Below are 56,740 nucleotides of genomic sequence, written 5' to 3'. Positions count from 1 at the left end.
CATCTCATTTTGACATGACCAGGTTACATCTCACACCTCATACAGACGGTCATGATGAGTATTGCAGATGTTTCGTGGCTCTACAACGGCACACTATAACACCGTGTTGAAGCCAACTTTCCAGAGCAGTCTCTCGACAGAGCATTCTAGAGCCCTGTGTGTGAATATTGGAATGAATCAAAGACTCGATTAGAGTCTTTGAACGCAAGATGCCCCGAGGCAGTGTGAGGCTTAGACATTCTACAAGGGAACAAGAGATTAGACTTTCATGACAATGTGTTGAGGCCGAGATCAGATGTCCACCAATAGTGGGATTATATGGATTTAGACATTCTTGAGTGCCGTGTGAGCTGTATACTCAAGATCCACATGTGGATTAGACACCAGGGGACAAAGAGAAAGGTGGGGAAAGAGGTGGAAGGTGTGTGTGTGTGTGTGTGTGTGTGTGTCAGGGGAGGCAGAAATCGGAGCACGGGCCTCATTGTAATGCATGGAACGGAATGAGAAGAACGGTATGTAGGTTTGATGCCATTCTTCATTCCATCCTGTGCGTTACAATGAGGATGTCCTCCGATTTCTACCTCCACCAGCCTCCCCTGGTGTGTGTGTGTGTTTTTACCTTTGAGGCAGCATAGGTGGACCCATCTGATGATGGCTGTGTGGATGGTCGGACTGCTGGCTTGAAGTGTGTCGTTTGTGTGTATGCTAGGTGAGTGCATGCATGTACTAGTGAAAGGTGTGTGTGTGTGTGTGTACACTTGTGTGTGTGCATGCCTTCTTACCTTGGGGATAGCCTGGGCTGCCAGTCTGGTAGAGGTTAGGTGTGTAGGTAGGAGCTGCAGTGGGATAACCCGCAGGATAGCCTGAGGAAAGACAGGATAAAAGAGACTCTTAGAACATCAACTGAGTGACTGAGTGGTGGTGTGTGTGTGTGTGTGTGTGTGTGTGTGTGTCAGACAGAAGGACACAGGGAGGACATCTGCAGTGTTTCAGAGTGCCGGTGTGGAGGAGATAATCACAGGTTATTACTCGATGGAGATGCAGGCCTCACATCCCTGTGACTAGTGATTTACAGCTTCTCCTACAGCCTCCTGCACCTGATCTGTACACAGTATGGATGGGTCACTGAAGGTCCACATAGTCAGTGACAGCGTGCGGTGCATTGACCTGCAAGATCATGTTTCCCTTTCAAGTCTCCTGGTTCGCTTTGAACGAGGTGGTGGTGAGAATCTGAATGAGACGTTTGACGGAGTGGAGAGATGGAAAGTGCATTACTAGTGAGCTTCTCATAAGCACTCTTGCCAGACTCACTTGGTGGATTCCAGCGCCTTAAGTCATACTGCATGTCATCTGGGGGTGCCAATAGCTGTTGTCCCACAGAACTGGAGCAGATATCGATTGGGGATGAGACAACTACTAACCCAGCTGTGGTCCACAATCCACAGGCAATGACAAAAAAGACCGGGAGTTACAAGAGGGAGAGATTAGAAACAAATGAGGGAGAATTAGATCACTGTGTGTATGTGTGTGTGTGTGTGTGTGTGTGTGTGTGTGTGTGTGCGCGCGCGCTGTGACGAGGAGTTCATCTAGGGGGGATATGGTAGACTCAAAGGCAGGACTGTCCACATCATCCATTTGAACTATGATACAACATGATATGGCACTCAGGAGTCAAAACCACATTTACAAGAACCCTCTTATATAGCCGCCATGAAGTGGATCCTTCTCCACTAAGCTGTGTTTGATGTACTACCTGCCACCGATAGCAGGGCTGAGAGAAGAGGGAGAGAAGGGGGAGAGAGAAGGGGGAGAGGGAGTGAAATGGTGAGATAGAGGAGAGGAAAAGGGCAGAGAGAGACAGAGAGAGATGTATAGAGAGCGAGTGAGGGTGTGTGTGTGTGTGTGTGTGTGTGTGTGTGTGTGTGTGTGAGAGAGAGAGATTAACCATGTCTAAATTAGGCCACAACAGAATAAGCAACCCTACCTAAAGGGAACGTGCTCAATGACTAAGTGCAGAACAAGCCCCATCCTCCTCTGTTATTCATGAGAGCCTGTCATTCTACAAGGCAAATGCACTGCCTTAGATACCAGAGTGATCTAAAAGCAATCAGACAGAAACCACAATCATGCACCATTTCTCAGGAAAAGGAAACTGAAAGGAACGGGAGAGATGAGGAGAGCATGGGACAATACATATCTAAGGTAATCAATTATGAATGTACATACGTTTCGTAAAACGTCTTTGGGTCTTCTACATTTGGCGTGTTATGATACGCTCTTGTTGTGATATTAAGCGTATAATGTAGCATATGTATTCATTGTATCGGTATGGTTCACATTATCATCAAATGTATTGTATGATAATATCATTATAAGTACTCTATCTAGCTTACTAATCCTGCTAAAGTCGAATATCATTGAAAACAAAGAAAGCACCAAGAGCAGGAGCATACCTTAAACACACACACACACACACACACACACACACACACACACACACACACACAGTTAGTCAGAGCCAGACCCCCACGCCTCACTAATTAGCCTCCATATTTATGGAACAGCATGTGACTGTGGACTAATTGTGAGCAAAAGAGGCAGCCAGAGAGAGAGAGAGACAGCCAGAGAGAGAGAGAGAGAGAGAGAGAGAGAGAGACAGCCAGAGAGAGAGAGAGACAGCCAGAGAGAGAGAGAGAGAGAGAGAAAGAGAGGATGGAGAGAGGGATCGCTACGGTCAGCAGTATCTGAGAATGACATGGAGGGGGCCAACCAAACACAGGCCCCCAACCCCAATCCTTTGGTCTGCTGTCCCTAGGGGTGTGTCTGCTGTCCCCAGGGGTGTGTGTGTGTGTGTGTGTGTGTGTGTGTGTGTGTGCGATCTGCAGCTAAAGGACGAACGAGAGCCAGGGATTGTGGGGAAGGGAAAACCATAGCGTTGAGGGCACCTTTCAAATAAACTCTCTCTTATCAAATCCACTGCCATAGCAACAGCATGGACTATGAACCAATGGAATGTCAGTAACCAGCCCTGCCCCCAGCCAAGGGGACGACAACACCAGGAAAAATCCTCTTTTCCTCTTCATTTCCACACTCCTCTTTTCCTCTTCATTTCTTCAGTTCTCACCTTCCCTTTTTTTTTTTTGCCTGTCATTTTACACGCACTGTGCATACGCACACAGAGACAGACGCACACAGACTCTGGATCTGGATGTGGCCGGTGGTGGATACGTCATTTGTGAATGTTTCATACATGTGAATGTTTCATACATGCGTGTTAATATGCGTCAGGAACACACGTCATGCTGGCTTGGAGCAACGCTGCCCACCCGAATGAAGCTATCTACCATTACAGGAACTTAGCTAATAACTTGTACAATTCTACCTCTGTGAAAAAAAAAAAAAAAAAAATGAGCTTCATTTCTTTGGGTGTGTATAGTACCACTACACCGTTTCTTCCGGCCAGCTGTTCCCCTCACCAGAAATCTATTAACACAATTGTCCTGTAACCCTCAGAAGACCGCTCAAGATGGGAGGGAAAAAAAGGAGTAGGAACTATGAAACCCCATAACTTGTGTCATTGGGGACACCTTCGATGCTGTGCTACCGTTGTGAGGATCGCTCTCTCAGCAACCAAAACAGCATTAATCTCCATTACAAACTCAGTCATGGAGACGACAGGAGAAAAAATGGAGAGCAACTGAAATGAAGTGAAGCACAAACGAAAAACTAAGTCGTCTAAGTTATTTCAGAAGTGAGACGAGGAGGGCAGGGAAAGGACGATGTGGGAAATCTGTTTAAAATAATGGAACTGGAAGATGATGTATGTGAAACGCTGGAAAGCTCCTGCCCAACCAGCTAAATGTGCAATGTACCTGATAGATTTACAGTGCTAAGAGATAAACATGCAGACACGGTCTCAAAATCAGCAAAAACACCAATACATTGCCTACTCTTGTATGCATGTTTGAACATACTGTGTGTACACACGCACACACTCGCGCACGCACGCACACATACACACACACTTCCCTCGACCCTCACCACAAAAACTGCGGCATCAGTGATACAGTGGTGCAAATGATCTTGGACTTAAGATTGAAGGTTGTTGTTGCTGTGCTGGTACTCACCTGCATATGCTATGTTTTTTGGGTTTCCATAGGGAGTCCCGGGTTGGACAGGACTGTAGACAGGATTCATACTGGAAGGCAGTCTACCCTTACTGCAGGGGAGGAGAGAGAGAACAACACAGAAAAACACAGACAGTGAGGGGAGTGTAAGCTATTACTCAAGGATAAACTGTATGTCAGCTCAGCCACTTCCATCTCAGTGTTCTGTAGCTGACTCGAAGACACCTAGTTGAAAAGCACCGTTGTTACCAGTTACGATGAGTTACGGTGACCCTTTCATCATTGGACACTGTATGGTTTCATCAAGCCTGACTATTTGGTCTCTGTTCATTGAACGTGTGTGTGATGTGTGTGACCATTCAGGACATCAAAGTCAACTGAGTCAACTGTCAACTGGAACAAACACGACAGCACAAACAGCTATGTACACACACAAGACCATTTTCAACTTGAGCTCCCTTGTTTTCAATTCCTCTTTTCTCTATTTTCCATCACCATCTCTCCAACTCTACAGAATCTTTAACGTATTTCCACCTCTCTCTCTCTCTCGCTCGCTCTCGCACACACCTCTCTCGCTTCCCCTCTCTCTCTCTGTCTGTAACCTGAGCTCGAGGCATTGTTCCAGATCCAGCATAGCTCCAGAGGACAGCCCAGGGACAAAAGGATCTCCCCCACATTAGAGAGCACCATTCCGCCCAGCAGCACGCGAAGAGTCAGGGGAAAATCCCCTTCCTCCAGGGAGCCATGTTATCTTTAACACAACCTTTTTCACATGGACTCTTTTATCTTCCAACAGCACTGGTGTCATACCTATCTACCGGGGGAGGCTGGTGGAGGTAGAAATCGGAGGATGGGCTCACTGTAATGCATGGAATGGAATGAGGAATGCTATCAAACCCACATGATTCCATTCCATGCAATGAACTCGTCCTCCAATTTCTACCTCCACCACCTTCCACTGCTATTTATCTACTAGTCTTCACTGGAATGGTCACCTTGTTGTTTTTGTGCTTTTGTGGCATTGTTGTTTTTGGGCATGCGAGAGACAGTGTCCATCGTGTTTGTATCAAATTGTCTAAAGCATTTTCCACCGACGAGACAGAATAGGATGATTCGAGGGGCGTAACATAAGTGTTATGCTCTGTGAGGAGGAAAAACTGTCCTTGTCCATTATCTCCTATTAAATATGAAGCAACAGTGTGGAGGCCAAGTAGACTCATAGTACACAATGGACTCCTTCATTGTTTCCTACGATATGTTACAATACCATACTCCTTTATTTAGCCCAATGGGGCCATTAGTCTGATTGTGTGACAACTTATGTGGAAAGGTTGACTCAATAAAAGCTATGGTGTGCAGGGATCAAAACCTAGGGGTTTCCATCAGGTTGCTATCCTCCAGTTGTTTCACTTCAGTGGTCAAAACGGTTTACTTGAACAAAGAGTTAGAGGTTTACAGGCAGTTTAAAGAAAAAACAAAAAGGAGGGAGGGAGGGAGGGAGGGTAACCAACTAGGACACAGACTAGTTGGGTATATTAATAGCCAAGACACAGCTGCAGGGAAGGAGCGATAGCGTTGAAAGAAAGAAAGAAAGAAAGAAAGAGAGAGAGAGCGAGCAAAAGGGATGGTCAGATAAGAAGAGAGAACAGATGGCCGGTTTGCGAGGACGTAGTAGAGCGATAAGTGAATCGATGAGATGGGACGATAATGAAAATGAGACGCAGAACTCAGAAAACGGGACAATGACTGGCAAATGACAGATTGAAAAGACATGACGATGACATGACAGACAGATAGGCTGGTCGGGATGGACAGATTAGATGGGATGATGGATGGAGACATGGAGGAGGTGAGAAGGATGGAATGTCGAGCAGAAGGAGGAGTGCCACTCACAAACGGTGTGTGTGTGTGTGTGGATATTTATGACTGGTTGGGGAAACGGAAACTGACTGATTGACAGCCTTTTGAGAGGTGATAAACCAGCCTACTGGCTATAAACTACAACTACGTAGGCCATGGATTACACATACATAGGCTATGTACTGTAAATAAATGGGGCAGCTAGCAGCTTGTAATGTTACCCAGGCAAATAACGCAGGGATAAGTGTTACTACCCACTCATTGCAGTACAGCCAGCATCCACCTCTGCCTTCCCAAAATAAACTGCCAAAAACCACGACTCTACTACACACACAGCACCAAGACTCTGTGGGCTCCGAGAACATGACAGAAACGTGCCAGTTCTGTTGCAGTCTGCGATACCCAAATAGACATTGAAATGCTTCATACCACCACGTACTGCCTTTACTTTATGCAGACGGACATGATTTCAATTAACCTTACGACACTATACATTTTCAGTCTCTAGGTAGTGGTTATGGAGATGTAGGGGAGGGTGGTGGGGGAGATGAGGGAGTGCTCAGCGTATGTGGAGGTGTTCAGTATGAACTGCTGATGAGTTGAAACGCAGAACATGCAGGGAGGAGCGAGAGAGAGAGAGTGGAGTAAGAGAACACTGAGTTAGCAAATCCTCCCCCGTTTCTGTGGTCCGGTGGATCGATCCTAGCACTCCTTTCACTGACTGGCTAATGATGGATTGTCCGTTTGGGGGAGGACACAGTGTCTCGTAGAGGCACCAAAACAAACCATCAGCGATTAAGTATATAGTAAATATAATGTACAATAAAATATGACAAGAAGGAATGATTGGGAACATTTCTCAAACACAAAGACACAATAAAGAGAACAAGATCATCAACATTATCAAAGCTTATAACAGAGGTGCAGAAATAAAACCACAAATATTCAGTTTATTAAGCACCAACTCATTTTTTTCCCCTCATATACTTTGGAGAAAAATAGAAATACAAAATAGAAAATAATAGAAAGTAGATAGAGTGATATATATAAATGTCTCTCTTGTGCTATTGCTATAGGCATCTAATAAGGTGAGGTCATTTGCTGTACATTGCATATTTTACATTTATCACATTGAAACATTTTCATTGAACGACATATTTGGAGGCCGGTGAGAAGGTCAAGGTAAAACCTCTACCACACACCTGGCTCATGTCACCACATTAGGGGAAGGGGGGAAAGGGGGGGGTAAAGCATTTGAAGTTGTTCTACACTGACCTCTTCAGGTTCTGAGCACTTTCGGGTTGGTACAAGAAACTGAATTGGTCGGTAGGGTGCCCGCCGGCCATTCTTGGGGCAATGCTAGTGTAGGAGCGGAGGAAATGGCAACGCAAATCTGTGAAATTAAAAGAGCAAAAGAATAATGATTATAACAGAAGCAAATAAGAGAGAGACAGAGAGAGAAAGAGAGAGAGCTAGAGGGCATGAATGCAGCAAAAGAACGTCGAGATAAAAGGAGAGAACAAGAGAGAGAGAGAGATTGAGAGAGAGAAATAAAGAGAGGGCATGATAATTACACAGAAGCAAAGGTAGGTCCAGAAGCACAGAGCACACATGAAGCATGACAGGTGCAAATGCAAAACTGTGAACAGAGACCTAAGTGCATACCCATGGTGTGAATAAGACCTTTATTACAAACAGGGAGTGACATTTCTGACACCATCATGTTCACTGTGACAGCCTCGGGCTTACCTGTTTTACAATCTTCAACATGACCCTGATCCACTAATTGGCAAAGCATACCCATAGCTCTGGATGAACTGCGTATCATGTACATCCATAGCTCTGATCTCACCCATGTACCATACGCCACAGAAGGTCAGGAGGCGATGTGACCTTTAAGAACACACCCCTATAGTACCTTCGGAACCTCACAATACTCCTCACCCAATCACCAAGGACAATACCATCTTTTTTTTTTGAAAACCTGGTATCACCGGGTCCCACCGCCATGGGCTACACTATGAGAAATGTGTGGTGGAAATGACTGGAGAGTGGCTGCGACTCTGTTAGCCCTGTAGCGGTGTGCATCATTGTCACTGGGATGCGTCGCAGGATCACTCTGATCGTGGAGCGCTGTCACGGGGGCGCTGTATCAAGCCGCTCGAAGGAGGATGATTGATTCCTGCTTTTCTTTTTTTCGCACCGGAGGCAAATTAGTGTTTACATTCTTACCACCCACGGGCGGCACACGACATCAGCTATTCTAGTCTCTGAACACCCGGAGCAAGGTAAACACTGGGGAAGTGAGAGTGGATTATCATCACGTTCAACATCTACTGGATGGGATTGACTATTTTATTTCACTTTCAGCATCAACAGCACAGAGGTTGTTGCTGGGGTGTAGCAGCCTATAGGAAAATGTATGACCCTACATGTACATACATCTTGAGGGTGCATGATGGGGGGTCATCGTAGATGTCGATCGTTGAATGTACCCCCCCCCCGCCCCTACAGTATGTTGGAGCAAGTTCAGAGGTACAACATTCCAAAAGAAGACTCCAACATTCCATTCCACCGTCAATGGAGGACGGCCTACGGAACAGCAGTGAGTTACACACATGCATTCCACCCCTGAGCTCTCCCATAGGAAACCCCTGTGTCTGTCTGTCAGTTTTACATCAAACCGCAAGTAAACAAGCCGGGGGGGAGGAGGGGGGGGGGGGGCACACCTAACAATGCCTCAGGTATGCTAGCACAGGTTCAACAAGGGATATGCTAGCTAGAGAACACCTTGGAAACCTACCCCCCCCCTCTCTCTCTCTCTCTCTTTCTTTCTCTCTCTGTAGTTGTTTCTTCTCCACCTCCACTGAGCTAAATTGAACATGTGGAGGAAGAAAGGAGAGGAGTGAACTCGTTACATCAGAGAGAGAGGGAGAGGGAGAAGAGATGAGGTTTCGCTCCTCCTTTATGAGAGCAGAACAGACAGGGGAAGTACAGGGGAAGAAGCAGGCCAGGTTGCAGCAGCCAAGGACTCAAACCTTTTTTTTATTTTTTTTAAGAATAGAAACCATCTCCCCGAGATGAAAATGATTCCACAGCCAGCAGTCAACCAGAGATGAACGATCTCTGCACACGGTGAGCCGACACCGCTCATCACTTTGAGGTGTGTGTGTGTGCGTGTGTGTGCGCTCACGCATGTGTACGTTTGTTTGTAAGTGTGTGTAAATTTGCATACTTGTGTGTATATAGCGAGCACCAGCATACGCGTGTGTGCGTGTGTGTGTGTGTGTGTGTGTGTGTACACGTGGGGAGACATGTCTCTGCATCCCCTGCCTCTGGCGGACTATGGAGGGCAGCCCAGGGCCACCTGAGGTGAGAAAGAGTTCAGATTCTCTGAGCATGTCGTCCCTTGAGGACTCCGCATCGGGCCAATCAGCTGCCCCACACTGACCTGACCCCTTCCCTCCCTCCCCTCCACCTCCTCAGTCAGTCAGTCCTCCTGGGCAGCCATCTTTCACCAACCTCCTGGCCAGCGGCCAACTCGTTATTTACAGTATGCACTATGTACATATGCGACTAAGGACAAAGAAACACCATTCTGAGTATTGAAATGGCCCAGTGGGGCCAGGTGATGAGACACAGAGAACATAGTAGAATAACAAAGAAAGGCCCATTTACATCATTAAGACATTAACACATGAACAAGTGCTTCGCCGCAGATAATTGAGCGCCCCCACATCTCCTGGGCTGATTTCTCACTGCCCTCTGGAGCCCAGCAGAGCACACAGCACAGGCAGATGGTGGAGCAGCACATTCTGTGCACGTTACAATCCAGACCCTACGACGTTTACCTGCTGAACCGAAGGGAGGAGTATGTTCACAACCATGTGGGCTTCATGGTCCTCTGTGGCTCAGCATGGCGCAAACAACGCTTAGGTTGTGGGTTCGATTCCCGCTGGGACCACATATACTGAGAAATGTTATGCACTCACTGCGATGTAAGTCGCTTTGGATAAAAGCGGCAGCTAAATGACATATCAATCAATATCATTCAGGTTTTAGAGCTGACATCCAGTCCTGTAGTCATCCAGTCCTGTAGTCATCCAGTCCTGTAGTCATCCAGTGCTGTAGTCATCCAGTGCTGTAGTCATCCAGTCCTGTAGTCATCCAGTCCTGTAGTCATCCAGTGCTGTAGTCATCCAGTCCTGTAGTCATCCAGTCCTGTAGTCACAGCTGAACCCCTTATTCAACCCACTACTCCCATCGTGCTCAGGGCACTGTGTCCAGTGCAAACCCAATGCAACTACCACTTGGGGTTTTATTTTGACTGCTGTTTTCATAATGTCTGTGTAGTTTATGCGAGGTAGCTTTGAATGAAGCGCAACAAAGAGAGGACTGTGACATTATGAGACCAAATCAGACATAGACAGTCTGCAGGCGCCTGCCCCAGGCCCTTGCTACCATGACTCAGTGAGCTCTGAGATACCCACCAGGTAAACAAACAAAGAGAGGCGCACTCACACACTGCCAGAATGGAATGATAAAGGGAGATATAAATAATACATCTGAATAAAAGGGAGAAAGCTCCACCACCCAGTGGTATCTTCAAAGACAGAGACGAGGGATTTGTTCAGTTGGTCGTAGCCCCTGGCATGTCGGCTCATCACTCTCACCCTCTGTCGCTCACTCATTCTCTTCTCTCTCGCTCGCTACTTGCTCCTTCTCTGTGTATGCTAAGCAATGCTTGTGTTGTTGGTAAAGGTAGAGAGAGCCTAAGGGGTGAAGCACATCCGTGTTTTTCGAAAAGGCAGGAGTGGGATACACGGCACATGAATACAAAATTGTAAATAGTTAATCTAGCTTCAAAATCTCAATTGGGCCCCTTAGCTACATGGGTAACTGACACGTGTAAATCAGTATCTTAGTATGACTTAGATCGCAAATACTTGCATGTCTCTCATACAATCCCAGCTAAGGACGCAGGTTTGCATGACACCTTTACAAACATGCAGTGGTGCACATGCTGTCCTGCCAGAACAATAAGGGGATGTTTGGTAGTGCAAAAGATGACAAGCCTGCACAGGCCTGGGGCCTGTATTTGATGCTCGGTTCCCAGATCTCCTTGCATGAGCGGCTTCAGGTGAGTGTGTGATATTTCCATTTGGATAGGTGATGATGCAAACAGGGCAAACAAGATCCTGAAGTCCTACAGCAATGCACTCCCTCACTAAAATTATTATTAAAAAAAGTGTGTGGATGTTCAAATGAACCTGTGCTATTTAGAGACAAATATTGGCAAATGATTCGGTGAATATCGATTCAAAATAATTTAAAGATAATAATTATTATTATTATTTAAAATACTATGGTTTGCCGATTCTGAAATGAATCGGCTGTCCACTGAAGAGGTTATTTTGCCATCGAACTTCCGAAATGGATCACCACCGCAAATAGGAAAAGTCATAACAAAAACATCAGCAGCTAATACACGCATACAAAAGCCTTCATCTAATGTCAGCTGTTATAATACACAGAAATACTTATTTTCATTAAATTGAAGCCGATTACACAAATTGAAACTATCATAATCAGCCTTTGTTCGCTCTGTCTGTTAACTCGGTCCTGAAATAATTGCTGCGCTCAAAATTTCACTTGGGTTTTTAAAATGGTCACACAGTCAAATTCCCGACACCATTTTGAGCCGCACGTCTCTTTACGAATAGCCAAGCTGCTGCTGCATGAGTAGGGGAAATGTATAGCCGGGACAAGAGGTCGGCGGCAATTCCTCTGCACTCGCTCTGTGAGACACTGTCACGTTTTATAATGCATCCTTGAGATTCAGTCGGTGCTCTGTAGCCTATAACACCCGCAATAACATTATTGAGGACACATCATCCCACATTGTTACACACTTACAATGCATGTCTCTTGTTATCTCAGCCCAGGACCTAGTAAGCTTACAACGTGTATTCATGTATAATATTTTCCACCGTGCATGTCCATTACATTTTTTATAGATGCATAGCAGAACGAGAAATGTACGTTATAAGGCAACATCAGTCTATAAAACTAGTAACCCGTCAGGAAATCATACTCACCAAATATCCAAAGGGATGTAAATTGTGTTGTAGTGTCTTTATTTCTATGCCGAGTGCTGTGTTGTCACTATTTTCCCTTGTTCAATGCTGGCGGTTTTCTCCAAGGTTCGCTTTGGTGGTTTCTCATAAGCGGCGTTGGTAACATCGACATCCACACAAAGTGGGGGGATGGGAATATTGAGAGAGAAGGAGGGGTAACGGAGGGGGCAGTAAAGCTTGCAAACACAAGGGGAGGAGGACTCCTACGTGACAGTCAAACAGGGACCAATACAGCACCACTCACTCTATCAATCATCAGTCTCAAGTTCACTGGAGTTGGATTAACATTTAGAAAATGATGGCATGATCCTTGATTAAACCTTGTATGATTTATGTGGCCTCACATTTCTGTATGCAGACAGCTCTACTGTAATGTGAAATATATGACGTTTTTAAAAGAGCTTGAGGTCCACTCTGTGGAAGTGCCACATTTCACCACAGAGCGCTTTTAATGTAGGTTATAGAGACATATTTGAAACAAATGGAAATATTCAACCTTTGCCAGGTTTGGGTGTGATGCACACATTTCAGACATGTTTCCCTTGGATGAGCATTATCTCTTGGTAATCAAAAACCTGTATTACTACTAATGTCTCTATCATTCAAGCTGATCCCACGAACATTGAGGGGACTGAGATAAAATCTGACAGAAATGTCAAGTCAACCACATTAAAAGTTCACTTCTGAATGCACCACATATAATCAGGGTTTATGTCTCCTATCAACAACTCCAAAAGTGGAGTAGACCAGCCTATTATCAACCTAAACCATAGATTCAACCTAAACCATAGCTGCGTACAAGCGCAAACCCTCCAACCTCTAACCTGGCCCAGACTGAGTGTTATATTTGAACATATGATGGGCCGAGATCATAAACATGTTATAACTCTGTGAAAACCAGTAAACTATTTATTTGAATACTTGTCGTGGACAAATCATGTATGCATAACGACAAAGTATTGCTGTCACTGTGCTTGCTAGTTAACATTTTTGTTCTTAGTTTTTTACTAATTGTTACTGTAAAAGCCGTAATATGGATAAAGAGTTGAGTCTAATCCCCTCAACTTGTTTGTAAGGTGTACACAGGTGAAGTGACATGAGTGAAGCCAGTGTCCACCTGAACAAGGTAAGAGTACTCACTCACCTCGAGTCCAATAACATGCCACCCCTTAGTAGTGAAATACAGAGCCAATGTGTGGCGTTCTTATGGTGGCTTTTCACACTGCTCTGTAAGTGAGATATGAGGCAGGGCAGGTTGAGGGATAGGGTTAGAGTAGGCCTGTTATCTTAAACAGGACAGGAAAACTGTGGGGTGTGTCTGTAAATAGTCTTACACTCAAAACATAGGGCTACTTTGTTGCCACCATTGGCTATTTTTTTTAGCATCTATTAGGTCTACTATATCCCCCACCCCTATGATGCTTATCAGAGGTTTTAGGAGAAGTTGTCAGTGTTGATGGGCTATGGTGGTTGACCATCTGATGTGGTGTGTTATAGCACACACTATGTCACTGTTAACTTGCTGGCTATGAGGAACAGTGTCAGTATCTGTGGTCATGGCTGGCTCATGGTCAGAATAGCATCACCTAGTGGCCATAGGATGTAAAGAAACTATAAATGGAGTCCCTATGTTGAAGGTCAAACCCAGAGGGAAGGAATCCAGTGTTCCCACCATTGATAAGGTTCCCACACAGTCATATCGCCAACATTCCAGTCACTGAGGCAATATATCATTAGAACATCTGGCAATATCTGTTCCACATCAGGATGTCCTTCATGTCTTGTACAGAATGACAATGGAAACTGAACCAAGCAAATCATGAATGAATCATCAACATGAATTCATATTTTGTCAGGTACATAAGGTATTACAGTATGATGAGCAGAATTCCAAAAACGCAATCAGAGAGTACAGTCATTGATGTTGCTTCTCCAGTCCTGCAGCAGCATCTATTCTCATTGGCTAGATTCATGCTGGTTTCCAGGTCAGCTCAATCTCACAACTAATACTACAATGACCTGAGTCAGTGACCATGATAACAGTTCCAGAAATAAGGTCAATATTACCTCAGCAGATTGACTCACTAGGAGGGAACAGACAGGAGTCTTGTAGTGAAGTTTAATATAGAGACAGGAGGATTCCCCGTTGGTTCAGTCTAATTCACCTTGTCATATCTACTGGTTTTACTTTGACATAATTGAGCGTTATTGTACATTTTGGACTGAAAGCACGTTTGCAAGTTTGTTATGTGTGTGTGTGTGTGTGTGTGTGATAAGTGAGTAAAATTCACTATAAACATGTTGTTCACTCACATTTCGTTTTTTTCAACAGATATATATATATATATATATATATATATATATATATACACACAATAAGACAAATGACAAAAGAAAAAGACTTAGTGAAAGGAGGAGGAGGAAGGAGATGTGAGAGACAGGAAGTGAGAACATTCCAGGCAGAGAAAGGATGAGTCAGTTGAGAAGGTGTGGCCAATCCAGGCCTTTAATCCCGAATTATCTAGTAAATCAGATCCCTCTCTGCCTCTCGCACCCAGATTACCTCACTGGGCCAGAATCAAAATAAACACACCGTCTCTCTGCCCCTCCAGAGACCTCCCCAACTCCTCTTCAGCCACAGTCCAGGGAATATTCTACAGCCTAGTTTGGTAAACACACTCCTAATCCTGTCTGGGTTTCCTCAGTGGATTATTTGGTTAAGGAACTGCAACACTGACAGCTCGCCAGACCTATGGCTCTGCTGAAGTCAGGCTGGATATGGCGACAGAGTGAGTAGCTTCTATGACTTAACCCTAACCGTAATATGGCATGTGGTACAGTTGTCCAACCTGTATGTCCAAACACATAGGGAATACACAGACAACAAGGAATTTATTCTCAATTGACCAATCCCATTTTCAGGTGTACACCCAGAGATAAACATAGCATAAGTAGTTGTGCGGGTAGGATGAGAGGGATAATGTATACATGTTGCTTTAGAATGCTTTGATTGAGTGTAACACCTCTTGTGTTTGCTTAGTTTAAGTTTGTGGCCCTGGGTGAGAATAGTGTGCTTTGTGCTTGCTCATCGACTCAACTGGCTTGGCAAGCCCCTCTAGAGTCTAGACTGACATGTGCAGCATCATGTCAATTGAGAGGGGACAGGAAATAGGGTAGAGAGGGGACAGGAAGAGACAAGAGATAAATAAAATGAGCGAATATTAACAAAGGGAGGATGGAAGGATCTCTTCATCTTAAGGGGAAACAATTATTCAATTCAGTGTAATTCAATTCAATTCAATTCAAATCAAACAACTTTATTTGTCTCCTTGGGGCAATTCCTACATAATGAACATGATCATGTCATGCCTAGAGTATTCTATAAAGAGATAGAACAGATTTCAACAGCTTTAATTAATACAAATACAGTACAAACAGGTTCAAGACTGGTAATAATAGTCATTATATACAAAACACAATAAGTGGAACTTACTGGAATCTAAACTGTATTCATAGCTTCCCTGCAATATTGTTGCAGGTGCATTTTAATTCTTAATGAGATCTTAATGTTTCTGGAAGGTGAACATTATGAAACTCCAATCCTAACTATGTTTACCCATAATCCAATTAGCTGTCTGTACTAGCGAATCAGTGACTCACTGAGGCCACAAGCCAGCCCCTGGGTATGCATATACTAGAGAAAACAACAACTAAATACACAGACCAATTATTAAAGACCAGGGTTTAATTTGCTCTGCTAACATGAGACCACTTCATTTGAGAGGAGTTCTGGTTGAGCTCATAATATAGGAATGGTTATGGCAAGTATGCTATACATGCCCCAAATACTTCATTATCACAAACTGCCAGCTTGTCAGATGCTGAATTTACCCATATATATCATGCATTAACTTTACCATCATTCCTCCACCCACTCCACCTCCATCTTCTTGCTAGCCTCTGTCCTCAAACGCTGGAAGTTGAACTGGTGTGACCTGTGGATTGATGGGAGCCTTGTCTTCTACAAGACTGAGACCAGGCGAGACTATCAGCACCGAGTGAGCCTCAAGAGCAACTGTGTGGATGTTGTGTCCGGTTTAGAGTGTGGAGGTGAGGAGGGGGGAGTCACTTGGGTGTGGGTGGGTGTGTGTGATACAAGTGTGTTACAAGATTAACCATTGGTGTGTATGTCTGTGTGTCTAACCCTGGTTGGTTGTGCTGCACAGGTGTGTGCCCCCCAGAGTGTCACCCCAGGGAGAACCTGCTGGTGGTGCAGCTTAGAGACGGCTCGATAGTCATCATGTGTGCCAACAGCGAGGACGAAGCACTGTGAGTTGTCCCCGTCCCGTCCCCCCGTCCTCCAGTCAACCCCTCTAGTATTCCCTCTTCTCTCCATTGTCTCCACCATTTCTTACTCAGTTTTCTTGTCTTCATAGAGCATGGAAACTGACACTGCTAGAGGCAAGACGGAACCCAGTAAGTTTAGTTTTCTGTCAATTAGAGGTTCATCCAGAGGACAACAAACACATCATGTGTTTGCTTCATCTATGTAACACCTCTGAATAACTCAAACCAGTTATGGAGTCATTTTGACAAAGCAACGAGTGCCACTCATCACACTCCGTGGACAGATGCCAAGGCAATATGCAATAGCAACACTTTAATGTCTTACCTCTTCTACTCAGGTGTTTACATACGACCCACACAACGACTCCTACCAGTCAGTCCCACTGGATGGCCACAGCACAATCTATATAACACCTGGATCAGGTGAGTGACCAGAGTGTCCATCTGATAGGCTCCTCTCCTTGTGTGATAGGGCAAGGGTATACTTTGCCTGCTCTTATATGAATCTCCTTCTCCTTCTTATTCTACCCCTCTGTCTTTCATCCTCCCTCTCTTTCAGGTACCCACCACGTGCTGATCCACAGAGACCCGTTCGATGGCATAGGAGAGCAGATGGCAATAGGGATGTTGGCTGGCATGGCAGCAGGTGCAGTGATGCGTTCTTTCCTCTGGATGCCCTTCTGGTTCTGCTGAGAGGGCTTCCACAGAACCAGACCATGTACCAGAGCTCCATCAAGGCTCTACTTCCACAAGCAGGCAGGCAGAGCTGGAGAACATCCAGGCTGCATATGGCTGTCGCTGTATGCCTCACTTGCTACAAACATTATTTTTTTTTATATTTCTCACATTGTATATTTTTTTCCTGTTCCAAGAATAAGGGTGCAATCTGGTATCTGGGTTCCATGATGCTGAGTATGTTTTGTCAGAATGTGTTTACATGTGTTTTGTCAAATTGTTCAGTGCAAAATCAATGAAAAGGCAATATGATGTATATTACACACACGATATATGTATAATTGTATATTATGTACGTTAAGCCCAGCATGTGTAGCAAAAACATTATCAGAACCAATATGATAACCATGGCTGTCCCAACTCTTAGTGTGTGTTCATAACTCGCTGCCTGAGATTCGTGGCACCCCATGGAGCGCTTGACTGCATGCCTAATGTAAGCATTATTCATATACTATTAAAGTTATGTTTTTATGCTCAGGCACAGTTTTTGATTTCATCTTTGAATGCAGTGCAGTTGTTATTGATCAAACAACCTGTGCCTATGAGACAGCTATATACTGTACATCTAGTACAGCAAGCATGAAAATACACATCACAAATAGTAGGCCTAAGTCATACAAACTGTAGTCTCTCAGGCGTCACAACCACAGGAGGCAAAGATACTCAGGTTATAACAGAGAGTTTCATAACAGTTTTAGGAAACACCACCAGAGAGAGACAGAGCACATATGAAATAGTACAGAACGCAAGTCAATAGCTTCTCATCCGTGAGAGGAGTTGGAAAGAGCTCTCAATACAGGAGTGAATTGAAAACTCAAGTTATATTCTAGAGTTCAGTTCATAGAGGGAGAGGTGTCTCCCAAGAAGTGTCTCTCCCTGCTCGACCGCCAAGGTTCCCAAGTTGTGGAAAAATGTCTGGTTTATCAGCTCATTCCAGACAACTATCAATGTCAGTGTTTTGACTGTTTAGCTTCTGTGATTTGACTATATGAGCATCACTGATCATATTCTGTTCATCTATGCGGTGCCTTTACTGAGAGTCATCGCAACACCAGCAGAGCTATCCCTCAAACATACAATACATGACAGGACATGAATGGCCTCAGGGATGATTCACTCTAAACACACATTTCTGTGAAGTGAATGGGGTCCAATTTCTGGTCACACACTAAACCCAACCCGCTTCCTTTATACTGGAAAGTAGGAAGTGAAAGTTGTTAACAACTGTGATAATGACTTAAAAAGTCGACTGGAGTAAAGGTATAGTTAATCACAGGAATTTGATTAAAAAGTGAACAATCCCTTATGGCCAATACCAGTTCTATATTGAGTTGTTACACACAGTTCCCTGCATAATTAATGGACAGTGAAGCATTTTCTCTTCTTTTGGCTTTACACTCCAGAAGTTTGGATTTTAATTGTTTCAAACAATTGCTTTGAGGTATTTGTGTACATATTGGTTTCACCATTCAGAAATTACAACACTTTGTATGCATAGTCCCCCTATTTCAGGGTACCTAAAAGTAATGGGACAATTGGCGTGACTGGTGTTTCTGGTAAATCAAGTGTGTTCCATCACATCATTTGTGGAGGTATAAGATAGCTGTCAATGTGTAGTGTTGATTCTAGCCTTTGGAGTTTGCTATTGGTGTCTGTCAACATAAGGACCAAAGCGGTGTCAATGAAAGTCAAGGAAGCCTTTATTAGGCAAAAAATAAAGAAATCCATATCCACATAGTAAAAACCTTAGGCTTGCTAAATTCAACAGTTTGGAACATCATTAAAAAGAAAAACACTGGTGACCTGAGCAATCGCAAACAGGCTGGTAGGCCAAGGTAGAATGGTGCTTCATCATACAGTAAGACAATGACCCAAAACATACTGCCAGCAACTAGGGAGATTTTCAGGGTTAGGTCAATCTGTCCCATCACTTTTGGGTACCGTACCATGAAACAGAGGGACTATGCATAAAACGTGTTGTAATTTCTGAATTGTGAAACCAATATGTACACAAATACTATCAAATAAAAGCTGAGAATCTCTACTTTAACTTTGTAGTAGTTGTTTGATTTCAAATCCGAACGTTTGGAGTGTAGAGCCAAAGGAAGAAAAATGCTTCACTGTGCCATTACTTACGCAGGGCACTGTATATGACATACATAGCCTACTGTGGAATTTCAAAGATATTGATCCGGAAACCAGAGGTCTAGTATGCTTCCATTCATACCCTTTAGAATGACCAGTTAACCAATTAATAAAAAATAATTACCAATTAATATTATATATTGATCACATAATATAAATGGTGTCATAACTGCCATTTGTGTCAGAGTTGCTCCATTTTGTTATTTAAAAAAAGTGTATTTGTATGAGGTGTATTTTATGAAGATACCTGAATTTGATGAACATAAACTCAGAATGACATGGCTGTTCCTCAGTGTCGTTTCACAAAGAAATGCAAAAGTTGCTGTCTAGACTTGGCCAAAGTGCAACATATCAGAGCAAAGTGCTGTCCTTCTCCAGCAGAGTAGAATGTGGCCGATAGTTTATTGTGATAACAAATCTCCCCCTTTTTCATGAGAAATTGTACTTTATAAATATAGCAGACTTCTGAATGAGCAGTTGTAAATGAGCAGAAAGTCATGAAATGAGGCTCAGGACAACAGAAACGGTGTTTACAACTGAAAGCAGTTGCATTGTGGGAGAAGAATGATTGACACGGCAGCCATCTTCCCGCTGGACGCCCTGTTCCCATTGTGTGAGAGCTAGTAAATACTGACACAGCCAGACAACCATAACATTTATTTCCGTGCGAAAAACGTAAATATTCACCCAAGGTAAGTAACAAATTTTAAGATATGTTTTTGTCTAAAACACTTAACTACAGTTTTATTTAAGTTTTAGATTTGTTTAACTTCATTTTCTCTCAAAATAACGTTTTATTTCGTCGGTGTAGAAATGGAAAATCGACTGCCGCGATGCCAGAGAAAAAGCCTTTCTACTTCCACTGGTCGAGGCAGAGAAAATTCCGCTCCACTTTCATGTGCATTTTTACTTCGCTCATACGCTGTAAACAAGCGTCGCTCTACGCCTAAAAGCGACTTTTTGAATACATATAGTTGTCTTCTTTGATCTTTGAATGTTCGTAGTCGTATGAATTGAGTAGTTTTTCGGAGATTTTTGAAAGTTTAGGTCCCGCTCTTTGCCTGTATATTGGTAGGCTCATTCGATTGCTTCTCTATCTGCGGCCATAATCTTGCGGTTTGAGGCGGGACTAGGGTTTATGTTCCCGCCCCTACGGTTTGGAGAATGTATTTTTATTGGTCGCCATCGACGACTGGATTGGATGTTTTCGGATTGGTAATCTGCATATTAGTCTGATTGGTTGGTTGGGATCTCGGTGTTTCTGGATTGGCTAGCTAGATGCTTAGGCTCTCTGTTGCTGGATTGCTGTTGCAGCGAGAACAAAACAGAAAGTTCTCATAATACAGGAAATACTGTCGTGAAATATTATAATTGATTGAGAATTGTGCCAATTTAACACAAACCTCAAATACTAACCAGATTTTTGCGATTCACAAATCCATTTACTAAATCAAATAAAGGGTGACCTTTTGTTTATTTTTACTCAAATGTGCAAAAACACATTAAAAATCTCACAGTAATCCTGACAGTTGTATTAATGACACATTTTTAATGTTCAGTGTTTTTCTTGTTTTCTTTCACAGGTGATAACTCGTCGCAATGGCTCGTACCAAGCAGACAGCCCGTAAGTCCACTGGAGGAAAGGCTCCACGTAAACAGCTGGCCACCAAGGCTGCTCGTAAGAGCGCCCCCTCCACCGGTGGAGTCAAGAAGCCCCATCGTTACAGGTAAAGCCCCACCACAACCCCCCAAGTCCCACCCCACCACAACCCCCCAAGTCCCACCCCACCACAACCCTCTAAGCCTCACTTGTCCCACACACACTACAAGCGAGGCTCTCATGATTAATTAACTATCCATTATTGAGGGACTAGCTGTCCATTTATGATGTGCAGGCAGGACTGTTGATTCCAGGAATAAACCAGGATTGTGTGTTTGTTTCAGGCCTGGTACCGTGGCTCTGAGAGAGATCCGTCGGTACCAGAAGTCCACTGAGCTGCTGATCCGCAAGCTGCCCTTCCAGCGCCTGGTCAGAGAAATTGCTCAGGACTTCAAGACCGACTTGCGTTTCCAGAGCGCCGCCATCGGAGCCCTGCAGGTGTGTGTGTGTGTGTGTGTGTGTTAGCTCTGCCCTCCCAACCTTAGCCTTACTCTACTGCTAAAACTAAAATGTATGTATATGGTGACATATACACACACACACACATAATACTGCAGCCCAATTATTTTTTTTCCCTGATCCCTTGTTCTCTCTCTCTCTCTCTCCCTCTCGCTCTCTCTCTCTCTCTCTCTCTCTCTCTCTCTCTCTCTCTCTGTCTGCAGGAGGCCAGCGAGGCGTACCTGGTGGGTCTGTTTGAGGACACCAACCTGTGCGCCATCCACGCCAAGCGTGTCACCATCATGCCCAAAGACATCCAGCTGGCACGCCGCATCCGCGGGGAGCGTGCTTAGATGCCGTCGCCCCCGCCCCCCCCCCCCTCTCTTTTTCTCTTAAATGTTTCACCTATGTTCTCTCTTTCTTTAGCTCTTGCTGTCCCAGCCCTCACTCCCCAATGTTCCCCCCGAAAACCCGTCCCAGTCACTCCCTGCCCCCCCCCCCTGTTTTCTTGGTAGCGTTTAGAGTAACAGTGATTATGATGAGATAGAAACGTGTTGAAGTCTCGTCTCTCATAGTTTTGTCTTCAGCAGATGTTTTAGGGTACCTTTTTCGTGCATGTAATAGGTGTTTCTGATCAGACACACACACACACACACACACACACACACACGCGCACACACACACACACATATATACATACACACATACATACATATCCATAAATACACACACTTAGTGTATGTTTGTGGGCCATGTCTCAGCAAGCTCATCTGCTCGACCAGGAGGTTTGACATGAGTCTTCCGGGTAAAGCATTAGGCGAGGTGTGTGTTTAGTCACAGGTACAGTTCTCCTACACAGACACAGGTGGTCCGACCAGAGGGGCTTCGCCCAGGGGCTAGTCTGCTTAAGGGGAGCGGCAACTTCCACAGCAGGGTGCTACTAAAACTAACCCCAGGGCCTCTGCTTTGTCTGACCACACTTCTCCCCCCTCACCTGCTCCGTCCCTCCATATATACCTGGAGTTTCCTCTCCTTCCAGCCCACCTCCCTGGTCCCCCTGGTCCCTATCCACCCAGCCTCATCCCTCCACCGACCCCCCCCACTCACCCCGCTTTTACATCTATGGTGGAAGGATGGTTATCTCTGACCATCTAATTGATCTATGGAGCAACATTAGTCTGTTGGTGTGTGTGTGTGTATATGTGTGTGTGTGTGTGTGTGTGTGTGTGTGTGTGTCGGTGAACTCTGATCAGCCAAGCAAATTGTATTCAATGGCAAGTATCTCTTGGTTACTTAAAATGTTGATGATTTACTATCATTGTGGATATGGTGTCTATTTTTTTTTTTAATAATTCATACATACACATCTATTATTTTTACCTCTGCCAGAGACATCTGATTAAAGAAATGATTTACATTGACAACATGGCAAACTCATGTTTTTTACAAAATCAGGAAGGGCTTCTCGGTTTCATAAGAGAGCTCCTATTCCAATGGCAGCCACATGGGGGCGATATATACCAGCTCCACTCACTATAAATCTGTCATTGTCCGTGATGCTATACTCTCAATTTGATCCTATCGCTGTCTTCTTAGATTGCATTAGAGTTGTCACATTAGAATGTTGACTTTGTTGTGAGAATTACTCTGCACGTTTGGGTTCTCTCTCTTTCACTTCCTATGTAGCTCAGACCATAGAATCTGTCCATTTCTCAAATTTGTGATACACGATATAACCTCATGTTTGTTTTCTTATATATTTTTTCTTATTCCTCAAGATTTTCAGATGTTTAAATAAGCTGATCTTTGTATTTTCCAGATTTCTCATATTATGGTGGTAATAAATAGATGTTACACAAAATGTATCTGTTGTTTTCTTTCATTTGCTACAAATGTGTTCACTGTTTACTAGTTCTGTGGTTAGCAGTATGAGAAAATGAGAAGCACCATGCATGATATTTTAGTGATAAAAAAAAAAAAAAGAGGTTAAACCACAGATTTGAGTCAGTGGTGGCACATTGGATTATTAGATGGATTTGTAGAACATTATGTGAAAACCACGAAGGCCCAGGTGAAATCAGGTTTCCTGTTATGTCAGATTTAGTTATTTATTTGGTTATGTCAGATCTGCATCTGTGTGCAGAGATGCTATCCCTCCTGTAGTTACAGTGCCTGACCAGGTGAGGGAGGCATTGAACAACAGTAGCTCAGAATTATGGTACAGCATCACTCACCTGGCAGCCATGTCGCTGTTATAGAACTCGGGACCCTTCACTAAAGAAACGTTACAACTGTTGAATGATAAAATCACGATTCACTCCAAGCAAGAATAACCCTGCTGGAACACTGCTCTATCCCCCGAGCAGCACGTAGGCCAGCTAGGCCTACCATACACAATTACACATGTACACATAGTTTAACCAATGGTTGTGTGCCACGTCATTGACTGCAGTATGTCAGTGCCCTGTCCTGTCCCATTTCTCGACGCTACGACCTGCTGTCTGAGCACTCCCACCCTTTAGAATGACGTGTTTCCAAGTCCACAAGGCCGCAGTCCTGACATTTTCCATGACACTCATTACATTAGTGCGCGATCGCGCCCTCACGCACTTTCTAAAAATGAAATGGGACACCCTGACCCTGCACCCTCTGAGATTCACACGTGAACCCACACGATTGCAAGTGTGGAGAATTGGACTGGGGCAATAGTTTATATTTTATATGATGCACCATGAGATCTGACAGGGGACATAGCCTGATTATGGTGAAGACATTGAGTGAAGTCTGTTCTTCAGTCCGGGTAACATCTTTGTATATCAAATATGTTGATTGAAGTTGAGTGTGTTCCCCATAACCCAAAGTATTTCATAGTGTTGTGCCCCGGGTAAACATATGTCAGTGCCACTCATACATATCTTCTCAAAACCACTATAGTGTGGGTTCCAATTATACCCAATATGGGTTTGACACATAGGATGGAAATTAACGCATCCTAGGTATACACACATTTTACAACAACAAACAAGCTATGACAATCCTCACTGCAAACTCAGCTTTTTCTGGTAAATTGTGTGAGAAATGATGTGAGAGTACGGGTTTGTGTTAATTGAATTGAGTTTGAGGTGTTGAGCTTGTTCATGTGGTTTGCATCAGAGAGGGAGAAGAAGTTGAGGAGTTTACTGAGAGTCTGAGTGACCACATAAGGATGTTATGGATATATGAAAAGCTGGGTCACTGTTTAAAAAGATAACATAGAAATTGTACACGTCCTTACATTACTTTTATGAGATAAATGATTACTTCAAGGAAAGGAAGAAGGAAGGAAGGAAGGAAGGAAGCCATTTCGCCTCAGCAAGTATTAGATCAGAACCTGTGTTTGTCTTTGTGTTCACCTTCCCCAAGGTCTGGGTGATGATGTCCATCCCCCACCACATCTGCTCCTCTCAGGGATTACAGGACAAATGTCTGTCTGAAACTCCCAGTGCTGATGGGCAGATTACAACCGCATTGCACCCTGTGAGAGAGATTAACCAATCAGGACACAGACAGAGAGGCAGGGATTAACCAATCAGACCACCGAGAGGGAGGGCAGAGAGATTAAACTGGTGCAGAGTGGGATTAGGGGCAGAGTTGAGTGCGTAGAAACGCTTCAAAAAATCTCTCTATTTTCCTCTTACTTCTGAATGTTTGATACTGTGTACATTTAAGTAGCACCTGACTTGGTTGAGGAAAAGAATGGGGTTGGATCGTGTATTGCAAAGCGAATTCACTTGTATGTTATTCATTAAATTCTGTTCCAACAGTGTTGCTGGGTAAATAAATAGGCCATGTGCTATGTTTCCCATTTGTTCAATCTGAAGGTACTGTAGTTGTAATCTGCCACCTTCTGAGACATTTCAATCTAAGATTACAGTTTAAAATGTGGTGGAATCCACATTTTGCCAAGTCTTTATTCTAAGACACGTTTATAAACATTTAAAAGATACCCTTTAGCTGAAGATAGAGACATACCATGAGAGTGGGATGGGGCTATGGATTAAAATTTATGCAGCAACAAACAATTTGTGCATCTCTGTTGTGACTTAATTCAGTCTGGTTAAGCGGTACAGCTTTTACTCTACAGCTTGAATCATTGTGTATGTACAGACACGCACACATACACACACACACACACACACACACACACACACACACACACACACACACACATGCGCGCACACACACAGACATACACACACACACACACACACACACACAAGCACACACACACACACACACACACACACACACAGACATACACACACACAGACCCCCATACGCATGTTGTACACAAACACGCTCACAATCAAGTATAGACACACATATTTCTACTTGGTCAAATTGCATGGCTGTAACCAGGTCGACTAGGGATTATTGAGTTGTCAGAAGAGTCGGGGAGAGGTGAAGTAGTGGGGGTGTGGAGGCAAAGGGGAGGGGGTATAAGAGGTTGCAGGGGGGGAGAAGAGGTGGGTGGGGTGAGATGGGATCAGATGGGGGTGGGGTTGGGGGGGTGGGGGCAGATAATAAAGAGATACTTTGTATGAGCTTGAGGGACAATAGAACGCTTGTCACAAATGATACCCTTGAGATTGTTTAGTCTTTGAGAGAAAAAGGGAAAAAGTTGCTCGTTTTTTAAAGGATGGGGAGAAAGGACAGTTGATCTAAAAAGTATTCTTTATCAAAGCAGTTTAGGTTCAGCAGTAAAAAAAATTATCATGTCACATAATGTGCCATTTCGGTTGGGTAGAGGCCTAGTTTTTATGTAATTGAAACCATTAAAGGTGGAGAGGGAGAGACATGGACAGAAAGAGAGACAGAGACAGGACAGAGAGGGAGGGAGGCAGAAGGAGATAGAGACAGAGATGGTAGAGGGAGAGAAGGAAAGAGAGACAAACATGGGGGAGAGAGGGAGGGAAACAGAGGGGGACAGGGGAGTAATCCTGACTAATTCACTTAGGGCATTGCTGAAGGGACGGTAAGAGGATTGGGGCACTCCCACAATCAGATCAGCAAAAATAACCGATGGCTTGATGGACTAGAGAGAGCCATGTGGGTGAGCACTGCTGAATATGTGGCAAACAGAACCGAAACCAGAACCAATACCAGAGACACGTCAAATTCTTGTGAAGTTTACTGCTACAGTAGTCTTCCTGACTTGAATGAAGTTAAGTGGTCATCTGACTCACACATACTGAACCCAGAATGATTCCGAATCGTAACACATTCAAATGCATAATGCAAAAATCCCTGAGTCCACCAAAATGTCCAGTGACAGCCAAACCTAATAAAAAAAAAAACATCACTCAAACTAATTACAATGATCATCACAAAAAACTGTAGATTCAAAGTAACTTTAATATTTCACACAACAAAACAAAAGTTTTTTTTTTTAATTCAAAATAGAATAGAATGATGCTAGCCTAACACCATAATAACACATTAGCTCCAAAAGCCTAAAAGTAACCAAATGAAAACCTAAATTTAAGCATACAATGATAATTAACTTACTAAACTCAAATTAACACTGATGGTCCTTTCGGAAAGAGAAAAAAATAGAGAGTAAGACAATATCAACACTCCTTGCAATTGCAGTCTCTCTTCTTTCACTTGATCTATCATTGTGGGTCTTGAAAACAATGCTCAAGCCATCAACAGCAAAGAAAATACGTGAATGATTATGAGTATGGGATCGCTGTGAAAGTTTTGGATTCTCTTGATTCACCCATCGGAACCATGGGCTGTGTGTTCGTTTTCAGGTTGAGTCACGCGTAAGGAGTAAGGAGGCTTCACTAGTGTCTCCTGGTCTCTCCTCTCCTTTCTCCCCTGAGTGAAAGACTTCTAAAGGGGTTGTTTTAAAAACCGAGTTTACAAATGAGAAACTCTGTCAGTTATCAGTTGATCCTATCTCGCGAGGTATTCATTTATACATGTTGACTCTTCACCTCCCATTCCCTCTTCTCCTCTCTACAGAACCTGGAACTTCCAGGAATTCTGGTCTTTGTGGTCCAGACAATCCATTGTGCTGAAGCCCAACTTCCAGGCCTGCTGGTCTTTGTAGTCCAGGCAGTCGACGGAGGTGAAGCCCAGGGAGGAGGCCGTGCCGTAGCCCTGGGAGGAGAGGGAGGCAGGGGACTGACTCAGGGAGCCCCCCATGGAGGGCACGGTGATGGGGCTGAGGGCGCCCCCGGTGGCTGACAGCTGCGAGTGCATCGGGGACAGGTAGGCGCTGCAGTCCAGGCCGGTGAAGTAGGAGGAGGTGCCTGCATAGCCCTGGGTGTAGGAGGGCTGGCCGTAGCTCATGGGGTAGGCGGAGGGCCTCTGCATGCAGGGGGCAGAGGAGGAAGCCAGGGGGTCAGCGAGGGGCGAGATGGCCGGGCTCCAGATGGACACGGCTGCATTGCCTTGGTTGGAGCTGGGGGCCAGGGTGGGGCCTGACGGGACAGGGGAGGGGCTGTAGGACCCTGTGGGGTTACCCGTGGGGTCAGGGCCGCTGGGCTCCTGGGCTGGCGATGCCTTCTTTTTGGGTGGGCGGGGCTTGGACTGGCCACTGCTCTGTTGCTGCTGCTGACGGCATTTGGCACGGCGATTCTTAAACCACACCTGCAGAGGAGCAAACACACACGAACGATTTAAAACCATGTGCCCATAATTGTACAGTCCTACCTGAGAGTATGTGCCACTCAGCCACCTAGGTGTTATTATTTCTCCTAAATAAAAGTATGCAGTGTATCCTATTTCACCTGGTCAGGGATGTATACAGAATGATGATAACCTGGACAGATGTATCTCGCAGTGGAGGCTGGTGGAGATAGAAGGCCACCAAAGGCCTCCACCAGCCTTCACTGGTATGTTGTGATCACCTGTGTAGGTATGTTTAACTGAACCTCTCTGCATGGCATGGTCATAGACATACTGACATCGACTGTTGAGACTCGAGCAGCCACACGTTAGGACATCCTTCTACTTGACCCTATGTGGTCTTCCACATATTTAATGGAAACATCAGTCGCGTGGTACCTGGACACGTGACTCAGGCAGGTTGATCTTGAGGGCCACCTCCTCCCTCATGAAGATGTCGGGGTAGCGGGTCTTGGAGAAGAGTGCCTCCAGGATGTCCAGCTGGGTGCGGGTGAAGGTGGTGCGCTCTCGACGCTGCTTCCGGGGAGTGGCTGAGAAATCCAGAGATACAGAGACTGTGTGATAATAATGGTAATGATGGATTGCATTAATGTAGCGCAGAGGGAGGCTGAAGGGAAGAGAGGCTATCTGTCACTCATTCACATTGACATCAGATAACATGTTCATAACCACTGAGATTTCGTCATGAATCTGCTGTCTTTTGAGTCATTTACATTGACATTTTTGACATGTTAGCAGACGCTTTTATCCAAAGCGACTTTACAACTATTTATTTCAACTCAAAGATCATATTATTCATCGATCACTAGACAAGTAAACTGAAGAGAAACTCCTATAGCTCTCAGCCCATGATTGCAATTTAATAGAAAAAACTACAATAAATCAGACCAGGATGCAATTCTGCAACCAGCAGATAGAGCACAAAAAAAGTATTGTAACATTATGGTGGTCCATTATGGTGGTCCACTACCATGGCAACTATCGTGACAGAGTGGTATATGTGGTTACATGTTGGCGACAATAGAAGGCTAGTGGTGAGGAAGGCTCATTATAGCAAGAGATATATCAGTTTAAGTGTGAAACAGTGTGTGTAAAATTCACACTCTCTCATCAGTTATCCATGGACTGGTTTTGTTAATTTGTTATTCTTTTTCAGAGTGATTTGTACCGAATTCTGTTCTTGTTTTTTGTACAATAAATACACATTATTATCCGGGTATTATTATTATTACTATTATTATTAATATTATTAATAATAATATCATTATTATTATCATTACATTAAGTATTGTTAATATTAGCCTAATATTAATAGTAATATACATATTCATATTATTATCATTATCATTATTCCATTCTGCTAACATCCTTGTAATAAATGAATATTAACGGGATCTTCCGGCGCATCACTGCGCATCAAACATTTTATTTTCAAATAGCCTAGCCCGACTGGAAATAAACCAAACTGTATAACGAAGAAATACAAATGAAATGATACTCACATGGGTATGCAACAGTAGTGTGTAGCAGGTCCATCCCGGGGCCAGGCAGGTTTAACCCGTTCATGCCGTAATGGGGTTGCTTAATGTAAGACATCATCCTTGCGCTGGATGTTAAGTCCTTTTGCTCACTGGGTTGTTGCTGTTATCAGACACAAACGACCTGGGATGGTGTTTTCTCAGGGGGACTATTGCCCTCTCTCGGTCCTTCTTGAAGTTTCTGGTCCAGCTCCTGCTCTCCTCTCCACCTGATGCGTAAGTGGAGCGCCCGGGATGTTTCCAAGCAGTTTTTCTCTCTCTTTCTTTCTTTTCTCTCCTCTTCCTCACTTTACTAACCCGATTTGATCACAAAGCACTTGTACTGCGCTCCTGAATTCAGTTGCACACCGCAGTTTAGGGCCTAATAGAGCGCGCCGACTTCTATTTTTGCGGGCGTGGTGCAGGTGAAGAGGCGCGTGCTGCCTGTGCGCTCGGATGAGACCGCTACACTGAGTACTTACACAGACAGGGTCAGCTAATTAGAAGTGTGAAGTAGAGGCACGCAACCCCTCCCTTCTCTCTCTCTCTCCCTCTCTCTCTCTCTCTCTCTCTCTCTCTCTCTCTCTCTCTTTCTCTCTCTCTCTCTCTCTCTCTCTCTCTCCCTCTCTCTCTCTCTCTCTCTCTCTCCTATCCCCATCCCACTTTAGTAATCAGAAGTCCCTTGCAAATGACAAACACATTTGTAGATAGCCTATTATTTCTTTCTGATTTACCATGCCATGGCTAGGCCTAACCTACTCGTTGTCATGCTAGAACCGTTTAGTGTTTGGTTACTAATTCGTTACGTGTTACAAAATACAGGAATATATGAATGTATTATAATTCATATAATTAATACAAGTATGTATTAATAATTATATGTTGTAATATGGCCTATGTGACATTTTCGGGATAGCTATCCCGTTTACTGAAAGCTATCCGTTCTGATATAATAATAAATTGAAGCTTTTTTAAAGAAATGCCTTGTATGCTCAAAGTGTTGGAGGCCTTCCTACTCTCAAGAAAGGAAACTTTGATATTCAAAATGTTATTCACAGTTGTGGGCAATCAACATTTGACAAACAGTCACTCCTCTAACTCCTGGTTGTCTAATAATTTTTCAACCATTGCCATATTAGGAATAGGAACACATTAAGCTACACATAAAGCCCATTACCCCAGCAAAAATACGTATTTCCCGTGACAGAATAATCAACAACGAATATAATATTTTCGGAAATAAAAAATCCTTGACCAACCACATCCCTTAGGATTTTCAATTGATAAATAAGAACTGTGTTATTTTATGAAAATGGTATACTTGACTGAAATATAATAACTTTATTTAAAATTTTAAAATTGCACACTTTATGCACCAAGGGCAAATGTCTGAAATAACAGCTACATATCCTTTATATGTAATGTCAGAAAACTACTGTTATGAGTTCAGTGTTCTTAAATTACAGCACATTATACATGATAGCCGCTGTATTTCCACTGTAGCCAACATCATTATTGTGGGCTGTAGATTATTTGCGTCTTTGCAAAAGTTCAAGGTAGAGCAGACAAACTGTATCACAACATGATCAATTCAAGCATTTCACACATTGACAGATCATCAACAGATTACAGTAAACTGTGATAAACCAGTGCCATAAACCAAATACACATGCACACACACACATGCACACACACACACACACACACACACACACACACACACACACACACACACACACACACACACACACACACAGATGCACAAACACCCACAAAGCTCATTTGATTTATCATAATATGCTTTATCTGAAAAGTAAGTATCTTATCTCCAGATAAAGGGAGGAAAGAGGGAGCAATCCATTCAGTGGTAGAGAGAGCGAGGAGGATAATGGGAATGAGCTACAGTATTGGCCCAAAGAGAAAAAAAAGGATTGCAAAGTTTGGATAGATAGGACAGAAAGACAGAGAGATAGTATGACAGAAGTGTGTGCTGTAGGTGCAGTATACAGATGTTCTAATAGACAGATGCTAAGGTGTAAAATGAGGGGAGACTTTTGTCGGATGTATAGGCCTACTGTGTCTCAACTGCTGCAGCTAAAAAAAGGACTACAGAGACATCTACACTACAGAGACGTACGGAAGGAATAACAAGACTCATGGACCAAGAGAAGATGGGACCCTGGAAATCCTGACATGTTTTTAAGGACAAACACTATTGAGTGAGAAAACAGTGAAGTTTTGTAACAGGGGTACTGTAGGTTTGGTAAATACTTTGAATTCTGAGTATAGCAACTATTCATTGACTGTAATGTGACTATACTTTAATATAATGTTTTTTGTTTGCAGTGACTATGTATCTGTTTGTGTGTGTGTGTGTGTGTGTGTGTGTGTGTGCGTGCGTGCGTGCGTGCGTGTGTGTGTGTGTGTGTGTGTGTGTGTGTGTGTGTGTGGGTGTACTGGTGCCAAGATATTGGTTCCAGTTAGTAGTTGTTGAATTCAAACTAAGGCTGTAACTTTATTTTAAAGTTATTTTATAGATTTTGACTTACATTTTGTGGACAGTGGTGGATGAACTTTTGGAGCAAGATTTTATTTTGAGGGTAGTGGTTTTGGGAAATATAATCTTATGTAAGTCAAGATTTGATAAGCTGTCAATCATTGTACATTATAAAACGTTTGGGTCATTTTTTTGATTAAAAGTTAGATATTCAATTTCCTGAATACGAGTCAACAAATCTTCAGTACATAGCCACACATGATACAGATAGATTGTGGAACAGATAGTCCTGCAGCTGCAAGAGCAATTAGGGAAGTAGGGAAGAGGACTGAGCCTCCATAATCCGACCTCGGCCACATGCTGCCACGTGTCCCACCCCCCGGCACACACCCACACACCCACACACCCACTCACCCGCACGCACACACACACACACACACACACACGCACACGCACACGCACACCCACACCCACACACACACACACACACACACACACACACACACACACACACACACCAAATTATACAATAGATGGTACAGTAGATAGTCCAGATCAGACTGAGTTAGATAAGAGAAAGAGCAAATGAGGGTGGAAAAAGAGAAAAACAGAAAGATAGGAGAGGAGAGTATGAGATAGGGACAAGAGGAAACAGAGGGAAGAGGGGGAGGGCAAGAGATGTATGGATGGAGAAAGAGAAGCAGGTGAAGGGGTAGGAGGCAGAGGGTGGAGGAGGGTCCAGGCCATGTCTCCACTGACACACTGCAGTGGTTAATCCAGATTAGAGTGTCTAAAACGAGTCGGCTAAATCTGCTGGCCAGCCAGTAATACAGAGACTGCTGTCAATCCCAATCACTCACACACACACACACACACACACACACACACACACACACACACACACACACACACACACACACACACACACTAATCTCTTCTCCGCAGACCTGGTGCACCACCAGCGGCTCAGGACAACAACACCCCATTCCCCATCTACCCAGTCAGGAGATTCCAGCTGGCCCCACAACACTGGAGCCCCATGGATTCACCCCAAGAGCGTTTACACATGGCAGGTCAAACCCAGGGACAAGTCTATGTGTCTATAGAGTCTCTACACTGGGAATGTGCCAATGAATTAATGAAAGAAATCTTACAATTATTGGCCACATTTCTTGAAATAATATTCAGCTTTTAAAAACAGTTCACACGTTCCCCTAAACAGTTAACACATTTTCCAAAACACCACATTTCTTTTACAAAATGCACTGCAACTTTAAAAATGCAGTACAGAAATGAATCAGTTCTGTTTGTCAACCCTAACTCAATTGAGTTGTGTGTCTTATGTAAAGAGTTTTGTTAACTGGTTTGCAAAAAATGTTACCGTGCTGATGTATGAGCAATCGAGAAAAACTGTAAAAGTGAAAACATACATAATGCAACATTTTCTAATAGCGACAATTGTGAGCGTATCCTTGTAAACAAACAACATTTAAAATAGGTACTGTATGTAAAGGCCAGTGTTTGACCACAACACCAGATTTTAGAAATCGCTTTGTTTGGACCAAAACAGCTGGGACAGGACATTTTGCCATAAGTCTCCTCCACAGCAAATTAAATGCATGTTCAATAGGATTTAAATCTGAAGATTGACTTGGCCAGTCAACAATTTTCCACTTTTTGGGCCTGAAAACCTCTGTAGTTACTATGGCAATATGTTTTGGATCATTGTCCTGCTCTATGATGAAGTGCCGTCCAATGAGTTTGGAGGCATTTGCTTGTACTTGGGCTGACAAGATGTTTCTGTACACTTCAGAATTCATCCTGCTGCTGCTGTCAGCAGTTACATCATCAATGAAGACAAGTGAGCCAATTCCAGTGGAAACCATACATGCCCAAGCCATAACACCCCCTCCACCATATTTCACAGATGAGGTGGTATACTATGGATATTGGGCAGTTCCTTTTTCCTTATCTATGGCACAGTTGTTTTGGGTTTTTTCTTAATAATGGTAAGCATTATTCGGTAGAAGTCTTCCTTGGCCTACCTGGCTGTTTGCTCACCAGTGCTTTCTTTCCTTTTAGTGATGTTCCAAACTGTTGATGTTGGTAGGTTTAAGGTTTTGGCTATGTTTCTGTTTTTTTTTTCGTTTTTTTTTTCTGATATCTCAGCCTCATAATGGCTTCACTGACATTCATTGATGCCTCTTTGGTCCTCATGTTCACAGACACCAATAGCAGACTCTAACCCTAACCCAAAGGCAAACACAAAGCCTAGAATCAATAATAGACATTAAGAGCTCTCTTATGACAAAAAGAAAGAACCAGAAACACCTGTCAAGCCAATTGTCCCATCACTTTTGGGTACCCTGAAATAGGGAGCTATGCATAAAGTGTTGTAATTTCTGAATGGTGAAACCAATATGTACACCAATACCATCAAATAAAAGCTGAGTCTCTACTTTAACCTAATAGTAATTGTTTGATTTCAAATCCAAACTTTTGGTGTAGATGCTTCACTGTTCCATTACTTATGCAGGGATACTGTATATGTGGGCATCTCTGTGTGTGTGTGTGTGTGTGTGTGTGTGTGTGTGTGTGTGTGTGTGTGTGTGTGTGTGTGTGTGTACGTGTGTGTGAGTCAGAGGATGTTGTCTGAGGTGACAATCTAGATGACTGATTGTAGTGGACAGTAATCCTGCTGGGAGATTAGACAGGTGGTATTAGGTGAACCAGGAGTGTGGCACAGCTATTCCTGAACTGAAGGAATATAGACCAACAGGAACTCTCCACTGTATGATCCCTCACAATGTACAAGACTCAATGACGCACATGGGATAGCAGAATCATTCTAATAATGTGTGAGATGGTGTAGCCAACACTACCTACTATAGCTGACACAGAGCTAGACACACACAGATAGGTTGCATAGTTCAATACTGAGGTGTAGTCTGATATCTACGGGGATCTACAAGGTATAGTTTGCCAATACAAAAACGTATCTTGTCATATTGCTGTGTTTCATCGTAGTACAACACCAGCAACTGTGTATTGGTATGACCCTGTGGTGTGGGACTATGGCTAAGATGATGTAGGCCTGACAAACACAGTGAGTCTGATATTCAATCAATCAATCAAGTTTATTTGTATAGTGCTTTTTACATAGACAAATCTCACAAAGTGCTTCAACAATATGATCTAACACCAAATCATAGACCTGCAGGAGTAAGCCAAGGAAAAAAAATTCCCCAGATGGGTGAAAAATATAGGGCACAGTGGCAAGGAAAAACTCCCTCAGAGGAAGAAACCTTGAGAGGAACCAGAATCCAGGAGGACCCATCCTCCTCTGGCTGATCAAATGCTGAACAGTAGCAGTAACTAATGTGGAATGTGGAATATGATAAGTACAAGAGGACAATAAGATTAGAGGCTGTTGCAAACTGAAAAACGGATACATTAAACAGTATGAGAGAATCAGCATAAAGCAGGTGGTCTGAGGCCCCCGGCACATCTAAAATACATATAAAGGACAAGGACAGCGCCCACTTACACCGTATCTACCCTGTGCTGGATGGACTGTCCTGGAGCCCCAAAATTCACCACCATGGTGTCAGCAGTGGAATAGCACTACCAGGAGGGCATTGGAGTATGCCACAGAGGCAAGGCTTGAGGAAATAGTAAAGTTCTGGGCCAGAGGTTATTTGGGACATGCTCCCTGAGGAAGGGGGTGGAGTGCTCTTAGTTGGCACAACACCAACATCATCAAGATTACCTCTTGGTGTAATGGCTAGGGTTATGGGTCACCCGAAATAAAACATTGACATATATCAAGGACTCCTTGTCCTCTTGCAGGTGGAGCAGATGCGTCTGTCAAGAAGATTGAGTTTGTGCTGACCCCTAGTGGTAGCGTTAACGAAGTGACATTCTAGGGCATTTGTGGATTTAGCTGCACTGCACTGCACCGAACCAAAAACAGTATGTAGTGACCGCACTCTCTGGGGCGCGGGCCAATAGAGCACGCAAATTGCTCGCTACACGTTGCAAATTTAGTAAAGATTTTCGAATCGATTATTTAAAAATTGGTGGTATTTCAGCAGTTAACTTTACTTTACAGTTATTTCCTGTTCATTCAATATGCGTGTTTCTTTTCGATGCCTGATTGGTTAAATCTCGATAACTAACACTGGCTGCACACTATGTCAGTTAAAATATCTCGATGATGATTTGCTAAAATGTTTACAGTCTCTCCTGATTGGTCAATGGTACTGACAGCTTCTCCTACACCAGGATGTGTTGAATGTGGAGTTGGTGTGGGTGTGAAGGTCCGTGTGGACGCCTTGGCCATATCTCATAGAAACGTGTGTTTGATACATAGCGAAAATGCTGCGGGAGGCTAAAGAAGCGTGCCCCTTTGTAGAGGACAGTTTCAGCCGCTTTTTATCCCAGAGTAACATGTACGGACTCTGTCAAGCAGGAGAAAATGAGCTACTTGCTGCTACACTGAAAGGCAAAGTAGTGTGTTTCAGGTACCAAGACCTCCAACAGAAAATCAGACCTGTTGCCAAGGAGGTTCAATTCACCTACATACCAGGTGAGGCCGATCAGAATACATTATTAGCAAGGGCAAGTCATGGATTTAGTTGTAAAGTGAAAACCCACCCGTCATGAAATAAACATTTTATTATGTGTATCATAATGTGTATCCCTATGCATTGGTATGGTATCCATGCATGTAGGCAATGCACAATGTTATCTACAAATGTCATCTCCCTCACAGTTGATGCAGAGATAGTATCAATAGATGCTTTCAACAAGTCTCCGCCAAACAGAGGGCTGGTCGTTGGCATAACGTTCATCAAGGTACGTTTCTCTTGTGGGTACAGGGATGTCGGAGACGGGGTAACTTTGTAATTGACACAGGACTCAGTTGTAACTGAAAATGTCTTGTACATTCCCTTATCATTTGCTTGGTGATGTTCACATCCCTCCATCTTTTTTTTATTTTTATTTTTTTTTTACCTCAAGGACTCTGGTGATAAAGCCACTCCATTCCTCAACATTTACTGTGACTATGAGCCAGGGTCAGAGTTCAACCTGGAGTCCATCGCACGTAAGTCTACCATTGCTGCAACTTACACAGAACACACAGTCTGACTTTCACTGTATTATTTACTCTGATCCCCATTAGCTGCCGCCTAGGCGATCAATAATATAATAATATATGCCATTTAGCTGACGCTTTTATCCAAAGCGACTTACGTTGCAGTGAGTGCATACATTTTTCAGTATATATGGTCCCTGGGGTCTAAATGAAAATAAATAACAAAAAATACAATATGATCACATTACAAAACTGCAATGACTACAGAACAACAACAACAACAACAACAACAACAACAACAACTGACAAACACAGTGACTGTGTCATATGAATGTGCTGTTTCATAGAGAGCTGCCTGAACCTGGAGCTGCAGTTTACACCCTTTCAGCTTTACCATACAGAGTAAGTACTACACACAGTGACAATAGTTTGCCCCCTTACAATTGTACTACCCAGTTATTAGACTCCATTACAACACAGCAGTACAAGTGCACAATGTATTTCGTGAGCCACTCAATAAAACAAGTCACGTTTACACGATACAGTTGTGTGCAGGCTAGAATAATGCTGAATGCATAATAACGATAATTAAACTATGAAATAACGACGATGGGTGTTCCTCACTAAGTTACCGTGTTATAGCATTTCTAACAATAGTATTACATTGTTATAGAGTGCAGTGTGGAGATGGATGCAGTGAGACTGTGTTTCTGCTCAGTGGTCACGACCAGAGGATTCACCTCTACAAGGAAGTAAGATGATGTGTGTGGGAACTTGTGTGTTTGTAGTTTGGGGTGATTGGGATGATTTGATGAACCTTTGGGGATGATTTTATAAGCTTCTTTTTCTTTCTTTTTTTTTACTGTGTGATGGGAGACTACATTTTTAACATTATAGCTATCTAGAGTGACCCTCTCCTTTTCCTGCCAGAATGCTTCACTTCACCAGTTTGAAGAGCAGCCAGTGGAGAGACTCTTCCCTGAGCTACAAGAACTTCCCAGCAAGTGAGTTATTGTTGTTCTCTGTCTCTAGGGTGTGTGAGTGAGAGAGAGAGAGAATGTGTGTACATTTCTGTATCTTGTCTGTCTTGTGAATCTCTCTCTATTTTTCTGATGTGTGTGTGTGCCTCTCTCTCTCTCTCTCTCTCTCTCTCTCTCTCTCTCTCTCTCTCTCTCTCTCTCCCTCTCCCCTCCCTCTCTGCAGTGTGTTATGGCTGGATATGCTGAGTATCCCCGGGGGACGTCGTCTCTCTGCATTTGGCTGTCAGAACGGTTGTGTGGGGCTGGCTCTGGTGGACCAGACTGGACCTGGTGAGTCAGAACGGTTGTGTGGGGCTGGCTCTGGTGGACCAGACTGGACCTGGTGAGTCAGGATATGGCGCATACACTCACCGGTCACCTTACTCTGACTCTACCACTACCCCGACTCGCACTCTCTTCCACCTTACGGTTAATCCTATCATTGTTTCACAGTGTCTTGACTTCAGTGACAAAGCAGAAATGGTCATATTGATGTAATGATTTACAAAAAAAATGGAACCACAAAATGACAAAATGTCTGTGTGTGTCAGAGGTTCTACAGAGTTGGCGCGTGCAGCAGGACAGTCCCATCTCCACGGTTCTGCTCTTCCCACTGCACTCCCGGGCTGAGCCGGACCAGGCCACTGACAGAGTCAGAGAGGGGGAAGAAGACAGTATGTATAAGTTGCCTTTGGCTGCGTTTCATTCAAAGAAGTTGTTCCCTGCCCTCTGCCCCTGTCTATCTTGGATCTGAAACATGGAAAAGGCTCATTGTTAATACAGTTTTATATGCACAAAGGGGAGTGCTGATCATGACAGTCATTGTGAAAACACAGTGTGACTATAGCATGTGATTGATTCATTGAAGACTAGTGCATTTATGCCTCCCCCACTGTTCTCAGGTGTTGAGATCGAAGGCTACAATCTCCTGGTAACCAGCACAATAGAGATGGCTGTCGTGTACAGGTCAGTGTCAGCAACTTATTAGAGACTCCTGCATTTTATTGAAGTGAGCTTTCATGCAGTCATACTTTTGTATTTACCTCTAAGTTAGAGTATTATACTCTCGGTCAGGATATTATATTTAGTGGTGGTAATTGTGTCCACTGAGTTGCAGTACGGTCTAAGGTCAGTGTGGTCTAAGATCATTGTGGTCTAAGGTCAGCGTGGTCTAAGGTCAGCGTGGTCTAAGGTCAGTGTGGTCTAAGATCATTGTGGTCTAAGGTCAGTGTGGTCTAAGATCAGTATGGTCTAAGGTCAGTATGGTCTAAGGTCAGTGAGTGGTAGTATGGTCTAAGATAGTCTAGTGAGTGGTCAGTGTGTTGTGTTCTCAGAGACGTCCAGGAGTACGGTATGGCTCGTCCTGCATGTCTCTCAGAGAGTGACCAGTGTGACGCGGTGCTCTGTGCGCTGGTCATAGACGTGGACTTTGACGGACAGAAAGAGGTGCTACTGGGAACCTATGGACAGGTCAGTGGACTGGACTTCTCATAAAGGACACTACAGCTATGAGCAGAAAACATCACTGTGTTGGAGTGAGATGACACAATACAAACATTGTTCAAAGTTCACATTGTGACCAGGATGAAGCAGGGCCGCCTATACCTCTCTGCCATACAGGAGCTGCTTTGCTATAAATTCCAGCAACCAATAAGAGGGACAGGGGGACCGTTCCAACTGCTGTGGAGGCGGAGCTTCAAGAGTCCCTTGCTGTCCATCATCTACTTGGACCTGACTGGGGATGGGCTGAGGGAGCTGGCCATTCTCACACTAAAGGGACTGCACATACTGCAGGTAAATTCACATAAAGCCAAAGCGCAGTGCATACACTGTACTAAAGGTGCATATGGCAGTAGACCATATGGATATATTAAAGACACATATGTATCATCACTTCCTTTCATCCCTCTCTCTACTTCTCCATCTGTTCTCCTATCTTCCTCTCTCCAGCACAGTCTAACCAGCACTGCAGATTTGGTTCTTCAGAGACTGGCCAAAATGGTTTCCATGCTGACTACAGGTTCCGAGGTCCAGCCAATCACAGGTCAGGAGACTGAAGAGAGATGTATGGCAGCCAGTGAGAAGCAGGCACCATCAATTTAAGAACCACCTGTACATTTTTGTAACCTGTGCCAACAATACTGACAATTTTACGATGATGCATTCACGCTTTAGGTTTCAACTAGTTTCCTAGTTGCTCCAAGTGTATATACAAGTTGACAATTTATTTATTTAATCGTGATGTTTTATTCACCAAAGTCGTCTACAAAAGTACATCATAAATTAAACGTTGAAGGTGATTTACAGTAGGTCTACTGCCAGGAACATTTTGAAACTTGCTATGTCTGTTGCCAGGACTCCTTATCTGGAAAAGATTCACCAACCGTCTGTAACAATTCTGAACATATGTTTGTTTGTTTACTGTTTAGAGAGTTTTTGTGATTACTGTTGCAAACATCAAATTAAACATTCCAGTATTATCATTATGTAGATTAGGGTCCTATAGATCTAGAATTTTGGAGTGGAGAGGCAATTTTGCACTGCCACCAAATCTGGAAAAGATTCACCAACCTTCCATAACAATTCTGAACAGAAGTCTGAGAGAAGTCTGCCATATGTTTGTTTGTTTACTGTCTAGAGAGACTTTTTGTAATTACTGTAGGCTACACTTCAATACCATTGCAAACTAAGACAGACATCAAATGAAACATTCCAGTATGATCATTATGTAGACTAGGGTCCCATAGATCTAGAATTTCAGAGTGGAGAGGCAAACATTTGTGAAGCCAGCCCAAGGTGGATGCTGATCCATGTGACGTCAGCTTGCCTCCTGACAGCAGAAGATGCCCCCGCCGCCCGTTCACCTCCTCCCTCACCGGTCAGCGGCAGTGTGGTCCACTTGAGAGCTCTCAAAAAAAAATATTTCCCTCTTACACTCAAAGACCTCAAAAACAAAAGCTGTGCTTATCAGACACCGACATGCTGCGGACTTACTGTACATGTTCATCCCGGAAGATGGCGTGAAGATGACAGAAAAACAAACATTTTTTTAGCAATTGTTCTGCTCAAATCTTCAATTGTTTACCTGTTTCATAGTTCGGCAGCGAGTTAACACACATTATGTTAAGCGACTCTAATGGGATTGTTTCGTATGAATAACTGGCAAGAGGATAATTACTGAACACAAAGCTTTTTAAGTGACAAGAGCGCGCTAATGAATGCATTTCACTCAATGGATTTTTATATTTAGCTTCTGTGACGCTCGATCAGCCAACAGTCAGCGAGTCGAGAACAAGCTGGACCGAATGCGCTGTTCATGTCATTTTGGTGTTGCTGAACGGGAAAAGGTGAAGACATTTTAATTCAAACCGGAGAAAACTTGACCATTTGGCCACAACTCGCTTTCGCACTCCATGTAATGTGGTGAGGGCGCCGTGGAATAACGCAAATTGAATACAAACTGGTCGGAAAATGATGGCCGGTGGAGCAGTTGAACAAAACGGGATTTTCTCGAATCCTCACCATCACAGTCAACAACAGCACATGGAGTCGGATCCACTCGACTCCCGTAAACGACCGCTGGAAACTCCGACCGAAGAGGCCAGTTGTACCAAGCGCACAAACACGGGAGGTAAGAGAAGAGATAGTGGCCTTTATCGACACCTTATCAGCACATTGTCTCCTGCGTGTCGAACTGTAACTCATGTTGCAGGGCCTCTTTGATGTGAATGTTTAATTTGTCATCACCCCATATAATTTAATAGAGACAGTTTAACAGTGAAATGTCACAGCAGCTGTTTTTGGTGCAATATATCACTCATTGGTGCATTATAGATACAACATAGGCTACTTATATGTTGTTCAAGCATACTCTGTTTCAAAGCATTGCAACTTTAACTTGAATTACACATTTTTCTCGGATACATCACACATATGCCTGAAAAGAAGCGATTCTGATTGCCTTGAGTGACAAGAGTGAAGTGATAGTTGGCATCTGTCAGCTCTGAACCCGATCACCCCTTTATGTTGCACATCTGGAGATTCAGTATGACGTTTCCTATTTAGTGGAAAATTGATGGAGTTGAAGGCACACGCTCTGTGTGGGGTAGTTATAGGAATTGAGAACAATACCATCAAGCAAAACAACTGACATTTTAATACAGTTGAAATATTTGGAGAAGCAACACTCTGCGTACTGTAAATGTAACTTTTGATCCTTCTTCCATGCTGTCCCCTTATAATTGTATATGTTGATTCCTTTACAACAGAAATCAATATGCTCTAAGTCTAGGCCTTCAGAATCGATACGCTCTAAGGCTAGGCCTTCTGTATCACAGGCTCTTCTTGAAAGCACTGGTTTCCTGAAAACATTTAGATATGAAGCCACTTTTACGACCACTGTAACAGTTTTATGTTTTCAACCTAAACCACCATGGTTTTACATCCCCTTATGCCAGCTCCAATTGCAGCACCAGCAAACTGACAGACCAGAGTGTCACACAAATATACTACCTCCCTGGGACAAACCTATTTGTGTTGCTTTCTTGTGTTAATATATGAATTGATTTTGTCATTTAGATGGAAACACACAAGTACCCAACCCAAACAAAGAGCCTGCAATGTGTTGCGCACATGCTTGCCAGATTCATCTAAAGAGAATAGTGACATTTTAGTTATAAGATTGAGGGTGTTTGGGATGGTGATGGTAGATACATTAATCCTTGTCAAGGCAAGTCTTGTCTCCAGCTTTTGATCAGTATGCGGTAGACCAGCTCATGGGGACCACTTATTCCATGTGTTATGGTAATAGTATGTCAGCAGAGAATACTCTGTATTATTCACTATCTGGTGTACCAGTTGGCTTTGTCTGGCTTTCGACTATAATTATCAAAGAATGCTATTAGCTAAAACCTGATAATAACAACCGATAACTAGTCACAATATATCACTACAGTAATAACCTGTCATCACAGGTAACACATTAGATGAGATGGAGGTGGAGAGACCAGGTCTCACCTCTCTCCTTGTAATGAGACTGTCTGTGAAGTTAATCTCTGTGATATAACACTGTGATGAGCAGACTAGAGCCCTCATTGTAGACTATTACTGCACAACCTCTACAACTGTCAAAATATATATAATCTATTAAGTGTGTTTTATAGTCAAGTCATGTTTTTGTATGTTAAATCATTATCTTATTAGGTTTCACATATATTTATAATATATGTGCACTGTTACATATGTATATCTTACGTCTTGTTTGGTAATTGGTTTAGTAAATCCTTCTAACCATTACATACCTCCTGACTGTGTCTGATATTGATCATACGGTTCCTGTTAAACATTAACATGATTGGCAGTTACCATAATGGGCAGAAGCACTGCTATTTACTGCTGTGCGTCTACTTTGCTTTCAGGCACAGGTTGTGAGAATTACAGCCAAACTGGATGAGGAGGAATAGCTTCTTTTTTATCAGCAGTACCTCCTCTCCTCAAATTGAACATCTCTTTCATTCATCGCTCATGCTAATTTAGACAGTAATTACCCATGTCCTGAGCCCCTGTTGCTGGCTCGCACCCGTTTTCTAAGCCTGTGTAGCTGTAGGATTAGGTATGATATGGTAATGTTGCTAATGGAAAGGTTGGCACAGGAATGTGAGCTGGTGGGGTTTTTTGTGAGAAGGACACAGGTGCCCTTGCAGAGCGATGTGACGTGAGTGGACTGTGAATTTGCCAGGTGGCAGAGAGAAAAAGAGAGCGAGCGAGAGAGAGAGAGAGAGAGAGAGAGAGAGAGAGAGAGAGAGAAGCCTATAGGAAGATAATGCTTATGTACACCGGTGAGCACTGGCGACACAATGAATGTGATTGGTTTATGGGTTGAATTTACTGAAAGACATTCGTCCAGAAGCTTATGGGCCTCTGTAAATACTACAGTTCTGCTCTGTGATTTAAAGACATTGGGTATTAATCTTGAAAATGAAAGCAGTTAGGCAAATGGGACTTGTGTTTCTAGAGGTTCCCTGGAAATGGCTATTGAGCGGAGCCAACCACCCCCTCCCCTACTCTACACACACACACACACACACACACGTAGGATACCTCTCTATAAGATTTATAGGCGTAGTGATTGGTTTCGTCGCCCCCCTCCACCATTCTGCGGCACTGCCATTTGCAGTGGTTGATGAGCCCCCCCGCCCTCTAAAACATGGCCGTCTAAGGGAAAGGGGGGTAGGAGAGGAGAGGAGGGAAAGGGGGGTGGCGTTCGGCGCGCTCTCTCAGATCACTCCTCTCCTCCTCCACCTCCTCCATCATCCACTCACGGCGTCCACACACCTCTTCATCCATCGCTCAAGGTCACCCCACGCTCTCTCCCATTTAACACACAAACCAACCCCATGGCTCGTTTCGCCTTTGTCATTTTCCACTAAAAAGGAAAGTGAATGGGCTGCTACGCTTTATAGTGCTGCGTCAAAAGAGGCGGAGTGGGGGAGAAAATTCCATTTTTTTTGGACAGGCATTGGGGGGTGGGGACATGACGCGCTGGGGGGGAGGAGGTTGCTGATTGGCCAGGCGAGGTGTCAGTCCTCCACGCTACTGCAGACGGACGGGCCACTCGATGAATATGGATGAGAGCAGTGAAAAGGGTGATGCGGCAGGGAAGACCCCCCCCTTCAAACCGGTGCAGGCTTGAACAATGCGTGGCGTCTTTCACTGAAAACACTGAGAGCCTGCATTAGCATTTTCTCAGACAATTGAGGCTCTGGCCAGCTGCAGGCATGGCTTGGATGCTGCGGTGAAATCTTTTTTTTGCACCCACTGATGTATTAGACCTTGGTGAAAAAGGTTGACCGGCCGCATTCCTCAACGCCACCATTGCACCTATGCCGAGCCTAATGTTAAGGTACCCTTTAGAGATTGTGCCCCGGCATTGATGGCGATCTGACAGAGGATTTTAACCAGCAGATCTCAGAATGGGTAAGAGCCAAACTCTTTTTGTTTGACTTGTTGAATTCATTTATCATGCATAACTCTTTGTATATCGTGCACGTAAATCTCATCGGTTCATTATTGCACGTTTTGTTCCGTCGTCCTTGCTGGCTGTCAGCGGCAGGTTGGTCTATTGAAATGCAGAGTGGGTATCTGGAGGGGTAGTGAAGAGGAGGAGGGGGGGGGGGGGGGGGTGGTCACAAGGCATTTCCTCCTGACCCACCCCCCTTGAGTGATTTCACTAAACACGTTTGGCTCAGTGTCCATGTCTCTCCTCCAAGCCATCCCTTCAGTATTGGATCGGGGGGTTTGAACTCACACCCCACTGGCTTAGCTCCCCAACCTGCCCCACTGCTCCCATTCCCTGGTGAATTGCAGCAACAGATTGCCATGTTTACTCTACCACATGACGCCATTGAAACCTGTTACTGTGATTTCAGACGCTAGGACTGAATTAATTATTGACTAATGACAGCAAACGCTGCTGTGAAGGCAATGGAGGGAATCTCAGTAGCATGCTCTCCTGCTGGGTTACCACTGGTTTAAGAGACATAGGGGTTTGTGCTTGCCTGCCAACGGCGGTCCTACAGAGGACGGTTTGACTCTTCGATCCCCATTGTTCAGATTGTCTTGACTGAGTAGCCTTGGTAACATTTGTCCTCTGCCAGTATCACAGAGTCTGAAGCTTAATGAATACAATACCAATGTATGGGCCATGATCTTTTCTTTTTCACCAAGGTCATTTATTGTCATACGCTTTTTTCCTTGAAAGGGGGAGATGTCTGGAGTATGAAGCAGAGATCCAAGCCGAAAAGGGGCCTTAAATGAATGAATGTGGTTCTTGTCATAGTGTGATGCCGTTATAATGGTTTCTCTCTGATTTATAGAAGTACTACTGATGTTCTTGGAGAGTCATTAGTGTGATTTACAGCATATATATGTTGATGGGGCTCACCATGTTGAAGATGGAGAGAATTTTCATTGAAATGTAGAATACAGAGTAATGCGTGAGCAGCAAGGAGGGTCCTTTGGACCAAGGTAACTTTAATGTAATCTAATTGACCTGGGGTTTGAGAAACAATAACGTCATTGCCGTATTCGAAAGCGTCGGTGACAGCTTTTCAAGCAAAACAATCAAAGCCCAAATGGAACATGAGAGGCATATTAATGGAATCAGGAACATAGCTGACATGTAGGCTGAGTGTGAAATCCCTGGATGTCACAGTGTCATGTTCATTAAGATGTGGATCTAATGAGCGCATTACAGAGGCAAACAGAAGGTCAGCCTTAGCATAGGGAGATCTAAGTGTGCAGACCTACATCCATCATCCCTGCCTCTCTGGATGAGCCCCCACATTTATCCCCCCCGCATGAAGCAAAAGATGTGACGACACTCACAAACCCAAAACCTTGGCATCATTCAAAAATTATCGCTATCATCATTATATAATCGATATCGCCATCCATTTCAGTGCTGGTTTGTATTATATAGATTTTTCATGTACATAGATACGGAGTGGACAGTACTTTAAACATCCATTCGTAGTGGAATGACGTCATCCTTGCTGCTAGTATGGCTACTGAAGAGGTCCCAAAGTGATGTCATTCCATCGTAAAAATAAATGTAAAAGAAAATGTTGATCATTTTTTGGTACATACCAGCATGTATGACAAATGATTTACTATTATCTAGATTTTGAGGGTAATATTGGGATATGTCTGTCTTTTATTTTGATAACGTATGTGTGGCGTAGCACACCCAAGTGTTGGTTATATTCACGCAACATCCAATCCCGATATGTGGTTGATTAGTTTGTTCTGGGTTAGTCCTCTCACTGTGTTAGGGTTTGTCTGGATTGACACACACTGCTCACTTTGCTGCTGAAGTCCTGATTAAGCCACTACATATAGGTAGAGGAACTTTCTCAGTTTAATGGAAGAACAGAATGTTTGGCTGGCCAATCCTTTGAACTGACTTGCTGTCAATCACGGACTGATACAAAACACTGTAAGCCATTGAGACCCCTTCCGAAATGGAGGAGATAAGAGTCAGTCTTGGCAGTACCCACTTTAACAAATCTGAGGGATTTGTGTCCCATATGCTCTCATCACTTCCACTCATTACTCAGGATCACACTGTATTGGATTTCATGCACTGCAAGCATATGACCGTTTTATGTGTTTCTACCATACATAGTCCTCTGTGAGTAATATTCCCTATTACAATATGTCATTTTGACATTTTTCTGATGCTACTTGTGCTTGCCCTTGTCTCTCGGATTGATTAATGATTGAAAATGTTAGACGTGGATTGATTTGAACCTTGAATTAAAAATTTTGTCAGAGGATTCTAAAAGGAAACTAAAACTCCTTGAAAACAGTTAAAATTAGACCTCTGCAAACTGGAAAGGAGGTCAGCATTTACTCCACAGAAAATCTGGGACAGAACACAGAACGTGTCACCAAACTGATAAAATGTGGGACTGGAGGCTACAAAGATTGACACTCAAAATGAAATATAACCCTCTAGATACCTCCCCCTCAGCATGGAAGTTTGACAATAAGATATGTGGCTACCTACTCAAGTGTATGCAATGCATGTGACAGTTATACATTCCTATTGTGAAATATTGAATCCAAGAGTGAATAAGAATACATAGTGAATGCCAGAGCAGGCGTGTTTGGGGGGCGTCTAGGTTGCAGTATGGTGTATATGATGTGTAGAGCGTCTTTACTACAGTAGCTCTGACCCCTCTTCCTGCCTGTGCCTGTCTCCCTCCCCAGAGGAGGGTGAGTACTTCCTGAAGGTGCTGATCCCCAGCTATGCGGCCGGCTCTATAATTGGCAAGGGCGGCCAGACCATCGTACAGTTGCAGAAAGAGACGGGCGCCACTATCAAGCTGTCCAAATCCAAAGACTTCTACCCAGGTAAGAGGGCTCCCCTTATCCTTCACATTGTTCCAATATAAAGGCTTAGACAGGTAAGAGTCTCCAAAACCATCATATTCCCCAATTTTCGCCAACCAGGGACTGCAGGTAAAACCCCAACCTTGACACCTGACAAGCTTCAAGAGCTCTCTAGGCAGACAACAGACCCATGCAGATGCTACAGCTGTTATTGACTCAGGAGTAGCATTTAAAGCTACAAGCAATTTCTCTTTCAATTTGGCTGCACTCTTAGCAGGGAGCCAATCCAATTTCTGTGCGAAGTCTGTATTCCCCAGAAGAACAATCATTCTTCATTCTGGTACAATGCAAGAACTGCATTTAATCAATTTCCCTTGTAGCTGCCTGGCTGCCATTTTATTTTGAGATAGAGAGCACATTCTCTTATGTCGAGGACATGTAAGGGTACACTGAAAGCACCAGTCATCGAAAAGGTTCTTATTGGAAACAGTGTGGCCACATTGAAAAAGACGGTCATGTTTTTCAATGACCCCTATGTGATGGAGGTCACAGCTCTCTCTGCTTGGTGCTGAAGCATCTTGTCCTCTAACAGAAATTCCCGAGTCTAAAAAAAGTGTACTGTATGTCCTTCATGCCTGAGGAGGCTTCAACCTGCTGAAATATAACAGGTGTTGAGCTGCTCACTGTTGATTAGGTCCAGATGTCTGATCAGACTCTGATAACTGATGGAACTAAATGATCCCTGTTTTGTTGTACTGGTAACACTGGTTTTCAATCATTTTATACAGATCGGATATCGACTGTGATACAGCGAAATTAAAAGCATGTTGTCAGTGGCTCACAGAGACGTAAATGGAGAGGAATGAGCACACTGCTTTTCCCTCCGGTTTTTTTTCACACAAGATGACTTATAGTAAATTCTCTGCTTGCCTCAAGCAAACAATTATATAAAAATATTACAGAGAGGAAAATAGTTCTCCAGGACTACATTTTTGCCTCTAAATGGCTATCTAGATTATGTCAATGAAAAAGAATCTGTCCCCCAACCTCTGCCAATTCCGAGTGATATTGCACTCTGAAATTAGCTATATGTAGAAAAGAGAGATTATACTGCCCTGCAGAAAACTGTACAACATGGCTCTAATATGGCCTATTTTTCGAACGGAGGAAGGCGTGATATATTATGCTTTGACTGAACCTTGGCAAAGTATGACCAAACCTTGGCACAGAACAGACGCATAATAAACCTATTTTTTTAGGGTCTTCTGTACTTAGAATATTTCCCCCCCGAAAATACTTCTGTTTGACTGGATTCATCAACAAATACAACAGGATGCCGAACATGTAGTAGTTAGCTGTTGCATGGAATAAATAGCACTACTTGTTTAGGTAGGAACACATGAAAGCAGTTGTGCTGTTGTATCCTCTCTCTCTTCCGCTGGGTCATAGATGTGTTGATAGGCCACCACCTGCTCTGCCCCTCCCCCTCCTCATTATTGTGATGAGTGAGGAGAGCAGTTCAGGGAAAGGGTGCTGGCAGGGATTTGATTGGGTGGTGCTAGGGCCCCCCAAAGTAAAATTAAACTACTACACTGCACAATGGGCTAGAACTCCACTCCAGGACCAGATAGACAAGCATTTGCAGCTGTTATTTTTAAAAGACAATAACCCTGGGATTAAAAGACAATAACCCTGGGATTAAAAGACAATAACCCACGCTAAACACATGAAACTCTTTTTTTTTTAACGTTCTACCTGGAGATGCTGCTACTTGTGTGGGCTTTTTTTCTTCCTTTTGAGATTTATCCTTTCTAAATAACTAACTGTAAACACTGAGGAGATTGGTGTTTTACTAGGAGTTATTTCCTCTACCTTCACGCTGTTGCGTTATGTGAGACCTGTGCTAACATGTTATGTTAATGCCATTACACACAGCTCACCCCCTCACCATTTATCAGCCTGAGCTCACTCTGCATACAGTACAACGACACACTGCAGGAGACAAATAGACAGAGCCATGTCCCCCAGCAGCCTGCTCAGCGATAGCTTGGTTAAAGAATCCCACCCACCTTATGTCTCCCATCAGTCAGTGTAAGACATGAGACCGTGAATGGAGGAGCCTTGATGGGATCTGTACAACTGGGCCCTGTTGTGGTGGCCTGAGATGAATGGCTGGAGATAGTGAAGGGTGTGGATGATGCACGATTGTGTGTGAGGGAGGGGACAAGGGGGCAGGCCCAGAAATAGCCTGTTTCAATCTCTCTCTCTCGCTGGATGTGACCCTGCCCCAGCTGTACTCAAGCTGCTCTCACACACGCCAAGTTTCTTCCTCCCCTCCTTCTCTCTCTCCTAATGTTTTTCTTATAGTACTTGATAGTTTAGATAGCTAAATAAGATGGCATCGAGCCGTCTCTCCAGAGTTTTGTTTGCAGGTTTGCCTAGTAACACACTCAACCCAACCCGCGTTTTGTTATTTGATCGCATCCTTAACGACACCTTGCATGACAAAATTACCCCAAGCAGGCCTGCATAGGACATACTGTGCACTCATAGTGTACACGTGCGCTTACACACACACACACACACACACACACACACACACACACACACACACACACACACACACACACACAGTACACAGCAGCTGCAAATAAAGCTGTGTTAGTCTATGATTCGAGGGCAAAAATCTTAGAAGCAAAACTCCAGACTCCCTCCTTTGTGCAGCTGGCTGTTAGCCCAGCTAGCATATAAAGTTACTTACTGTGCTGTACGGACAGATAAAAAAGTTATGATGTCATAGAAATATGGGGCTTATGTTTTCGATTAGCTGAAAAAACACAATGTCTGACCTCACCCTGAAAAATGACACCAGTCAGTCCATTTTGGGTGAAGTAGTTCCATCAAACAGGAGAGCGAGGTTAAGTTAAGTAATCTAATTGAAATGCTTTGAAAACGCCTCTCAGTATTCAGAGGAAAATGCAGATAGTTGTTCGGGCTTTATAGCCCTCTGCAGTTAAAGAACTGCAGTCTAAGGCTTTGGACGGTGGCCACTGGACTCCAGAATCAAGGTCCTTCTTCATTCTGCCTGGAGAGAAGAAACATTGTGCCAGGACTCCATCGTAAGATTAAAGACACTTATTGTTGGTTTTATTACACACACATAACAGATCCCACATTATAGCTGGTCATAATATAACCTATAGTCTAGTACTCAGACATCCTACAGGACCTCAAACCCAACCAAATTATCTGGGCTAGCCCTTGAAATTCTTAGTCTCTGTCTACAATGCCTGGTAGCACATTGAGATACATACCCACAGTGGACTATAGGAACCAAGGGACTATATTATGTCCACACCACATAACTGGTGAAAGACAATATGGTTGAATATCAGGCTTCAGAGATGGGAACAGTCAGTGTTTGGATCTCAGTCAGAACCTCAAGGCCACTTTGATTAAACCCTGGAGTGTTTTCCCCAGACAAGGACTGTGTGTTTTGATAACTCTGAAGTACATTTCCTGAATGTCGACAGGTGCTTATCGGGCAGATGTTTGTGTCACCCAATCCTGTAAGGGGAGATGGAATCACATTATAGGATGGAACACAAATGGCCCAAGCTAGAGCAGTGTTGCCCGGAAACTAACAGGCCAGTCTTGGCCAGCTGGTCTTTCCAACATGAGCGAAGTCCCCTGAGTTAGAAGGTTAGGAAGACTCTATTGCTACCATGGGAAATGTGTCTATACCACACCATCCCTGGAACTGACTGGATTTGACCAGATTGTTGCTCACCAGCAAGTCATTTTGTATGTTTTTAAGAGTCATAATATTCGTAATTGGTAGATGCAATAAAGTTTAATTTGAAGATGGTGGTATGAAAGTACTATGGGTGTATGTGTGAAAAGGAAAGAGAGAAAGAGCAAGGCAGAGGGGCGGGGGGTGGGGTAAGAGAGGGAGAGAGAGTCAAAGAGAAGCATGCAGGCTGTAGAAAGGACACACTGTTGCATCACCTGTTTCCACGGCGCGGCTCCTTAACCATGGCAACGGAATTCCGGTAGGGCCAACAACGGGGGTGTAGAAAGAAGCCTGGAAGAAGCAAGAGTCTATAGAGGGGGTGAGGGGTGGGGGGGTTAGGGAGGACAGACCCAGAATTCCTGAGCTCTGGAAGAGTTACATCATTTAGGAGGAATCCTTTGTCCCCCCGTGGTTTGTTACCCGAGCTTGTCTTTTTTTCTTTCAGCTGCTCTATTCTTGATCGTGTAAATGAACTCGGAGGGAGCTGGAATAGGCTAGCAATTAGCCCCCCATGTAAAAATAAACTGTGTTAACAAACCACATGTAGGCATTTTTGTCTGAATAATATTCTAGCACCAATAACTCTCTAGGGGTTGCTTTGTACAACTAGGAACAAATTGTACTTTATCAATTGTTTGTTCTATATGTCCTCAGCAAACACATTTCAGTCGAGAAATAATTTCCGTCAGCTTCATTTAAACAGGGAGCCCTTCTGATCACTAAAATGTGACATCATGTTTTGTTCCTCTTTCCACACAGGAACCACAGAACGTGTGTGTCTGATACAGGGTACAGTCGAGGCGCTGAATGGCGTCCACAACTTCATTGCGGAGAAAGTCCGCGAGATGCCCCAGAGCGCCCAGAAAACAGAGCCAGTCAGCATACTGCAACCTCAGACCACAGTCAACCCTGACCGCGTCAAACAGGTGAGGCAGTCAACTCCGAACACCATGCCGCTGTCATGTCTAATGACAAGACAAAGTATACTACGTCACATACACAAGGGGAAACACGTACGTTTGATGCTGTAGGATAAGAATGTTGACGTGAGGAGTTGTAGGAGCATGTGTTCACTGGTCACTACATGGCAAGAACACATTTCCAACACACCTTGTCAGCCAGAGGCCTGTCTCATTGGATGTCTAACCCACAGACCCTGGCAGGGTCAGGAAAATGTGAGGGCATGGGGTTATTTTTACCCCTGGTCCTCCACAGTTAGAGGGAGTTGGGCGGCAGCTGCAGCCTAAACCCCTGGGATTAACAAACCGCTGAGTAAAGCAGGGGCTGTGATGGCAGACTCAGTGAGAGATGTCTTTCTCTTTCTCCATAACTCTCTTTCCAACTTCTTAATCTCTCTATTTCTATCTCATTCTCTCTATAGGCTAAATTGATAGTGCCCAATAGCACGGCTGGCCTGATCATCGGGAAGGGCGGAGCCACAGTGAAGGCAGTGATGGAGCAGTCGGGTGCCTGGGTGCAGCTGTCCCAGAAGCCCGAGGGCATCAACCTGCAGGAGCGCGTGGTCACCATCAGCGGGGAGCCCGAGCAGAACCGGAAGGCTGTGGAGATCATAGTGCAGAAGATCCAGGAGGATCCTCAGAGCAGCAGCTGCCTCAACATCAGCTACTCCAACATCTCCGGCCCAGTGGCCAACTCTAACCCCACCGGCTCCCCCTACGCCAACTCAGCCGAGGTCCTGCCCAACGCGGCTGCAGCCGCCGCCGCCACTGCCTCCAGCCTCCTCGGCCAGGCCGGCCTGGCAGGCATGGGCGGCTTCCCAACTGCAATGTCCAGCTTCTCTGGCAACGACCTGCTGGCCATCACCTCGGCCCTCAACACACTGGCCAGCTATGGTTATAACACCAACACCCTGGGTCTGGGCCTCAACCCTGCTGCCGCTTCCGGTGTCCTGGCTGCTGTGGCGGCAAGCGCGAACCCAGCTGCAGCCGCCGCCGCTAACCTCCTGGCCTCCTACGCCAGCGATGCCTCCGGCGGTGCCGGCCACCCTGCCGCGGGGCTCGGGGGCTTCTCCCTGGGCTCGCTGGCTGCTGCCACGGGGGCCTCCAACGGCTACCTGAATGCTTCGTCCCCGCTGATGGCCTCCTCCCTGCTGGCCACAGAGAAGCTGGGCGACGGGGCCAAGGACGTGGTGGAGATCGCAGTGCCCGAGAACCTGGTGGGTGCCATCCTGGGGAAAGGAGGGAAAACGCTGGTGGAGTACCAGGAGCTGACGGGAGCCCGCATCCAGATCTCCAAAAAGGGAGAGTTCATCCCCGGCACACGGAACCGTAAAGTTACCATAACGGGATCACCCGCGGCAACGCAAGCCGCCCAGTATCTGATCAGCCAGCGGATCACGTACGAGCAGGGCGTGCGTGCCACCAACCCACAGAAGGTGGGCTAAAAGGAAAAAAAGATGAAAGAAAGGAAGGATGAAGACAGAGAAAAGAAAGGAATCAAGAGGGTCACAGAGGAAAAAAAGGAAACGTCCAAATATCCGTTCAATATTTCAGTATTAAAAGAGAGGATCACAAAGGAGGAGGCGGAGAGAAAATCAAGATAAGTGTGTGTGATATGTGAATGTGTTTTTAGGACTGAAGTCCTGATGTTTTTTAAAAGTTGTGTCAAGTCCTTTTGATGACGGTGATCAGAGTAAAGCTGAACTGGTCCACTGCCAAGCTGCAGATCCAGGGGTGAGGCCACACGATTTCACCCTCCTTCAAAAACCTCATAGCTGGGTTTATTTTGGGTTTTTGTTCTCCTATTTTTCTCTTATTTTGTTGAGTTGGTTTTCAGCTTCAGTTGCAGACCTCTGCTCCCGGTGAGTTGAGAGTCAGTTCAGGTTCCAGACAGCTAAAGGAGCAGATATAGCCTTTGCTTATGCCTTTTTCTTTTTTGGCTAACCTCACTCTTTGTACACAATGCAGACGGCATTGTTTACATGGAAGAGGTTACATGACGAGCACCAGGGGTCATCTCAGACCATTAGGCAGCAATCTAAATTCTTAGCTGACATTTATATCATTTATGACATTTTGTCAAAGTGTCACTCAATCTAAATTGAGGTTTGTAAAATTGGGTTATTGTCATTTTATTTTCATCAGTTATTTATTGATATTGTCTCATTCAAACACTTATAGATTACTTAAACCTGTAAATTCAGGTTGATCTGAATGTAAAGACAATATTATTGTTCTTTTTTATTTTTGAGGATCAAACATTGAGTTACAGTGAATTTATATGTAGAATTCAAACCCAGTCAGAACTCCACATTTACTGTATGCGAGTATAGTTCAGGGGTCAAATGTTCAATGTGAGAGGGTAGAGGAGACACACAGGAATGTACACAGACATAAACAAACACACACAGACACTCACACTTAGATAACCCCACACACGCTAACACATGCCGACATACAAACTCAAACACAACCACAGACAAACAGTACACAAACACGTGTAGTTGCTAGACCCTACTTTTGGTGCTACGACATATCTAAATACCTAAATTAAAATCCCTTTGGAGAGTATTCTTCCTCTCCTTGATTGTAAAATTCAAAGTGTAGTCCACTCATCCGTAGTTTGTGGGATCTAGTTCTGCCTTTACATTAACAAAATAGCACTGTATTTCATGTTGAGATACAAGTCAGTCTTAATATTTAGACCCACAAAATCACAGTTCTCCTTTAGCTGCCATTGCAGACTGTTTCTTGTGCCACTGTGGACAGTTTAGGACAGAATAATGTAGTTACTGATCTAAGACAAATCCTTTATCTTATTGTCATGAATTGGCCCTGTACTTTGAGTTAGCCAATAGATATGTTGCCTTGGGACATACTCTTACATAGAAATTGTATTAAACCCCATGAGACGAAGCATCAAATCTATGAGAGAAGACAGCAGTATACACATGCAGCTTGAGGTCTTACCTCTCAATTGAAGCAACATCTTACCAGGAAAGTTCCCCGGGGGATGGAGCACTACAAAGCAGTCAAGAAGCTGTGTATCAACTAATGTCTGAGAGCAAAGAGACTATTTCTTAACATCTAGCCTTGCTGATAGTCAAGAGCCAGACACTAATGAGAAGGAAAGGGAGTCACAATGGAAAAGGGCCTCAACTTTCAGTTTTCTGTGAACCATCCTTCTCAATTAGAGTAAAATCCAGATTGAGCCAAACAGTTTCTGCAGATGGTCAGTCCAGCCTGTTATCTTCCCTAAAGCAGACATTAACGCTAGCTTAATATCAGCGGTAGTGCATAAAAGGAGCAAAGTTTGGGCGAAATTGTATAAGGAAATTGTTTGGCAAACGGCAGGGAGGGTAATTGTCTAGAATATTTTCAAACACACCGAGATTACCCTGGCTTGCTTCCGTGCTGCTATCCATGGTTTTCATTTGAGTACACTGGGTCTTATGACTGCACTGTGAGACATGATGGAGGCATAACACAAAGTGTGTCTGTCCCTAATGAGCCAAGTGTTCATATTTTGATGTACATATCTATACAAGAAATAGGCCTACAGCTGGCACACATGCATTGCATGTTGTTAAGAGCAAACCAGCTGAGCAGTGAGCCGAAGGAATATCTCCACAAGAGCGTCCATCTTGGGACGTCTTGTGACGTTTTTTGTTTACCAGTACTGCACAGCAGAAAGCTGCTATACTCATACTAACGGAAGTCTCTTATATCATACTGATCAGTCAACAGTCGACCGCTTTTGAAATACCTAAATTACTCGTACATTTTTCCTGCACAGCAATTCTGAATTTTATTCTGACCTACTTTTCCGTTTCAAA

At 44.0% G+C, this 56,740-nt stretch overlaps 6 protein-coding genes across 11 annotated transcripts in view; 4 read left to right on the top strand and 2 right to left on the bottom strand.

Annotated features, from left to right (window-relative positions):
* The window catches only part of LOC310801056 (protein FAM168A-like), a 21,120-nt gene extending 8,892 nt beyond the window's left edge, over positions 1-12,228 (bottom strand). For 2 of the 3 annotated variants that reach the window (XM_083665007.1, XM_083665009.1), the window contains exons 1-4: positions 12,086-12,228; positions 7,263-7,380; positions 4,128-4,219; positions 783-863 (exon numbers count right to left, since the gene is read on the bottom strand). In XM_083665007.1, coding sequence (XP_083521133.1) covers positions 783-863; positions 4,128-4,219; positions 7,263-7,333 — 244 coding nt within the window. In that variant the 5' untranslated portion in view covers positions 7,334-7,380; positions 12,086-12,228. The remainder of the gene's footprint in view (positions 1-782; positions 864-4,127; positions 4,220-7,262; positions 7,381-12,085) is intronic. The other variant, XM_083665008.1, reaches the window with a different exon arrangement.
* Positions 12,229-14,876: 2,648 nt separating this feature from the next.
* plekhb1 (pleckstrin homology domain containing B1) lies at positions 14,877-17,164 on the top strand (the record flags this gene model as incomplete). The annotated part of the gene is made up of 6 exons (XM_083686692.1): positions 14,877-14,913; positions 16,082-16,234; positions 16,351-16,453; positions 16,561-16,600; positions 16,810-16,894; positions 17,031-17,164. 6 exons carry the CDS (start codon positions 14,877-14,879, stop codon positions 17,162-17,164), a joined length of 552 nt encoding a protein of 183 aa, XP_083542818.1.
* A 2,766-nt stretch (positions 17,165-19,930) lies between these two features.
* h3f3c (H3 histone, family 3C) lies at positions 19,931-22,801 on the top strand. The gene is made up of 4 exons (XM_083664995.1): positions 19,931-20,043; positions 20,935-21,078; positions 21,296-21,449; positions 21,674-22,801. The coding sequence occupies exons 2-4, from the start codon at positions 20,951-20,953 to the stop codon at positions 21,800-21,802; spliced, it is 411 nt and encodes a 136-aa protein (XP_083521121.1). The 5' UTR covers positions 19,931-20,043; positions 20,935-20,950; the 3' UTR covers positions 21,803-22,801.
* A 4,651-nt stretch (positions 22,802-27,452) lies between these two features.
* crx (cone-rod homeobox) lies at positions 27,453-29,726 on the bottom strand (the record flags this gene model as incomplete). Of its 2 annotated transcripts, none has more annotated exons than XM_083688953.1 (3): positions 27,453-28,088; positions 28,506-28,681; positions 29,630-29,726. In XM_083688953.1, 3 exons carry the CDS (start codon positions 29,724-29,726, stop codon positions 27,453-27,455), a joined length of 909 nt encoding a protein of 302 aa, XP_083545079.1. The 2 variants fall into 2 exon arrangements, with proteins under 2 accessions (XP_083545079.1, XP_083545080.1); XM_083688954.1 differs by having other exon boundaries at positions 28,506-28,657.
* A 6,740-nt stretch (positions 29,727-36,466) lies between these two features.
* kptn (kaptin (actin binding protein)) lies at positions 36,467-40,564 on the top strand. Its single transcript, XM_083665415.1, has 12 exons — positions 36,467-36,729; positions 36,916-36,998; positions 37,164-37,248; positions 37,587-37,641; positions 37,913-37,991; positions 38,170-38,243; positions 38,443-38,549; positions 38,810-38,932; positions 39,161-39,224; positions 39,593-39,728; positions 39,879-40,052; positions 40,209-40,564. Exons 1-12 carry the CDS (start codon positions 36,519-36,521, stop codon positions 40,359-40,361), a joined length of 1,344 nt encoding a protein of 447 aa, XP_083521541.1. The 5' UTR covers positions 36,467-36,518; the 3' UTR covers positions 40,362-40,564.
* Positions 40,565-41,729: 1,165 nt separating this feature from the next.
* Positions 41,730-54,386, top strand: LOC310818062 (RNA-binding protein Nova-1-like; the record flags this gene model as incomplete). 3 transcript variants are annotated; one of them, XM_083688822.1, is made up of 4 exons in its annotated part: positions 41,730-41,889; positions 48,030-48,173; positions 52,705-52,871; positions 53,327-54,386. In XM_083688822.1, the coding sequence occupies 4 exons, from the start codon at positions 41,730-41,732 to the stop codon at positions 54,347-54,349; spliced, it is 1,494 nt and encodes a 497-aa protein (XP_083544948.1). In that variant the 3' UTR covers positions 54,350-54,386. The 3 variants fall into 3 exon arrangements, with proteins under 3 accessions (XP_083544948.1, XP_083544946.1, XP_083544947.1); XM_083688820.1 differs by having other exon boundaries at positions 52,705-52,958; XM_083688821.1 differs by having other exon boundaries at positions 47,970-48,173.
* Positions 54,387-56,740: the final 2,354 nt, after the last annotated feature.

Source organism: Argentina silus (assembly GCF_951799395.1).
Source record: "Argentina silus genome assembly, chromosome: 2".
NCBI classification, from domain to species: Eukaryota; Metazoa; Chordata; class Actinopteri; order Argentiniformes; family Argentinidae; genus Argentina; species Argentina silus.
The sequence above is the reverse complement of the archived record's forward strand: the minus strand, read 5'-3'. Positions and strand labels throughout refer to the sequence as shown.

Excerpts from the sequence above, each read along its gene's own strand:
- h3f3c (XM_083664995.1), top strand. The coding sequence starts at position 20,951 with ATGGCTCGTACCAAGCAGACAGCCCGTAAGTCCACTGGAGGAAAGGCT. Across the intron at positions 21,079-21,295 it reads AAGAAGCCCCATCGTTACAG|GCCTGGTACCGTGGCTCTGA; the intron begins GTAAAGCCCCAC and ends TGTTTGTTTCAG. Across the intron at positions 21,450-21,673 it reads CCGCCATCGGAGCCCTGCAG|GAGGCCAGCGAGGCGTACCT; the intron begins GTGTGTGTGTGT and ends CTCTGTCTGCAG.
- kptn (XM_083665415.1), top strand. The coding sequence starts at position 36,519 with ATGCTGCGGGAGGCTAAAGAAGCGTGCCCCTTTGTAGAGGACAGTTTC. Across the intron at positions 37,642-37,912 it reads TTTCAGCTTTACCATACAGA|AGTGCAGTGTGGAGATGGAT; the intron begins GTAAGTACTACA and ends ACATTGTTATAG. Across the intron at positions 38,550-38,809 it reads GGTGGACCAGACTGGACCTG|AGGTTCTACAGAGTTGGCGC; the intron begins GTGAGTCAGAAC and ends TGTGTGTGTCAG.